At 35.5% G+C, this 71202-nt stretch overlaps 8 protein-coding genes across 9 annotated transcripts; 4 read left to right on the forward strand and 4 right to left on the reverse strand.

Annotated features, from left to right (window-relative positions):
* Nucleotides 1-768: 768 nt before the first annotated feature.
* Nucleotides 769-6616, reverse strand: LOC123888896 (glucose-6-phosphate 1-dehydrogenase, cytoplasmic isoform). Of its 2 annotated transcripts, none has more exons than XM_045938059.1 (16): nt 6284-6616; nt 5600-5830; nt 5081-5166; nt 4666-4732; nt 4370-4556; nt 3701-3858; nt 3548-3616; nt 3297-3355; nt 3075-3111; nt 2871-2942; nt 2467-2614; nt 2009-2104; nt 1625-1695; nt 1381-1496; nt 1225-1270; nt 769-1134 (listed from the first exon to the last, which is right to left on the reverse strand). In XM_045938059.1, exons 2-16 carry the CDS (start codon nt 5768-5770, stop codon nt 967-969), a joined length of 1551 nt encoding a protein of 516 aa, XP_045794015.1. In that variant the 5' UTR covers nt 5771-5830; nt 6284-6616; the 3' UTR covers nt 769-966. The 2 variants fall into 2 exon arrangements, with proteins under 2 accessions (XP_045794015.1, XP_045794014.1); XM_045938058.1 differs by having other exon boundaries at nt 6215-6477.
* Nucleotides 6617-9903: 3287 nt separating this feature from the next.
* Nucleotides 9904-17614, reverse strand: LOC123888897 (U4/U6 small nuclear ribonucleoprotein Prp31 homolog). The gene is made up of 8 exons (XM_045938060.1): nt 16941-17614; nt 16787-16852; nt 16552-16689; nt 14301-15193; nt 14121-14191; nt 13290-13392; nt 12998-13073; nt 9904-10490 (listed from the first exon to the last, which is right to left on the reverse strand). Exons 1-8 carry the CDS (start codon nt 16941-16943, stop codon nt 10383-10385), a joined length of 1458 nt encoding a protein of 485 aa, XP_045794016.1. The 5' UTR covers nt 16944-17614; the 3' UTR covers nt 9904-10382.
* A 24659-nt stretch (nt 17615-42273) lies between these two features.
* Nucleotides 42274-44100, forward strand: LOC123888898 (F-box protein CPR1-like). The gene has a single exon (XM_045938061.1). The coding sequence runs from the start codon at nt 42438-42440 to the stop codon at nt 43647-43649; it is 1212 nt and encodes a 403-aa protein (XP_045794017.1). The 5' UTR covers nt 42274-42437; the 3' UTR covers nt 43650-44100.
* A 584-nt stretch (nt 44101-44684) lies between these two features.
* Nucleotides 44685-46364, reverse strand: LOC123892062 (glycosyltransferase family 92 protein RCOM_0530710-like). Its single transcript, XM_045941910.1, has one exon. The coding sequence runs from the start codon at nt 46362-46364 to the stop codon at nt 44685-44687; it is 1680 nt and encodes a 559-aa protein (XP_045797866.1).
* A 1646-nt stretch (nt 46365-48010) lies between these two features.
* On the forward strand, nt 48011-48997 carry LOC123892063 (F-box/kelch-repeat protein At3g23880-like). Its single transcript, XM_045941911.1, has one exon. The coding sequence runs from the start codon at nt 48011-48013 to the stop codon at nt 48995-48997; it is 987 nt and encodes a 328-aa protein (XP_045797867.1).
* An 856-nt stretch (nt 48998-49853) lies between these two features.
* On the reverse strand, nt 49854-51066 carry LOC123892064. Its single transcript, XM_045941912.1, has 3 exons — nt 50929-51066; nt 50238-50342; nt 49854-50138 (listed from the first exon to the last, which is right to left on the reverse strand). The coding sequence occupies exons 1-3, from the start codon at nt 51064-51066 to the stop codon at nt 49854-49856; spliced, it is 528 nt and encodes a 175-aa protein (XP_045797868.1).
* Nucleotides 51067-52021: 955 nt separating this feature from the next.
* Nucleotides 52022-53235, forward strand: LOC123892065 (F-box/kelch-repeat protein At3g23880-like). Its single transcript, XM_045941913.1, has one exon. The coding sequence runs from the start codon at nt 52033-52035 to the stop codon at nt 53233-53235; it is 1203 nt and encodes a 400-aa protein (XP_045797869.1). The 5' UTR covers nt 52022-52032.
* A 6515-nt stretch (nt 53236-59750) lies between these two features.
* LOC123888900 (myb-related protein 315) lies at nt 59751-61340 on the forward strand. Its single transcript, XM_045938062.1, has 3 exons — nt 59751-59951; nt 60080-60209; nt 60436-61340. Exons 1-3 carry the CDS (start codon nt 59819-59821, stop codon nt 60992-60994), a joined length of 822 nt encoding a protein of 273 aa, XP_045794018.1. The 5' UTR covers nt 59751-59818; the 3' UTR covers nt 60995-61340.
* Nucleotides 61341-71202: the final 9862 nt, after the last annotated feature.

Consider the following 71202-nt stretch of genomic DNA (forward strand, 5'->3'; position numbering starts at 1 on the left):
CGTACTAAATAAATAAAAGCATAAAAATTTAAAATTAAACCAAAAAACAAAAAATAATTGAACTAGGTGATTACATTACAGTTCCAATAGAAATAAACTAATCGATGCGCAGGAGTTCGGGTTCGAACCTGGGACACTCCATTTATTCATCTTTAAGGTGGATTTTCTAGTCACTAGACTACTAGACAAAAAATAAATAAATAAACTAATCGATAAACGGGATGGCTCTAGGTTCAACCAGTTAAACTGGGAGGTTTAGTAAAAACGTAAAATATAGAATGTGTCACTCCTAATTTAGCATCATATCGTTGGTTTTAAAATTGAACTGGAGATCAAACTGACGAAATCTCCTAATTGTCATTATTAAAATCCGAGAGATTCTGTATTTCAGAGTTTTGTTTAGATATACCATGAATTCGGGTAGTTATGCTATCGCTTTTGCTGAATTATGGACTATCCTTAAGGCGTTCATAAACGTATTGATTGAATCTGCATTTTGATTGAATCCGACTAATTGACAGAGGTGAAGTTCATCCAAAATAGTCGCCCAACGAGCATTCTGGTCGAACTGATCAACAGCATGTTGTGGCAAGATTCGAGGTTGAGACTTGAGAGTTTCACAATTATCCGAGAAGCTAATCAGGTGGCAGATGCTTTTGTTAAATTTGGTTTTAGTCTCGCAAATTGTCGGTTTAGAGCCTTTGATGTAATTCCCACTTTCTGTTTTCACCTAACTTTACAAGCTGACAGTTCTAGGACCTCTTTGAATTCATCAAAAAAAGAACATTTCTCATTTATTTGAATTCAAAATCAAATCTATTACACAAACCATGTCAAACACATGCTTAAATGCTCGATACACACCCCTACAAAGAGAGATTATTATAACTTACAAGGGAAATTCCTCAAGCTTATTGCAAGCTTATACGCTATTAAGAATCCTCGTGTTATTACATTTTGGTCGCTCTATAAGGTAGGAGGAATCCATATATAACCGTGTGTTTGAACATAACCGGCTTTTTCTAGTAACTCATCGGCTTCTGCAGGACCTCTACTTCCTGGCTTGTAAGGAATTGGCTTCAACTCCCCTCTATCAATTTTGTGTAAAAGTGGAGTGAATATCTCCCATGATGCCTAATAAGAAACAAAAATTCGGTTATTCAAAATTATTATTAATCAAGACATTGTTGCAGTAATGTGGATAAAACATGTTAATAGTTTTACCTTTAATTCATCTCTTCGAACGAAATGTTGCTGATCACCTCTAATTCTGTAGAATATGTCAATTCTCATTGTTACATATTGATTAATGTAAAAATATATTTGCCGAAATTAAAACCATTGACGAGGCATAAATATGAATAAGGAAAAAGAATATACGTGTCAAGAATTAGACGCTCGTAAGCCTCTGGAATGGTTATCCCTTGATATCGTTGCCCGTATGACAAGTCTAGTTCACTTTGAACCGCAGACATCTCCAGTCCAGGTTGCTTGACCTACATGCAATAATCAGTTCAATGTCAAAAATGTCATTAAATTAGTTTACAGTATTTTATAAGAGGCAATCGGGTCAATCAAGTAGTATGGCTGTTAACATCACGCATCATCAGAATGATTGACATACCGTAAACTTCATATAAATAGCTTCTGAAGGTTGTAGGCGGATAACAAATTCGTTTCTCCCTTGCTTTTTACCTAAATTTGTTAACATGAAGTTAATATTTTGAAGACAATTTTGAATATAGGATAGCAAATATTTATGCCAAGTTCCGGGCATTCATGTTGTGACAATAAACAAAGAACAGGTCCATCTGCTGACGTTTTTTTGGATAAGCAGGTACGGAATTATCTATATTCTATAATCTTATCTTCCAAAGTGAAAACCATTATATATTTGACATCAATTTTACTTTCGAGGTTTACATAGAGAACATGCAACAAAATATTCATAACAAAATCATTGTAAAAAGAGACATCAATATGTGATAAGGTATAGTATAGTTCATACTCCTGAAAATATCACCGGGAACATCCTTGAATTGAACCCGTATCTCTGCCTTTCTGGAATTTAGGGCCTTCCCTGCTTTCATAATGAAAGGAACACCTGATGCATAAAGGTAAATTGGTAAAATGTACAATAATGTATATATAGCAGAAAATTTTGAGAAAGGCAGTAGAATACTATGTAGCACCGACACTTCAGATTAAAGGCGTGTCCGTTGTCCGACATGTGTCGACATCAGACACTGACACGACACTGATAGTTACATTCAATTTCTGCCATTTTTCAATTTCTGCCTTATCAGTGTCTACGTGTCAGTGTCAAGTCTAGTGTTGGTGTTTGTATCATTGCTTCATAGCCAGAATAGAATGAATATGAACAACTTCACTTTCAAAACTCCTAAGCGCAAAAAGAAGTTGAAGGTCCACTTCTTCAAGAAATAAATGCTAGGAACATAATCATACCTTCCCATCTTTCATTGTGTATCCGAAGAATAGCAGTTGCAAAAGTTGGAGTGTTTGAATCGTCAGGTACAGTTGGGTCATCTCTATAGCCTTCATATTGTCCAAGAACAACTTCATCGTCTCTAATAGGGACTACTGACTCGAGAACCTGCATTTTTCAACGTAGCCAGAAAGCGTTATAGTTTAAAGATGACTGCCGTAAATAAACATAGAGGCATAAAATGAAAAGTTTCAAGGTATGATTTTGATAAAATATCACTCTTCGATGCAATGCATAGTAAAATATAAAAGGTGAGCAAGAAGTAGGTACTGATATTGATTGCTTTGTATCAAAATATAAGACGTGGGATACAATGACAGAAGAGACTAATAATTTTGAGAAAATTGAAATGAAAAAGACACACCTTCACTTTCTCATCCCGAATGTGCTCAGGCTTGAGAGAGACGGGTTTTTCCATAGCAACCAAACAAAGAACCTGAGTTGGTAGAAAATATGCAACAAATTTGGCATATTAGGCTAATACACTTCATAAATTCTGCAATACACAATAATAACTACAATTTCAAAATGAAATTTATTCTATTTCATTATAAAATCAAGGTCTTACCTGCAACAGATGGTTTTGAATAATATCTCGAATAATTCTGTCAAATAAGAAGAAATGAAGATCATTATTGCTTTTATAAAATACCAATTATTCAAAAATACTTAAAAAATTCGAGAAATAGATGCTTAGGAATGAAGATTTGATAGGTTACTCCATTTCAGAACCTACAATTAGAATTTCTAGTGACATGAGAATATTGTTAAAACAAAACTTTGCACATACCCGTATTGGTCAAAATATCCACCACGACCGTCAGTTCCAAAATCCTCTCTAAAGACTATCTGCCATAGAATCAACACACAACCTCAAGTTTAAATTTGTGGCATATCAATTTTGATAATGTGGTAACTAAGTTAGCGAAGGAAACAAAAGATAGTAAAGATAATAATGGAACGAACTACGAATTACCAAAGCCCTTAAGTCTGAGAAATCTTAGTCCGAGATCGCAACATGTACGATTCAAAAATTCTCACCTGCACATTGTCAATGTTGTCGCGATTCCAAAGAGGCAAGAAGAACCGATTTGCGAAACGAAGTACCAACTGCAAATATAAGTCATATTAAGAGGGACTGAGTGGAATTAATGAAGACACAAAGAAGTAATGTATTATATATTCCTTTAGTACCATATTTTGCACTAGTTCCTTTCCCAAGTAGTGATCAATACGATAAATTTGTGGTTCTTCGAACAACTCTCCGATCTGATTACTAAGTTCTTCTGCAGATTCTAGATCCCTGCCAAAGGGTTTCTCAACAACAACACGTGTCCATCCACTAAGATCAGCTAATAGCAAGAAACAAACCAATATTAGATTTCTGAATAATAACAGAAGCCATGAAAAGTAAAAGAAATTAGTCAATGATGCGATATTCTTGTCACAGAAAGTTGCAATAGGTGTTGTTAGAAGAAATAAGACAGTGGAGAAACTTGAAGCAATAAGATCTTTTTTCGCTAATACTAGCTATCTAACAGAAATTCATCTTTATTTCACAAAAATAAACACCATAAATATAAGGGTAAAAAAGAAGTTTAAAGTGTATTCTGAAATGCAACATCTCCGCAGCCTAGACTAATGTCGGACAAAGCATTACCAACCTACGAAGCACTGACAAAGACACGGACACGACACTCGTAATTTGAGAAAATGAAATAAGTGAATGGAGTCACATATGTTGGTGTCGGACACAAACACATGTAGGACACCAAACAGGACACGCCTTCCATGTGAAGTGTCGGTGCTAGTGCTACCCAGCCAAAAAAATAAATATTAAAACCATAAATCATAACATCTTACATTTATTCATGCAACAAGTCTTGATCATCTTGCAAACAGATGGATATACAGAAGGAGGAAGTGCGAGATAAAATAGCCTCCGAGATGAACCCTCTTTACTATTTTTCAAATATTCATGCTCTGAAATCTCTTTATCCAACAAGCGAAAGCCATCTTCAGAATCATAAGGGCCACTTACATATTTAATCTATAAGGAAGGGAAAGGGAGACAGAATGATTACTTTGCCCAAATCAGAATTTACAAAACATCATACAAATAGAACATCGATAAATGGTGATAGAAAGCCGGAGCTAACCAATTGTAAAAACTTCTCTACATCATCTAACTGTTTAGGGGAAGCGCCTTTCTCTGGAACAAGATAGCTGCATATCAAACCATAAGTGTTAGGATCACAAACAGTTCAAACATGCATTTACATGAACTGATAATTTTAGCAAAAAGCATATTATCGAACAATTTTGTGAAGTTCACAAAACATAGTTGTCTCGCTATAATAAGATCAAGATCCATATACTATGATTCATAAACTATTTATGGAGTTCATAGAACACGATTGAAATTGTAAACACTTATTTAAATATAATTAAAATCAATAGTTATGGAGTAGCAAGATGCAATTAACATCATGACATTTTTATAATACTTATTTCAGAAATCTTAGGAAAAAGAATACAGGTTTATTTTGTTTTTTCATGAAATATTCTTCCCACCTGCGCAATTTGTTTCTCAATTCATCATCAGATATCTTTGACCTTGCATAGCCAAAAATATGAACTTCATTTGGTGGCAACAATTCCTGCAAATCAAGATGCCTAATGTTAGTTCTTTAAGAGGAGCAAAAAACTATTAGAAGCTAATCTTCAACAACAAAATGAATCAAGAAAAAAAACCTAATTATAAATAAAAAAATTCAACAACTATTATATATTAATAGAATTAAAAAAATAGCCAACTAATTCTTTTTCAGAATCACAACATTCTCAGATACATTCTGTTAAGGACCTTTGGTTAATCCAACATTAAAAATTAATATATACTACAACAGTTCAATATTTTTTTATCTTAACCCTCCAGTTTCAAGGGGAAGGGACCCTGGTAATCCGAAATTCAGCAGAAGGTAAGTAAAGTCTAGCCAAGGGTTATTCCAGCTTCAAACTCGGATTCCCCTGAAGGCCTGAACAATTCAACCTCAACTAAAGATCAATAATCACTTGAGTCCAACCAGTTACCTGTTTATATAGGTGGAAAAGTGCAGGAAATGTCTTCTTCTTAGCAAGATCACCGGAAGCACCAAGCACAACAATCGAAAGTGTGCCAGTTTCAAGCACCTCTCTTGGTGCTAAAGGAGAATCACTTTCAAAACTAGATCTTCTTTCAATATGCCATTCATTTGTTCCCATCTTCTAGCACTAGAACTAGAATTAGTCTTCAATATATTGCTGATGTGATCTATTTACTATCTAGTAATCAAATGAAACATATGAAGAGATAAATAAGTAACTATCCTAACTAAAAACAAAATAGGATCATGATAATATAATAGCTTAAAAATGAAGCACAAGAATATGGAATCAAACAAACTATCATAATTCCTACATTAACACATAAAAGTTAAAACAAAACCATAAAAAAATTACCCTTTTGGCATGAAGTACTAAATTCAATTATAAATTTACAATCCAAAGAAAAACAAAACACCCCTTTTAATTAAATCATGTTTCAAAATTGACCCAGAAGAAAAAAACTGAAATTTTTCAGATTAAAAAACTAAAAAAAGAATCTTTCACAATTTTGGCAAAAATACATACAATAATAAAAGATCAAAGAGGAAAAGATTGTTATACATGGAAAAGTGTGATCATGCAAATAAAGAAGAAGATGAAGAAGTAGCTGAAACAATAGTAGTTATGTACCTGGGTTGTGTGTTGTTGCAGAGGTAGTTTTGGGAGTAAAAGAGTTAGTTTTAAGAATGAGAAAAGTGGGTAGCGACAGCTTTGTTGATTCACCAACTCCCTTTTCTTCTTAGTCAATTGCTGTCGTTTGTCAGTGACCCAATTCCTGACGTATTTGTGTTCTCACCCAGCCATTTTGCAAAAACAACATTTTATTGACTCTTAAATTTGTATATGTACAATTCTAATATTCTATATGTTTTTCTATTTTATTCTCTTTCTCTTATGTCTTATGTCCTTTTTTGTCACATTTTAACCTTTCCCTTTCTTCATGTTTAGAAAAATGTTAAACTTTGGTAGTTTGGTTTATAGTTTTCCTTTTATTTTTGTTTTCCTTACTCATATCTTACTAATTTGAAGTTTGTTCCAATCTAGTCTTTAATATAAGAAGAAAAAAAAAATCACATTCTAAGTTTCATCGGTGTATTTTATCTATATTATAGAATAAATACATCAATTATTCAATCAAATTTAAAATTATATATTTTTTTATTTTTTATAATAGAGGATAGAGGGAATATTTCACATAAGGATTTAAATGAATACGGAGGATTCATTTGAATTGAAGTTTTTTTTTTTTTGTCTTGCTTGAGCGGCTCTTTACGTTAGAGATTGAGAAAGATCTCAAAAAAAAGAAGAAAAAAAAAACTAGGAAAAGAGAGAGAAAGGTGTGTGTGTAAAGGAGTTTGACAACCATGTGTGTTTTTTTTGCTATAGGGGCAGTATTAAAATTTTATATGGAATTTCATTTTTAATATATTGTATGGACATCTTTATTTTTATATTTATATATCTTACTTGAAAATATAGCATTTCAAATTTGTCTTTAAGATTTTAAATTTATTGGAAGTTTTTTTTTCCAAGTAGTTTAATAGCTAGAATTTCACTTTTTAGTGTGAGTAGAGAGTATTGGGGTTCGAACCCCGACCTCTACATATTACATGCAATATCCCTAGTAAACTATACTCACAGGAATTGAAAATATTGAGCTTAAAAATATGTCAATTGACTTATACTTTCCTGACATTATACTATGCTAGACTTTATTTGTTTTTACTTGTGACAAAAATACCATAGTTCAATCAATTATTTAGTGAAAAACATTTGAAAGCCATTTAAATTAATAAACATAAATTTGGTGAAAATTATTGACTTGACCAATTAAAATGAATGAAAGCCACCGGTCACAGCAGCTGTAGTAAGACTAGCTAGCTGATTCATGGCGTTTCACCAAACACCATTATTTAACATCAAAGTCGTCATTTGCACCCATGCATGCACTATGTTTTTTCTTTTTTAATTAGAAAAACATGTTATGTTGATTCTTGGATCTCACAAAAACTATTCTGGAATTTTTATTTATATACAAGAGTATAAAATAATATATAATAACATGGTAAGGAATTTGATCTCTTAAACAAATAGTTATGGGTTTCATCCTTTACTTTTACTATGATAAAAAAATCGAGAAGATTAGTTATCGTTAAATGACGATGAAACTTGTGCTAAAAACACAAAAAAAAATGCACTATATATATATATATATATATATATATATATATATATATATATATATATATATATATATATATATATATATATATATATATATATTAATTTCCACTTTCAATCTTCTAATCACATTTGATAAAATATTATATATGATAGGAAAAAAACACGAGCCGCCTCCATAAGCTTATTTATAATTTGCTCGTTGTCTTTGTGCACATTAAAATAAGGAAGAGCACAAAAGATCATTGTCAATTATTCATCCAAGGAAAATTGTTTAATGAATACATCCTTGTCTACTACAGTGAGAACTTTGAAAATACTCTTTTTTATTATGCATATAAGTTTACTGAATTATTTATAATAGAGATGTGCTGGCAAAACATTATTTAACATAGACTCTTTTATTGATTGAAGTTCAAATAGATTTCACTAAGTTTAGTCTAATGATGAGAAATTTGAATAATATATGCTAGTGGTCTTGGGTTTGATCCTTAATTCCATTATAAACCAAATAAAAAAAATGAGCTGTTAAAAACTACTACCTCCAACTAATAATGAATTGTGAAGATGTTGTCCTCGTAAATTTAGTTCAATTCATAGGTACACCACAATATATATGTAGGAATCGATATTCGAACCTTGAACACTCCAGTTATTTATCTTTATGGTGATATTTTCTAACACTAGACTATTTGACAGAAAAAAAAGGCTTAAATATCACATTGGTCCCTGTATGTTTTCGCTTTTTTTGTTTTAGTCCCTGTATTGTTATTTTGTTTAAAAAAGTCCCCGCATGTGCAAATCATGTTGGTTTTCGTCCCTCCCGTCAACTGATGTCTCAAAAACGCTGACATGACTAACGGCTTGACATGTGACAACTATGATGTGGCAAATGAAGGACCAAAAACAAAAACAAAACAAAAAAAAACAATTTTTCTCTTAAAAGAAACGCAGGAAATTCATATATATATATATATATATATATATATATATATTCACGTTTTTTTAAAAAACTATGTAATGGGAGACTCGAAAATATCATGCTTGTTATTTAAAAAAAACATGCAAAAAAGACATGCCTTATGTTATGGTTAGTTTGTTAATAAAATATATTTGTTGCTAAAAAAAAATTCAAGGATATTATTGGTATTATGAAAAGTCCACACTAAATTTTTTTGTATCCTCTTTTTATATAGGTATAGATATATTTGAAACTCTAAACTATAGGGAATAAGTAAAGCAAAAAAGAAATTTTGTTTTTTTTTTGTTAATTAAAAAAAAAAGAAGTAAAAAACGTGAAACTCCTAACGGGTCAGATAGGCGTGTTCCACGTCTGTCTGTGTCTATCTTATGTCCAAAATAAAATACATTATGTTATGGTGAGCTTGTTAATAAAGGTTAAAAAAATTTTGTTGCTAAAACAAAAGATGTATCTTATGTTAGGTGAATTTGTTAATAAAAGATTTTTATTGCTAAAAAAATAGGGGTATTGTTGTTATTATGAAAAGTCGACACCAAAAATATTTGCATCCTCTTTATATATAGCATAGATATATGGATTTTAAATTTTCTGTTTTTTTTTTAAAGAAAAAAAATTAGTTTTTTTTGTTTTGGTTTTGGTCCTTCATTAATCTAAAAATTTTGGTTTTGATCCTTCATTTGCCACATCATAATTGCCACATGTCAAGCCATTAACCACGTCATCGTTTTTTGGAAGGAAATTGATGGGATGGACGAAAACCAACATGATTTGCACATGCAGAGACTTTTTTAAACAAAAAAAACAATACAATGACTAAAACAAAAAATGTTGTCAATAAAGAAAAATTTGTTTCATGCTAAATAGTGCCACACGAAAATGGTTAAAGAAACAAAAGTGATAATAATATATTCTTAAGAGAAGTGCATTCAATGCCTATGTTTTAAATAGCCTTTTAAAAATGAATCTTTTCTAATTTTGATTTTGTTTCTAATTTTGTTTCGTTAACCATTATCTCGGAGCCGCGTTTAACGCAACCCTTTAATTAAAGAATATTTAATGATGTCAAATAACACTAACATCAAGAAGATTTCATATTCAACCCTTTAATTAAAGAATATGTATTGATGTCAAATAACACTAACATCAAGAAGATTTCATATTCAAATACAAATTCAATACAACTAAAAACAAAAAGAATGAATCTACGAAATACGAACAAACTCACATCATAGAAGATAGCACCCAAGTTAATAATAGTTTTCTTTGATTTTTGGTTATAAACCTATCCCATGAAAATGGTATAGATTGATCATCATTTCTCTATTACTATGAATAGAAACCTCAAGGCATTGCAAAAGTCATATACAAAGGGAACGTCTACAATGGACTCGCTGTTAGGAAACCAGATTCACAGCATAGTTAACACTTAACAGTATATATGGCTATCCTACAAAAATCTACCATAGATCTATGGAGCAATGTCCCCCGGCAGCATTATCAATTTACTAGAATGTTTACAATCAACAATTCAGGAGACAGAACAAGAATTCAGGTTCATGCATGGTTTCAAGTCCTCTTGATCTTTGAAAATGTTCCTGTTTCAGAGAAGTAGGTGCTTTGAGTTCCACTACCAAGTTGATGTGCATGAGCCTGTGGATTTGTCAGCTCAATTCCCTGAAAAAAGATAAATAAATAATTGAACAAAATTTCAGGATGATAATAACAGCATGACTAATGCTAAAAGAATTTTCAGATCAAACCCAAAATATTCAATCATAAATATCAGATAAGTTATTGATATTAATTAATAATCTCTATTCCTAAACTTTGGTAGGTTAAGGTATTTGTACATATAGATTAAAAAATCATTTAATCGATGTGTATTATAACAAAATACCCTTATTCTAATCATTAAATACTTTACAAATTCACATAATTATCTAATATACTCTCAATACTCAATATCATGGATGGGGGTATAGTTGTAAGAAAAATATCATTTATATCTTGTGTTTCTAAAATATCCAATGTTTTGAAACAAAATTAAAATATTTAATGGAGGGAGGTGGAAAGAGGGGACACATGGAATTTGGTTGAAGGAGAGAGAAATAAATCTTCTCAAAGCACAAATGGACAAAACAAAACATTTTAGCCAAAGCCTAACATGATGCAAGGAGACATTCTTGGTAAAGCTAGAACCTAAATTTAGGAAAACATGCTCATCATGTCCCTCTCAGTGGTCCCTAATCTGATAGGGTTCAAGTAGGTACCAAATAGAGAAAGACAAGAATAGATAAGAGTGATGATCTTTATTGAGAAATTCCCAAAGGAACAATGTGATTCAAAGGAAGAACAATACACAAGGAATTCAAGAGTCCCCTGAAACCTCTCCTAGTTCAGTACATGCAACAATGACAAAACTCCATGCTTCACTACTTCCTTCTTATTCCTATTTTCATGATAACTGCTGGTTAGTTTTTGTTTTTTGTTTTTAAAACAGCCAATGTTAGTATTATGTGGGGAGTGAGGATCGAACCCTCAACCTCCTTATCACTCCACCTTTTAACTCTTCCACCAACCTTATATCCTCCCTCTGACAACTGCTGTTAGTTACAAATGCCAGCTCATCACTAGTCAGTTACATTCCCCTTCCCATTGTTCCTTCTATTCTTTCTTCCTAACATAGACCTTAACTAAAGATTTCCTATCATATTCTTTTCCCCTTCAAATCATTTGGATGGCCTCGCAAATTTGCAACTCATAAGAACAGATTTACCACCTGTCTAAGTATATCCTATTCAGTTAAATACGCTAACTAGATCACAGCCTAAAGACTACAGTTTAATAAGTGACAAGACCAGGGTTTTTTACCAAATATCTACCTGAATTACTGACTCAAGGGAAAGGAGAAAAGGTTACCGACACTCTACAAAAGCAGAAGGGGGATATATCATATACGTGAGGAGATAGCAGGGCAGTGGTAAATAAGGGTTCAGTTGAGAAGTGGGATTTGGGAGGAAGCTAGCACTAATCCCCTCAAAGAACCAGCAGTCACTGTGATTTCATATTTTCAGCTTTTGTAGTTTATGGGTTAATCCCCAGGTTTAGACTGTATCAGGGTGGTTTTCTATCAATTAGCGTTGAAGTATTGCGGCCGTGCATTCTTCATAGAAGCCCGATGCAAATGTACAGAAGAGATTCAAATACAGTTGTCGCATACTCCCGAAGCACAACAACAAGGTGGTTGAATGGAGGAAATGATTGGAGAGAGTGTTTGAATGAGATAAGACTTGGGATGGATAGTCGAGATTTACGGCCTTTCTAAATGAAAGGAACACCTAAGGAGAAGAAGCCACTGCCAGAATGTGAAATTGTACAGAGAATGAGAGCAAAGATGAAGGTACAATTGTATGAAGGGTGTTTATGAAGTAGAGACTGACACCACCGTTACTCAGGAGACAAATACTTTGCAATCCAGCACCTGACAAGTGACAAGCTAGAGTTTACTAATAGGAATCTCTGTAGAAAGTCAGAAGACAGACCGAAAGTGATTTTGATACATAGAATTGTAAACTCATACAATTGTATGAGTTAACTTGAGAGTTTGACAATAGTAGCTCTATTCTCAAGTCACAGAGTGATGATCCATCAAAAAATAAATGGGTTCTGAAAGGACTCAATGGAGGTGAGTCAATGAGCAATGTGTGATTCTAAACCACTTTAACTAGCGCGTCACGTGCCCAACATGCTCCTAGATAGATAAAAATTACATGTGTTGGTAGGCATCCTTTCGGTGAACATTATCGTGCCATTGATACAATGACTTGAGGGCCTGAGAAACTAGTGCTGTTATTTGTCCCAAAAGATGGTGGGGATTGATGTCCACCATTTTAAAGGCACGGGTATAGCAACTGTTATGCATGATATTGCGGTATTATTCAGGAATTCAGCATCACCTCAATATCTGCCTGAACACTACAAAGCTGTAGTACAAATCTACCACAATAGCAGTAAGGAAATGATCCACATATTAATGTCCCTAATTTTGCTTGTCATACTTCACAATGCAACTATTAACAGTTTCCCATAACCATTTTCACGCAAAATAAAAAAATCCAACACTAGCTATGTAGTTAAAGATCAGGAGAAATTCTGCAGAAGCAATAACAAGTGAAACTAACCTGCACTGGTGTAAATGCAAGACTTGAAGTTAAACCAGATGTAGCACCACTGCTACCATAGTTCTTTTCCTTAAATCTGAAAAATGAAAATAGTCGATCAGAATTATCATTGTTTTTAGAATTAATTGCAAGACTTGGTGTTGCAAGATTCTGGAACTCAGATTTTTAAAATAGTTAATCTGTCAAATGATGATAACCGAGACAGGAATGATGATTCAAAAATTTGCAACACAATCAAATAACCAAGACTTAATAGAATATGTAGAACTAAAAGCAGTAAGAAAGGACTCACTTCTTCGAAACTTTTACACCAAGTTTACTTTGACCAGCTGACACACGAAGCTTGCCACTCCCAGCCTGACCAAGCATTCCATAACCCTCACCCAGACCATCCCCTACAACACAACATAAAAATATAAGTAAATGACATTAGTACAAATTAAGCATATTAGTTGTATAAATTTAGAAGGGAAGTTTGGTTCTAATCCAGGTCACACTTGAAGACAAGTCAAGTGTGACCTGGGCTATTGGAATTGCAATCCCAAAATCATTATTTTCACACTTTGCAGGACATTTCTCTAATTTACACCTTACTTTTTACAGTTTGTTGTTTGTATTTACAAGCCACCCTAAAAGTTAGCTGAAATTTATATTCTTCCTGTTTGTAACTGTTAGAAATAATATAAAACCATTGATATGGCTCTATCCTAACAGCTTAAGCTTTTGGGATAATCGGTTATTTGACAGAAACATTTGTAGAATTATCAGAATTTCTTTAAACTCTGTTAAGTTTCATACATACAATGTACTTGCGGTGTCAATTATTAATCTATATAGTATAATAGGAGTAATAGTTAATACTTATTAGGAATCAAATCAGAATTATGCTCATATGATCCAGCATTGTCAGTGACTAACATGATGTTTTCTATCAAAATCAAAATATAACAAATACTCAAAGACACATCACTGATATTCCTCTTTTCTCCTCCAATCTAGTCCTTAATTCCTTAATTTCAATACAGAAACATATAAATGTGTGCATCTAAATAGAAATTTAAAATGCAAAGCATTCACTTCAAATGTGACTCAGATCAGGACAAGGGAAATCTAGTCAAATTACCTAAAGAGCTCTCTTCAGGAATTCCAAACTGCATCCTATTTGCTAACTTCCTCATGTCTGTTATTGCATACCTGGCATAAGAATCAACAAATCAAGAATTAGAAAGAAAAAAAAAGGTAATATACCCTGCAGGTCTGCATAAGAATCAATAAATCAAGAATTACAAAAATCTATGCTAACCTCTCCTTCATCTTCCTAAGCCTTCGACCACCTCTCTTCTTCTTAGGTTCAGAATCAGGCACTGGAAGTGGTTTCGGTTGCTTAGCTGGAGGGGGCTCTTGCCACTTCTCAATTTTTTTGTGGATCTCATCCTTGAGAGATCGTCCAGTTTTCCCAGATGGATCCCCACGTATTGAGTCTACTCGTGCCGCAAGTGTAGCCTTTGCAGCCAGGAGTCGGCATGCTCGTGGCCTAAAATTAGGAGGAGTAGTCTGAAATATTTCTGTTTGCTCAATGTAACCGACATGAAATTGCGATGTTGCGGTGGAGAACCCCGCAAGATTTTTTTTCTTGGCTCCAAGAAGCTGAACATTACAAGCAGGCATCTTTGCAAGAGCTGATAGGCCACCAGCTGTTCCCATGAGTTTAGCTGCGACAGCACTGCCAACTATAGTAGAAACATTCGGTGCAATGTAACCCATTCTACTCTCTACAAAATCAAGAACCTTTTTCTTCGCTGAATCAAGATCAAGAGCTCGATCACAAGCCTCAATTGTCTTACTAAGGACTTCTTCCGGAAGTGGCTTGCCACTCGTAGTCGACGCTGTAACCGAGACAACCATGATAATAGCTGAGGGTAAAAGCCCTTCTAAATCAACAAGAGTTAGATCCATTTCATTTCCTATCTTCTTAACAACACGTGCATAATCAATTGGGTGATGTACTAGTGACTCAAGCTCTGGAAATTTCAAGCGATACTTGTCACGGATAAAGTTGTGAATAATGACAATTTCATTCTCAATGTCAACTGATAACGCATTGCACTCCACAATTAATTGGTATTCAGGATCATCTTCTAAATCTACTCCCTGAATTGAAACATCTGAACCCTTTTGAAGAGCTCCTTCCACTTTCTGCAATAAAGAATAACATTAGCCCTCAGTTACATGCTCAATTAAACACACATCTAAATAAATTAGAACCCTAATAACGTTTAAAAAACAAAAACTAAATGTGGAGCATTAAAAACAGAAACCAACAAACAAACAATGTCACAAACAGCAACTTGGGACATTAAATATCTTCAATTGATAGCTGGGGTGGATGAGTTAGGGAGTCGAGTGATTAGGAAGTCAGAAGTTTGATTCTCACTCTCAGCAAAACTAACAAACACTAACAATACTGATTCCTAACATTAATCGTTTCAAAAAAAAAAAACCCTTCAGTTGCAACCAATGCAAAGCCTATTGTGTCTTTATTTTCAAATTATAGAAGCACCTAAACCAAATTTGCTCGAAAACAATAAACAGTTTTGTTGTTTGCCTCCCTGTTTCGGCATCTCAAAACTCATGCCAATTGATTCACAAGCATATCCTTAGTTGAATTGATTCTAAATTCTACCACAATTGTGAAAGAATGCAACAAAACAACAATAAGTCTAATTTTAAATTGTGGTACGCAACCGCAGCTATAATTACATTGCAGCCTTACTCACCTCATTCTACAACATGCAACAATGCACGTAATTTAAAAACAACTCGAAAGCAAACGATAATTGTGTCTTTGTTTTCAAATTCTACAAGCACTTAAATCTAATTTATTTACAATCAAGAAATAGTTTTGTTGTTTTCCTCTCCGTTTCAGCATCTCAACATCTCAAAACTCATGCCAATTGGTTCACTAATTCACAAGAATACCCTTAGTTGAATTGATTCTAGATTCTACCACAATCAAAGAAAGAATAGAACAACAACAACAAGTCTAGTTTTAAATTGTGGTTCATAACTATAATTGCAGCCTATGAAGCACGGACGCTCCTCAGATTAAGTGTGTCCCAGTGTCGGCAGACACCGACACTTGCAATGACATTGAGGGCCCGTTTGGATTGACTTATTTTTGAGCTTATGTAAAACAGCTTATGCAAATAAATAAATATTTATGTATTATTATAAGTTTGTCAAGGTAGTTTATGATAAAATAACTTATAAAAATACAATTTTCACTAGTGAGAACTTATAAAATAGCATAAAACCTAATTTATATTGCATAAGCTGTTTACAGAAGCTCAAAAATAAGCTAATCCAAACGGGCCCTGAATTATGTCATTAGCTCATATTATATTGCATAAGCTGTTTAAAGAAGCTCAAAAATAAGCTAATCCAAACAGGCCCTGAATTATGTCATTAGCTCAAATTAATATTGGTGTCGACACATGTTAAAAGTGAAATTTAAAAACAACTCAAAAGCAAACGATTACTAACAAGTGACAAACCTGTATAACATCGATATATCTTTGAGTTTTCTGCAACTTGGAAACACTATCCAAATCATCATAATTAAGATTCTCTAAGTCAGCAAGGTCACCATCAACATCTTCATCCATATCTGCTGCATCGCCACCATCATCCGCCTGAGATTAAAAAACATTATCACATTACTCATCAATTTAATCACATACAAAAAAACAAAATTTTCTTCAAAATCAAAAATAAAAAAACTATACTTACTGGAATTTCAGCCTCATTATCAGAGAGTTCATCAAGATCAGCAAGGAAAGAGTCAGCAAGAGTAGCCTGCAACAACAAAAATTGGTTGGTTAAATAAAGTAATGTTAATATCGAAGAACGTAGAAGTAACAGAAAGAGAGGAAATCGAACTGACCATGGGAATGAGAGAGGTTGTAATCGATACGGAAGAACTCGATGGATGAATGAATGAATGAATGAAATTATTATGGAAGAAAAACAGAGGGAATTAGGGTTAAAGGAAATCGCGAGAGAAGAGAGATAATTAAGTCTGGAAAGTGGAAAAAAGATGAGTAAAAATTAAATAAATGGTAAAATATAGTATATATTTTTTAAAATTATGTATCCAGGGCATTCTTAAAAAAAAAATTAAATTAAATTATGTATTCAGGCTAGGGGTGGCAAAACGGTTGGTTCGCTGGACCGACCCGTTTGACCTGCTTTTTTTGGCGGGTTAGGCTTGATACCTTAAGTTGGTTCGTTCGCTTCATTTTGCCCCTTTAAAAAATTGGGTGGGATAAGGCGGGACGGATTTGCTCGTGGATTTTTTTATTATTTATTTTTACTTTGAATGAAAGTTGGCCATGGATTGAGTTTCAAATTGAAATAATTAACCACATGTAACCAAATATATGATTTTCATGTATCTTCTAGAACAAACAATATAATAATAAAGGAGATGAATGAAGAAATTCAAAACATGAGATGAAGGTAATCCATAATTTAGAGAAACCATATAAACAATAAAAAGGGGATTAGTTGCAAATTGACGAATGGTATCGTTACCTGAAGATTGCGATGAAAGTGAATCTGTGAGGAAAAAAAACGCATTAACTAATCATGAAGGTTGAAAGTGAATTTGTAACAAAGTGAATACAAAGAGTGAAAAAAAAAATTGAGAGAAAAACAATTGTTACCTAGTGGGAGATGAAGAAGAGAAATGGATGAAGGTGAGAGAAGAGGGCGAGAGAGATGTGCGTGCAAATAGAGAGCCACAAAAGACATTTTGAGGGGATTTGAAATTTGAATTTCAAACCTAGATTAGGGAGAGGAACTTGCAGTAGTGAAGGGACAACAAATTTGTTACCCAAACGAAGAAAATCATCCACATGCTGAAAACGACAGCAGTAGTGAAAGGACCATTTTTTTGTTTGTTTGCCATCATTGTGGGCTTATTGGACTGGGCTGAGTAACAAAGCTGACCATTTAAACCTTCTCTTCATAACAAATTCTCTCTCTTTTCAAATTTGAAAAAATTACCTAGAAGAAGCTAAGTTTTTGTCATTTAATGAAACCTAAATTCCTATGTGTCATTGCTTAGAGATTGACACCTGTTTTTTTTTTTTTTACAATTTGTTGGTTTTCTTTGTTTTACCCTTCCCTGCATCTGCCCCGACGTCGTCTTCTTTGTTTTACCCTTCCGAGCGAGCACACTAAACATATTCTTATAATCACCTTTTGAGTTGCACTCCTATGACCTCCCCTACCTCTCTGACATCATCGTACAGCCACCTGCTCACTACCCTGTATAACCACCAAATGCTTCCAATCATTAGTAGTTGAAGCCGTCAAGGATGACAGGTAAAGGAAACTTGATGATTCATACCACACGCCCGGGGTGCCCCTACTTCGACTCTACAGCGTCGCTCGTTCTTTTTTCAAGGCTTTTAACACCTCAATGCGATCTTCACTAGGCATTAATTCTAAGGAACAATCTCACCACCCACTTACAGAAGCCTCATTTAAAGCTAGAGTTTTTTTCGAACATGAGATCTTGATAGGAGCACACTCTAATGTTCCAAGCCAACACCACTAAACCAACTTAAGTGAGTTGGTCAAATATAATTTTTATATTTAAATATGGGTCATGCTACATAATACTTTGGGACACTTGTTAGACATACTAAAAAATAAAATTAAAGATAAAACTTATATTTAAAAGATAACTTTTTACATTGTTAAGGTTCCAAGATAAAATTTCTTTATTAGTAAGCTTAACTAGTGTCGTTCGATTCCTTGGTGAAATAATTTTTTGGTCAAGTTTTACTTATCTCGCGGCCGAACTCTGGATTACTAGGGCCCCTTTCCCCTAGGAACCAGAGAGTTATAAACAAAAAAAAACGCTTAACTAGTGCCACAAGAGGAGTTAGACCATCTTCAATGGTGGTACTTATATTTTTAAGTACTAGTACCTAATAGGTACTCCCATTGGAGCAAAAACAAAATGATACTTAATAGGTACTGATTCTACAATAAGACATAATACTTATATAATTTGTGTGGGACCCATTTATAATGATGTAAAGCTATTAGAGAGATGTGTTATTAGTGAGACCAATCTAGAGCTTTTTAAGAGGTTTTGAGTTAGAGGGATTGAGTACTTATTAAGTACTATTATTAAAAAACTATAAATGAGTGATGTGTACATGTGAAACCTACTTAAGTACTAAAAAATTAGTAGCTCCATTGTGAATGCTCTTAGGATCCTCCCAACTTTTAAGCCTCTCCATTTTTACGATTTGGAACCATAAGTGCAATAATGTGATACTTTGTGGGTCCATTCTAAAAAAGTTCAGGTTACCTCCATCAGTAGTATCCTCCATTTACCTCATTAAAAGGATGGATGTGTGTCATGTGTAAACAAAAAAATTAATGGCCGAGATCAAGTTACAAAACATTAATATTTCTTTTTTTTTTGGTACATAAAACATTAATATTTCTTTAATGGTATCTATGAGATCTTTGAGTTCGATCATTTGCTCTATTGTAAAAAAGAAAATCAAAAGAAAACACGGTAGACGCGCCTTTTCTTCTTACGCATGTCACAATAGCAACAACAATCCTCCTTGAGTTAGACTATTAGTGGTGAAAAATATATTTTCTGCTGAGTTGAAAAGGTTATCTTAACTCTTACATTCAACTGAATGAGATAAATCGCTTTACTCAAAACAAATTATACCCAAATCAATTTTATGAAATTAGTCGGTCACATTCAAAATCACAATTTGTCGTGTTTGTTAACTCCTAGTTTATTCAATCAAAAGAACAATTTTAAATTCAAATACAGTACAAATGAAGTTGTCCTACCTCGTCCTTATTTTTTAGCAAGAGTGTTTTAGTTTGGACAAATTCATTGATTGATTTATGATGGACGAATTTTTTCTACCATTAGATTAAACTATCTCACCAAATTTATCATCTCAACACCAAATAAAACCCATAAATTTCATTTTGTCATCTCTCTCTCCCCCCACCCCCTTCACAAACAAACTTGTCTTTCTTATTGACTTGTCTTTTGGTTGTTGTTGGAAACAAAGATGGGTTTGAATCATTGTTGCCTCTTGTGAGCAGTGATATTTGTGGTTGGGTTTCATGTTGTTTACTTGGCTGAAGCTGTTATATCATGGAAGTGTTTCACCTTAAGCTTTTATTATTTTTGTGTCCAAAAAGTTCTAATTATTTTAGAGAGATGAGACCAGAGAGAGAGAAATAAATTTGGTGTGGAGGAACCATGATAAAGCTTGGTGGGTGGATCTAATCTAATGGTAAAAAAAATTGGTCCATTATAAACCAATACTTGGTAGAAATGCATAAAAATTCTCCCTTCTACAATTTTTTGTTTTTTTGTTTTTTTAAAAAAAATACTTCCCCCGATCCTTAATATAAGAAAAAGTTCAATTTTAGATACATTAAAAGATTGATGTATGTAGACCATATCATAGACTAAATACATCAATATTTTAATGTATCTAAAAAGTAAACTCTTTCTTATATTAAGGACCGGAGTGAGTATGATTTCATTATTTAATAAATTATACTCTCTGTCCTTAATATAAGAGAGACTTTACTTTTTAGATTCATTGAAAATCTAATGTATGTAGATCATAATATGGACTAGATACATTAGATTCTTAATGAATCTATTATCTATTATAGAATTAAATAACATGGAAATTAAACCTAAATTTAACCTATCCTTCGATTATAAAACGGGGTGTGCTCGCCAATTTAACCTAACCACCAGCGCAGCTTCTCCAAGAGTATACATGTCACTTTTGCATCGAATTGTAAAAGAGGTGCATCGATGCTTGAATCGATTATGATGATATGTTTTGGATCGAGGGGCACATACCTCTAATATCGAGTAATCTATTTTTCTTGATTTTGTTGTTTTTTTATTGATTAATTTCATCCATTGATCTTGTGCTATTTTTTCTCCGCTAGATCTACGAGGACCAAAACAAAATGATTCGTGCACTAGCATCACAATTGTGATCGAATGAAAATCATCGATGATCTCTTATATTTTTGCTCCTTTGATGTAATTTGAGCTATTTTTCTCTTTGATCTTTTTGAAGGTAAATCTCCAACGACGGTAATTTTTGTTATTGAAAGCACAATAAAATGTGTGCATGAAAGATGACATAATTTTGCCTTGTATTTTTAAAAAGTCTTTATTTACTACTATAGTTGAATTTAAATTGATTGATTTAGTTTTGATAAGCATAGTTAATTTTTTTATTTGAATTCGCAGGTGATTGCATCCAATTGACGTGGTTTAGTAAGTGACTGGTAATGTTTTATATAATTTTCAGATTTTTTTAGACAGCAAAAGCAACTATAATTATACAATTTTCAGATATATAATATTTTTAATACATAAAAACTCTGGGTGCTTTTTAATGTCAAAATTATCTTTTCTTTTCTAATGTCAAAATTATGTGTGCTTTTTTACTATTATTTATCATATGAACTATAAAAAAAACTTAGATTTTATATTATGGTCCATTTAAATCGCGTTTATTAAACTTATAATAAGATCTATAAATAAATATCTTGAATTCTCATTTCATCATCTTTGATCAACATATTTATCTAACACATCCATATTATTATCCTAAAACTTAGGTCCTAAAACCTTAAACGGTTAATTAACATAGAATGAAAGGATTTGAAGAATAACATTATATTGTCGCTAGAAACCAGAATAAATTACCCTCAAAATAGGCATTGATTTTTGTGTCTGATGCTTATATACAACACAAACATACACACCACTAACCCTCTTTCTATCTATCACCTAAATATTTTACAACCTCAAGTTTTCTTAATTCAAACATATATTTCTTATATTATTATCAACCACGAAGATAGTTTTAAGGGGCATAATTCTAAAGTTTTTTTTTTTTAATGTGAAGAAACTAACGCTAGTGGTTCAACTCTTGAACCAAGATATGACTCTAGCTAAGTACATTGATGTTTTCATCACAAATTTGAGACATCACAAATTCATGATGAGAACATCAATTTGCTTAGCTAGAGTCTTATATTGGTTCAAGGGTTGAACCACACTGACACTTGTTTCTCCACATTAAAAAAGACCTTAAGATTTTGTCCCTTAAAAATATCTCTGTGGTACATTATAAGGAATAATGAATTTGAATTAAGAAAAATTAAGGTAGTAAAATATTTGGCTAAGAGATAGACTAAGGCCGGTTAGAGGTATATTTTGTTTGTTTTTTGCATATGCATCATTCACAAAAATTGTCTATTTTGAGGACAATTAATTCTAGTTTCCAATGTTAATCTCTTGCAAACAGTAAGATTTCAATACTGATTTGAGTTCTGTTTCTAGTTTTTTTAGTGACATTGATTGAGTTTAGTTTGAGCCAACACAATTATAAAGGCAAAAGAAAAACTTCTACAAAGTCATTACTCAATCAATAACTTATATGAATGAAAACTTCTGTAAGACAATTATATATTCAACCAACAACATTTTGAATAATAACTTTGCAGAAGTTTTTCTTGTCATTATTCACAAAATGTTAGGAGATGATTTATAAGTGGTTGAGTTTTGATCACAATCAACTTGAGGTGGGTTAGAGGTACTTTAATTCTTTTGGTAAATTGATTAAATCAAAGAAAGAAAATGAAAGTGAAACATTTGATTTAACTTCTCATAATGTATTTGGAGATGAGAAACATTTTATTTAGAATGTTGTAACAAACACAAAGTTGTTTCTTATCCTCCAAATACACCAAATTGTAACAAATCAAATCAAATGCTCCACTTTCGTTCTTTTCTCTAACTAATATACTAAAAGAGATAAAGTATTTCCAACCCACCTCACGTTATCAAAACCCAACCACATATAAATCACCCTCCAAATATTTTACCCATAATGACAAATGAAAAACACATGCTTGCAATTTTCTAAACCAAATAAACATAAAACACATGGAAGATCATTAAGATTAATTGTAATGATATATTTGAATGCAAGATCAGCTCGAGTAGGAAGCTTTTCAATCAGCAAGCGGCAACCAAAAATCTCACTTTTGATGGTATGTCAAAATTGTTTTTTTTTTTTATTATTTTTTTTTTATAATTTATAAACTATTTTCATAAACTATCGAGAAGATCAGATCCGACTATAATAGGGGGACAAGAGGTGCAACGATCTTAGGTCTACTATTTTTGGGGGCCCATGATTTTTTATAACTATCTCTATTATAAAAAAAGTCAATTATACGAGTAATCGGATACGCTTGCTTGCTTATGTGTGTAAAAAAAAAAACGCTTGTGAGGAAAATAAGAGAAAATAGAAAACATAACTTTTGAGGAATTAAGAGTGTTACAACTTACTTTGCCAACTGAAGCGAAGTGTTTGTGACTACAACATCGGCGGGAATAAGGTTTTCAAAATTGAAGTTAATTAAGACCTACTTAAGATCTTCAATGTCACAAGAGAGATTGAACAATTTGACAACTTTGTCAATTGAGAAGAATATATTGGAGAACATTAATGTTAATGTGATTATAAATGATTTTGCATTTAAAAATGTTCGAAGAAACCGTTTCTTATGTTTTTTTTATAAAAGTAATTTGTTTTAATATTTTCTAAAACTATTATTATGTATTAATGCGTATTATGTAAATGAAATAAGTTTTTTTTATTTTTATGTTTGACCTAAGACCCGTAAAATGTTAAGCTTTAAAAAAAAGACCCATAAAATGTTAGGAACGAGGCTGCCGAACATCTTGCCAAAATTAGTTGAACATATAGACAGTCTCCAAATATGTCATAACCGTGCTACATGTACTGATAACTAAATTTCAGTCAATTCAACCAAACTTTTGAATCATTTAGTTAGAAATTTGATGTTTGATAAATTATCAAAAATCAATGATAATGTTGGAACAAGGTTGATTCAACAACTATCTAGTGATAAGTTTGATGCTGGCTAGAAGAAGACAAATAGAATTTCTATAATTATGCAGTGATTAGACTCTTAAGTGTGAATCATCATGTAGAAGTTGAAACCAATGCTCAGACAATATGGCATAAACTGAAAAATTTGTATGAATGCAAGAACGTGCAAACTAAAAACCATTTTGATGGCTCATGATTAGTTTGTTAGGATATCGATGCTATAAATAAAGATATTGATGAATGTAGTGATCAATGAAATAAAATGAGAAATTAGTTTTTAGTTTTTAGCAACCTGCATACACTAATTTTCGTGTCAGGTAACAGTGCCACATTTTCAGAGTTGAATTCAAACGCACGACCTCTTATTAAACTGAAAGAGACCTGAACCATTTCATCAAGTGTTTTCGGGGGGGCACATATATTTACATCTAGAAATTCGTTGATGCGATAGTGAGTAGAGGAGTTAAACATGGTACTTAACTCTCTTGTTCGCATAGCATAGATGCGTTGGTGATGAGTATGACGACGGAGTTTATGACTTTGAGGAGACCAATTGCTCTTGCAGCATTATTTTGGCCTTCTATGTTCCCTTCCTTCATCAGCTTCAAAAGTGGTCCCACGCCTCCTTCCCCGATGATTATTTTTCCGTAATGGTCACTTTGAAGTGCCAGTGACACAAGGCAAGCGGCAGCCTCTGAACGATCTTCCTGCGAGCCAATACAAAGGCTGGCAATCAGCTCCCAAACTAAGGCAACAATGGGGTCAATGAGAGCAATGGAAGGAATGATGAGATGCTGGCAATCATGTTCTTTGTTGGGGGAGGAGATACGTAGGAGCCAAGAAACATCACCTATGGAGTTTTCAAGTTCGGAGGATGTTTTGCGAAAAGCAGCAATGGAAATGACTGTGAAGACGCGTTTCTTGATGGTGTTTGGGCGGCACCTAAGGATCAAAGAAAGGGCCTCATTGAGTACATCTTCGGTTTGCTCAATTATTAGCTGCATCGGACGCTGAAGGTAGAGTTCAGAAGTCACGGTGGCTGCTTTTCGAAGAAGAGCAGAAAGGTTCTTTGTTTTGGATTTGATTTCCCCGCATTCTTGTTTGAACGGAATTGGTTCCTCCGGTGTGTCAGTTACTCGATCTGCCAGCTCAATCAACTTTGCCAGTTTCTGCTTCAAATTGCCAGCCATTGATGATGGATAGTTTGTTCGAGGGAATAACAAATTATGATAATAGATTCATGAGATGAAACGCGCTTTTTAGCTTAAGAGATGACTGAAATAGATTTGATTTACCATGTCAATTGTGCTTTATGGCTGTAAGGAAAGGAGTATGTCCTTTTCATTCCCTCTATTTTTTTTCCATAGTAATTACTGTAATTTACTATCAATTTGTCACTAAATTTATTCAATTTTTTTTTCTCAATTTAGTCCTTAGCATATTTTTAACATATTTTTAGTCCCCAAATTAAAATGACTTGACGAGAAATCCATGTTCAAAGTTCAAACAACAAATTCAGGCACCAAAATTTTTAATCTTCTTATTTTCATATTTATTGCAATTTTGGTCGTAACTCATGTTTTTTGCGGTAATTCATGTTGGTCATCACGACGGGCAGTCGAGGGATCATTCATGTTGGGTTCAAGAACAACTCTACAAGTGAGTTGAACACCATACTTTAACCCAAAACCTTAAGGTGCTAGGTTTATGAGTCTTCTCACTTATAAAATGTTCAACCTCAACTTTTCTAAGCAACGCGTGACTTAACGCCAGAACAATTCAAACGATATAAAGTTGCCATTTGAGTTGGAGTTCAAAGTCAAAATTATTTCAAGAAGTAAAATTCTACAAAAAAAATCTAATTTTCAAAATTGTCTTCCTTCTACACTAGAAAACAAATTTGTATTGACTTTCCATTGCGTTTAGGATCAATTCTAGCCAACTTCTTCATTTCTCTTTCCCACATACATGCATCAACTTTCCCCATCCCACTGGACCCCGGTCACCATGTCATTAGTGTGACATTTCTCAGAAACAAGTGTACCATGGTTGCCTTCACATTGGCCCACCATTGAAGACTCTCACATAATTAATTAGTTTTGTTCTTATAAACAGGTTCAGCTTAGTTCTTATATTAACAATATAATTGTTTGAATATCTGCCACAACTTGACTACATGCTTTTCTTTATCATTCTTGTATATATAGTAGCATTCTTGACTTCCATAGAATGACTACTCTATGTTGGCCATATATTGAGTTTGAAAATTCTAAGGGATGGAAAAATGTATCTTTGAGTATAGTAGCGTTGCTTAAGATCTTGGAGTGTGTTCATTTCAAGGTCTCAGTTTCGACTTTTTTCGATGTTAATTTCAGTAAACTAGCCATAACAGAGTAAAACAACTATGGTTTTAAACAGGACCGCCACAAATAAGTGGTAGAATTTGTCCCTCCGATTTAGTCGATCTTTAGATCGAATACGAAATTTTAAAAAGAAATATTTTTAAAAAATTTAAAAGGAATACGCCCCAATATTATAGCATTAAAATTCAACAAATATAAAAATCAATTCTTTAATGGTACGAAACTGATGCAATCTTGATTGAATGATATGATCTAATCCCCTCATACTCAAGCTTCTCTCTACTACCTTCACATTCAAAAAAGATGTCCCACTCTTCCTCCGCAATCTCCAAACATAAAGGACAATCCACCGGACATTGGCATAGTGATTTCTTAAGCGCACTCGAGAAGGTAAGACATCTTTGCATAACTGCCACAACAAATCGTTGTATAAATATATTTTCATTCTCAACTTTTTATTATTTGAAAATTCATTTTTCTACTAAAAATGGTAATAGCCATTTTTTGACTATTTTTTAGAGGTCCATATTAAACACACTTAATATAATATGCAATTTTTTGGTAATTCAATTTATATATTATAGGCATAGTGGCCCACCCAAACTTTTTAGTCTAACTCCGCCACTAATCACAGGAAGAACATAACTGTTCGAGAACATGCCGGTGGAAAAATAAGGAAATTAATGAACATAAAGAAGAGAAGATGCCTTAGAAAGAAGACCAAGTCATTCATTATTCAGAAAGCAAACACCATGATCTTAAGTACTAAAAAGTACACATCATTGGAAAAGTTTTAAATTCCATCCAGTACAAGAACCATAAGCCGCACTTAGGATTTAATCAAACAATTGACTCACTAAAACCTAAATTCAGAAACTACAAACCCTTATGTTTCGAGTCTGATAGGACCACAATATACGGAACAGCTCTTCTTAAAGAGTTTTAAGCTTGAAGACCTCTAATTAACTCCCCTGTTCGCATAGCATAGATGCACTAGTGATGAGTATAACGACGGAGTTGATGACTTTGAGCAGACCAATTGCTCTTGCAGCATTGTTTTGGCCTTCTATGTTCCCTTCCTTCATCAGCATCAAAAGTGGTCCCACGCCTCCTTCCTCGATGATCATTTTTCCGTAATGGTCACTTTGATGTGTCAGTGACGCAAGGCAAGCAGCAGCCTCCGAACGGTCCTCCAGCGAGCCAATACAGAGGCTTGCAATCAGCTCCCAAACTAAGGCAATGATGGAGTCACCGAAAGCAATGGAAGGAAGGATGAGATGATGGCATCCGTGTTCTTTGTCGGGGGAGGAGATATATAGGAGCCAAGAAACATCACTGATTGAGTTTTCAATTTTAGAGGATGTTTTGCGGAAAATTCCAGCAGGGATGATGGTCAAGAGCTTGTGGATGTTTTTTGGATGGCATCTGAGGACCAACAAAAGGGTCTTGTTGAGTACATGTTCAGTTTGCTCAATAATCGGCTGCATTGGACGCTGAAGGTAGAGTTCGGAACTCACCATCACTGCTTGCCGGAGAAGAGTGGAGAGCTTATTCGTTTTGGGTTTGAGCTCCCTGCATTTTTGTTTTAACGGAATTGGCTCATCTGCTGTGTTAGTTATATTGTCTGCTAGTTTGATCAACTTTGTCAATTTTTGCTTCAGATTGTCACCCATTGATGATGAATAATTGATCAATGGAATAACAAATTATGATAATAGATGAGCTTAGGAGATGACTGGCATCAGGTAAAGTTTCTCAAGTCAAACGTGATTTCTTGTTAGAAATGAATTAAAAGGCCACAATGGACTAACCAAAGATGTCCTATTCTTTCCTTCTGACTTTTCCATGCTTATCTTTTCTCTTTACTTTAAGGCTCGATCCATCCAATGATTTTGATTTAGTCCGGATAAACACTCCGGTACATATTTTATTTAGATATTTATCAGTACAGCTGTCGAGCTGGATAATTTTGATAAATTTACAAATAGTGTTTAATATAGAAAAATGAAAAATTAATAAAAATTATTTGTGAATCTATCAGAAACCTCAGCGGATGTACCGATATATATATAAATAAAATGTGTTGGGTCAACATATCTAACCATCAACTAAGACGAGTCTGAGTTGACTTTAGGGTTATCCAACTAATTTGTACTTCTATTAATTTATTTATTTATTTTCAAATGTTAATTAGAAGTTTGTTAAAATAATATGGCAATGTTACTAATTATCAATAGTTCGAGTTAGATGAGAAAAATTGGTGTTTAGAAAAGACAAATAGTGGTGTTTAAATACAAAATGTTGTTGATTTAGCTAGGAGGTAGGAGAATTTCTTTAGTAATTTATTATTTTAGCTAGATTTAATTTTATTATATTTTAGGTAGATTTCTTATTTTTATATTTTATATTGTGTAGTAATCTTAATTAACCGCAATCGAATTTTGGTAGTAAGAGTCATTTATATTCTCTCAGTGTTTACATTCACATGGCTAGCTCAGCTTCACCAAAAAGTGTGAAGTGTGAAGTTAGATATTAGTAAATTGTTAGATTTTTTTTTTTGAATAGCAAACAGTTTATTAACCAACAATCAAGGCACGAATAATGCTAGCAACACACTCTTTAACAAACACACTCCAACACACTCTCTTTTATTGGTTGAAATTCACATGGGTCCCATAAAAAATGTGGACCCATATAATTTTTAGTGGACCCATTCGATGTTAGAGTGTGTTTGTTAAAGGGTGTGTTGCTAGCACTCCTCATCAAGGCACAAGAAGGGCCAAGAGAGGGGAAGGAAAAATAAATTCAAGTATTAGATGTGGTCATCTAATTCTAACAAGAGACCAAACACCACCCCCACCTAAACAGAGAGGAAAAAACATCCATCCCAAAAAGCTATAACTTCAAAACACCTACACCTTAAGGATCATCAACTATTTATACAAATGCCCGGCTCCAAGCACCATTCATAGAAGAGGCAAGGGGAAATCTCCAAACTCCATTTCCACGAAGTAACTTTCGCCTCCTCTATAATTTCACAAGGCTTCACCTCAAGATTATTAAAAACCATATTGTTCCTTGCTCTCCAAATAGCCCAAAGGACCGAGTGCCACACCAACCGAAAACCTTGCCTAGTTTTCTTCGTCGAGGCCGCTTTTTCAAAACACGCGAAAAGTTGGAAAAGATTTGGGGGCATCACAATCACCACTCCTAACCACTTAAAAATCACGTACCACACCGAATGAGTCACTTTACAACGAAGGAATAAATGACTCGACGATTCCGGAGAAACATTGCACCAAACACAATTACCTCCCAAAATATTTTGAATAATTCCCCTCAAAAGAAGATTATCTTTTGTCGGGAACCGGTCGTGTAAATTTTTAGATATTAGTAAATTGTTGATCGAGAGACTTACCAAAAAAAAAGTTGTTGACAGAGATAGAAAGTGTGAAGTGAAAGGTGGAAAATGATAAAATACAAGAATTCTTTGTAAGAAAGGGGTATATATAAGTCTCAACGTCGAGCTACAATTATCGAAAAGAGGACATAAGACGGGATCTCGCCATTGTTGACGGTAGAGATTATGACCTTCAGTGCAATAATTGATATCGAAGGATAAGATTTCAATGTCAAGTTTATGACCTACAATCTCAACTGATATATGCATTTAAGGCTGATGATCTGGTCTAAATCATATTCTATAGGTTCGTTTTCTGCCCTTGACATGCAACATACCATAAGATTTTTAGGAACAATTTTTCACCTATTTGAGTCCTACAAGACTCGAGAAATTAGGTCTTACAAGACCGAGAAATTAGTATATGTATTTATGTATAGAGGATACTCGGTTTAAAAAAAAAACATGTTTTATATTTTAGTTAGAGTTTTCAACTATCCTACAAAACTTTAAAATAACTTTCAAATGGCAAGAGAACACCGATGAGAACTATGTGGACCGAACATTTGGCAATGAAGGAGTCTACAAGTGTTGTCCAAGAACATGATCACAATAATGGATTCAACTATATTTATAATGATAAAATTCTTATTATTTTTTTAGTTTCTCAAGAGTATATGATCAGCATAAAATAATTTTACACTAATATTCAATAAAAAAGCCTCATTGTTTATTTTTTTTGACTTAAAAAAACTCTCATTGTTCTATATCATATAATTAGCATTAAAATATTATAATTACACAAAAATGTGGTGATAGAGAAAACTAATGAATTTTTATTAAAAGTTTGTGTAAAATATTTTACTCTAACGGTGTAGATTTTATTTTTTTATGAGATAATAATGACGAAATTCTCGTTATTATTATTATTATTATTATTATTATTATTATTATTATTATTATTATTGATCTTAACTGTTGATCAGAACAGGAAGGAGGCCAGCTGGAAGTCCGTTGAGCAGGTGGTAGGAAGCAATCCGAGCAGATGATCCACGGAGGGGGGGGTTGTACCTGCAGGTGCTCCGATGCCAAAGTCAGACAAGGAATATAGAGAGCAAAGAGGTACTTAGAGAGAGGTTAGAGAGAGAGAGTAATTGCAATAATGAATAGTGTCTACCTTGCTCTCCCAAGAGGGAGAGTATTTATAGCCCCCAGCTCTGGGCCAAAGGTCCTCTTAGTGGGCTGGACTAGCCAAGGCCCATTAAGAGGGACTGCCAAGATATCACCCTTAGATGGTGGGTAGAGTAGTAATTTTACCCTATCTTGGTGGAGAGGTTGTGCCATGCTGACATGGAGGTGATTGGGCAAGCCATGTGGACTTTGTGAGGGTCTAGGTGGACTAGCATTAGTCTAGTCCAGAACAGGAGCCCCCCAAGTCGTTGCTCCTAGGCATAGGAGTGATGACTTTAGATGTGTGCCCAAGTGCAGAAGGAAATCTCCTTGCAACCTCTCTTGAACAAAAGTGGACGAGGAAGTTGCTCGTCAAAGCCTTGCTCGTAGCAAGTATCTGCAATGTTTTGCTCGAATCGATTTTTCGAGGGTGTTTAATACCCTGCTCGTGATTATGGTTACGAGGAAGTATGTGTTGCTCGTATCTCCTGCGGGGAGATATTGCACAAGATGGAACAGCTGCTCGTTGCTATCGCGAAGAGATACCAACGAGAAGTTTTGTTGCTCGCAATGATGACGAGGAGATGATTTTTCAAGAAAGCATTGTTGCTCGTTGCTATGACGAGGAAGTTATCAACGAGGGGTTTTATTGCTCGTTACTATGACGAGGAGGTTAGTAACGAGGAGGTTTTGTTACTGGGAATGCGAAAGGGCGCATTTACTGCTTTGATTTTTACGAGGGAGTGTAAGGACCATTGGATCAAAGCGTCTCTTCACTCCCCTGGCTTGATCTATATAACAGAGGAGAGTGAACTTCATTTTTACTTTTCACTCTCTCTCTTCAATTGTGAATCTCTCTGAAGTTTCAACCTACTAGTCAAATCGTTCTTCAGATCTTCTTCATATTCAAGGTAATTCTTTCAAATTTTGCTCTTTAGATCCATTTTTTGTCATTTCTGCCCAGTTTTGGGCGTTTTTTCATGAAGATTGTATGAATTTATGAACATTAGGATGAATGTGCCGGGCACCGTATGAACTTGGTACCGGGGAGATTTCCTCCCCTTTGAAACTCTAGGTTAGATAACTAGTGACGGGGAGCCTATCTCCCCGTTTCAAACTTTAGATAGTTTATTTTAAGATCCGGGGAGCCTATCTCCCCGTTTGAAACTTTTAGATAGTTTGTTTGGGTGACGGGGAGCCTACCTCCCCGTTTGAAACTTTTAGATAGTTTGTTTAGGTGACGGGGAGCCTACCTCCCCGTTTGAAACTTTAGATAGTTTAACTTCGTGACGGGGAGCCTATCTCCCCCCTTTTTGACTTAGCGATTTTTGCATGAAATGTGTTGTTTAAACTTCATGCCGGGGAGCTTATCTCCCCGTCTTTCACCTGGACTACCCTCCTCGGTTTGATTTTGTTTGCCATTTGAAAAGGGCTTTGGTCGGGGACAGCGTCCTCGTCCTATCCTGCGCCCTTTCACTTGATTTGCGGTGAAAGGGTGGATTTGATCATCGAATTCACTTTGTTTTTGCTGCATTTCAGGTTGTAAAATGTCAGAATCCGAGGAGGTTGTGGAAAGCCAAGGTGCGGAGAAGTATACATTGGTCGACTGCATAACCGATCCTGCGCTGGATTGGGTTGCTCCAGAACCCCGGGGGATAGCCTCGGCGCTTACTTCCCAGGACCCAAGATTACATATGATCGTCGAGCAGCAGAGAGCAGACGGGCTTCAGAATTGGTCGACCCGTATACCCGGGGAGGGTGAACGGGTGTGCTCGTCCTTTGCCGGGCACGACTTTGCTATGTACGAGTTTGTTTTTAAGGAGATGGGGCTCAGGCTGCCGTTCAGCCCCTTTGCGGCCAGCGTGCTTAAAGCCTTGCAGGTGGCTCCGTCGCAGCTGCATCCGAATTCATGGTCTTTTATCATGGGGTTCGAGCACCTCTGCACGTATAGGAGTGTTCGTCCCACTCTTCCTCTTTTCTTTAGAATTTTCAAGATTCAACGTAAGCCGACGAGGGAGGTTGGGCGTGCCCCTCGTCAGAATTGGGTTTCCTTAAAGCATCACGAGGATGTCAAATTGTTTAAAATGTTTGTGGATTCTATCAAGGACTTCAAGGAGAGGTATTTCATCATCCGGCCAGAGTCTCCAGCTGCTCGGGAGAGTTTGTTGGGACTGGAAGAAGATAGGGACGAGCAGGGTGTTGTTCGTAAAGATGACAACGGGCAAGTTATCTTCCGAGCAGTTCCTAAGTTCCCCCTTAGTTGGTCGTATGATCACTTCCGGAAGGAACCTAAGGAGTATACTACCGGGGACGCAGACTTGTCTCCCGAGGAGATGGCTGCCTTTGAAAATTTGAAGGCCTTTGTGGCCGGTTTTACTCCGGGCATCTGGACGACTCGTAAGGGAGTCACACTAAGGGACGAGCATGGGAAGGCGAAGGTCTCTCCCCGCTTTATAAATACTAGGAACCTCCTCAAGTGTAAGAATGCCGGGGAGGTTAGGCTGTGCTTGGGTATTGCTTCTTTTCTATTTTTAACTTAGAAAAATTTCTGCTATTGTTGTGTGTATTCCTCGTGCTTTACTAACGTGTTCGTCATTTATTTGCAGACGAAATGGAAACCATTGCCGAGCGCATGCTGAAGGCCAAGCAGGATGAGAAGGCGAGCAGGTCTGGCCGAGGAAAAAAGAAGATTGTTGCCAGAGCTTCCCAAGAAGTGAGGCCGGGGACCCCTTCCGTGCAGGTGATTGGGACCTCGGGTGTTGGTTCGGGCACCCCTACCTCAGCTCCCCGGCCTCCTCCAGCGAAGAGGACAAGAGAAGAAGATTCCCCGGTTGAAGATGCGGGCATGGGAGGATGCAGAAATTTTCCAGTTCCTCGGTGCTTTACCGTGGATAGATTTTTTGAGAAGTATCCTCCGGAGGTCTTTGAAACTGAACGGGCTGCTATTCTTGACCAGGAACCAGAGGTTCGCCGGCAGCAGCATGCTCGTGACATGGCTGCTATGGTGCGAATGGTCTCGAGCAGCCTTGTCCTTGGTGACGAGCGGGAAACGTTAGTCAAGCAGCTGGATACTGCCCGGACCAAGCACGAGCGGGCCAAAGGTCGGATCAACCAGCTCGAACTTGTTGTGGATGACCTCAGGGAGAAGCAAAAACATTGGGGTGACCAGCTGGACGAGCACCGTAAAAGGGGAGAGGATTTGGATGCTGCTCGGGCTGAAATTGAAAGGCTTAATGCTGTCATGGCTCCGGGCGAGAACGAGCATAAGGCTGCCGAGGGGTTGACCACCCGAGCAGACTTGGTCAAGGTGATTGCTCAGCTGTCCCATGACTTTGTAGAGGGTACTGAGTACGCCTTCGAGAATGCCGTGCAGCAAATCAAGTGTCTCAATCCTGATGTGGAGCTGGTGACCCGAGGAATGCATGTGAACGGGCAGGTCCAGGATGGCCAGATTGTTATCCCTGCTGGCCTGGCCGACTCTGACGAAGAGGAGGATGATGCTGAAGCGGTGTTCGAGGAGGGTCATGAAGACGGGCAGGATGACGTGAATGAGCAGGAAGATAGGTGCGAGGAGTAGATGTCCCCGGCCTTCTATTGTAATTTATTTTGTCCTTTTGAATTTTGGGGCCTTTGAGCCATGGTTTGTAATATTGGAACAAGTGGGCTTTTGTCCCCGTTTTTTATTTTTATGACAATTCCGGGCAGGTGCCCGTTTTATTATCTATGCTTGTTTATAACTGCTCGTCTATATCTGCTCGCATGTATGTTTACATTTTCTTCTCGCGTATATGTTTCCTCCTTTTTTAACTTAGAAAATTTTATCAAACTTTCAAAATTCCAACCGGGGAGCCTCCCCGTCTTTTTAACTTAGAAAATTTTGAGGAAATTTCGTTGTTTTAAAATTCCAACCGGGGAGCCTCCCCGTCTTTTTAACTTAGAAAATTTTGAGGAAATTTCGTTGTTTAAAATTCCAACCGGGGAGCCTCCCCGTCTTTTTAACTTAGAAAATTTTGAGGAAATTTCGTTGTTTAAAATTCCAACCGGGGAGCCTCCCCGTCTTTTTAACTTAGAAAATTTTGAAGAAATTTCGTTGTTTGAAATTCCAACCGGGGAGGTCTGGTCCCTACCTTTAACTTAGCCAAATTTTATGCTAATTTCTTGCTCAAAATCTGAGCCGGGGAGTTTGTCCCCATTTTTAACTTAACGAAATTTCGTCGTTTAAACTTCGTGCCGGGGAGCTTATCTCCCCGTTATTGAGGTGCTCGTCTGGGCATGCTGGTATGATCATTCGAGCAAGTTGGTGTGCTAAGTTTTGCCTGTTTTGTATACTTATCATATTTTTGCATGTATGAATGCTGCGCTCGTTGTTATTTTGCCGGGGGGTTTCCCCTGCTTGATACTGAGCATGTTTTATTGAGGGTAGTCTCCTCTGTTTTGACTTAAACAGTTTGGGGAACTGTATAAGCACTTAGAGTTGTTTCTAAGTTACGCGAATACAAGCACGCTAATGTACCCTTCTTCGCAACCTGAACCTCCCATCGCGAGCTGGGTGCTAGGTCGTGGCACGGGGACGATGGGCTCGTTTCGAGAGTTATCCTCGTCTAGCAGGAGTTCTATTTCCCTTTTGGTGAATTAGTTCCCCTGCTATGGTTTTTAGATGGGCACGTGTGCCATGGTGCCCTCCGTTGTTTAAGGTGCTCGATTCGTTGTGTTCTGAAGTGCAAGCAGCCTTTTAGTGTGGCAATAACTTAGCTGTAATATTGTTTCAATTTCTGGGCATTCCAAGGTCGAAGAAGTTTCTTTCCTCGGAGGTCCTCGAGATAGTATGCACCATTTTCTGTTTTGTCAATGACGCGGTATGGTCCTTCCCAATTGGGTGCAAGTTTGCCCTCCTGGGAGTCTGCATTGCGTCTTAGGACGAGGCTGCCCACCTCGAATTCTCTTTTGATGACTTTGGTGTCATGACGGGCAGCTATTTTCTGCTTCAGGGTGGCCTCCTTTAAAGAAGCTCCTGTTCGAATTTCTTCGACGAGGTCAAGCTCCTCTCGAAGTGCTTCGTCATTTTGCTCCTCGTCAAGAGGCTGCTCAGTCCGACGAGATGGTTCCCCAATCTCTACGGGGATAACTGCCTCCGTTCCATATACCATTCGGAAGGGGGTTTCTCCGGTTGTGGAGTGTGGGGTTGTTCGATAGGCCCAGAGTACATTGTCAAGCTCTTCGACCCATTTCTTTTTGTTTTGGTCGAGTCTTCTTCGTAACCCTCTCAGGATTACTCTGTTGGCTGCTTCAGCTTGCCCGTTGGTTTGGGGGTGCTCGACCGATGTGAAGTGCTGCTTGGTGCCCAGGGCAACAAGGAATGCTTGAAAATCTTTGTCTGTAAACTGTGTTCCGTTGTCTGTGACTACCACCTGTGGTATTCCGAATCTAGCTAGCACATTTCTTTTGAAGAAGCGCAGGACTCTGAGTGATGTGATGTCGGAGAGGGGTTCGGCTTCCACCCACTTTGTGAAGTAGTCCACTGCTACTATTAGGTAGCGATTTTGATAAAGTCCTTTGGTAAAAGGACCAAGTAAGTCCATGCCCCACCATGCGAAGGGCCAGGGGGAAGACAAAGATTTTAGTTCTCGAGGGGGAGCTAAGTGCATATCCCCATGCCTTTGGCATTTGTCACATTTTTTTACGTGGTCTTTGGCGTCCTGTTGCATAGTAGGCCAATAGTACCCTGCTCGTAGAGCTTTCCTGGCAAGTGACCTTCCTCCCAGGTGTTGGGCGTTAATGCCCTCATGGACTTCGCGCAGTATGTAATCCGCTGTGTCCTCGTCTACACATTTTAGGAGAGGAATGGAAAATCCTCTCCTGTATAATTTTCCATCAAGGATGACATAGGAGCAGGCTCTTCGTCTGACTATAGCTGCTTGTTTCTGGTCGTCAGGGAGAGTTCCGTGCTCGAGGAAGTTGTATACTGGAGTCATCCAGCAGTCTTTGTCGCCAATGACGTTTATGTCCACAACCTTGCTTGGTTTTTCTATGCTTGGACGAGGGAGTATCTCTTGGATGACAGATTTGTTTCCGCCCTTCCTTTTTGTGCTCGCCAGCTTGGACAGGATATCTGCCCTTTTGTTATGCTCGCGGGGAACATGTAATATTTCAACAGAGTTGAACTTGGTGATCTTTTCCTTTACTAGCACTAGGTATTCAGAGAGGTTATCATTCTTGGTCTGATACTCTCCTAGCACCTGTGAGGCGACCAGTTGCGAATCTGTGTAGATTTTTATCTCCTTGGCTTGCAAGTCCTCGGCCAAACGTAGTCCAGCGAGGAATGCTTCATACTCTGCTTGGTTGTTTGAAGTTGGGAAGGATAGTGCTAGGGAGACCTCGATTAGTAAGCCATTCTCATTTTCAAGAATGATGCCTGCCCCTGCTCCTGTAGCGCTTGATGCTCCGTCTACAAAGATTGTCCATTTATCTGCTCCGTCCACTGCAGGGGAGGAGCTCGTCATCTCTGCGACGAAGTCAGCTAGGACTTGGGCTTTTAGAGCTTTCCTGCTCTCGTAACGAATGTCGAATTCTGAGAGCTCGAGGGACCATTTGAGCATCCTGCCCGCCATATCTGGTCGGCCAAGCAAAGACTTGATTGGTTGGTCTGTTCGGACCACAATTGTATGGGCCAAGAAATAATGTCTTAGTCTCCTTGCAGCATAAACTAGTGCAAGGGCTATTTTTTCTATTTGCTGGTACCTTAGTTCAGGACCCTGTAAGGCTTTGCTTGTAAAGTATACTGGTTTCTGCCCTTCGTTTGTCTCACGAATAAGAGCTGCACTTACAGCCTCTGAGGCGACGGAAAGGTACAGGTATAATACCTCCTCGTCACTTGGTCGTGAGAGGACAGGTGGCTCTGATAAGGCCTTTTTCAGATGTTGGAGAGCTTGCTCGCATTCATCTGTCCATTCGAAGACTGCCTCTTTCTTTAGTAGTTTGAAAAAGGGGAGTGCATGTTGTGCTGATTTGGATACAAATCTGGAAAGCGATGTTAGCATTCCATTAAGAGTTTGTATGGACCTCTTATCGCTCGGAGTGGGGAGCTCGGCAAAAGCTCTGCACTTGTCAGGGTTGGCTTCAATTCCTCGCTCGGTTAGGTAAAATCCCAGGAATTTACCTGCTCGGACCCCGAAGGTGCACTTCTCTGGGTTGAATCTCATGTTGTATCTCCTGGCCTGCTCGAATACCTTTCGAAGGTGCACGACATGGTCGAGTTCCTCGGGGGATTTTACGATCATGTCGTCCATGTATACCTCGAGCATGTCTCCTATTTGTCCTCGGAAGACTTTGTTCATCATTCGCTGGTATGTAGCTCCTGCATTTTTGAGACCGAAGGGCATTACGTTGTAGTAATAGTTGCCCGACTCGGTCATGAAAGCTGTTTTTTCTCTATCTGCTACTGCCATTGGAATTTGGTTATAACCTGAATAAGCATCCATAAAAGACAATAATTTAAAGCCAGAAGAATTATCAACAAGTCTATCAATGCAAGGTAAGGGATAAGAGTCTTTAGGGCAAGCCCTGTTAAGATCGGTATAGTCGCAACACATCCTCCACTTTCCATTAGATTTTTTGACGAGTACAACGTTGGACAGCCAGGTTGTATACCTGGCCTCCGAAATAAAATTTGCCTCTAGGAGGTCTTTTACACATTTTTCTGCAGCCTCCGATTTCTCAGGAGACTGCCTACGCCTACGTTGTACAATGGGAAGTGCAGTGGGATCAATAGTCAGCTGGTGACATGCTATGTTGGGGTCCAAGCCGGGCATCTCAGAAGCGTGCCAGGCGAACAGATCAGCATTTTCCTTCAAGCAGGCTTCAAGTTGCTTCCTAGCAAGTTCGGGGAGCCCAGTCCCAATCTTCACTGCCCTGTTCGGGTCTTCTCCGAAGGGCATCAGCTCGAACTCGCCGTCTGGAACTGGACGACGGTGCTCTTGGCTTGCCTCGTCGTCTTCCTTCTTCTCCTTGCGGAGCTTCTTCTCATCTTTGTTTTCCTGTTTGGAAAAGCGGCTGTCGAGGTCAATGGAGCTGATTTCTGGCAAGGGCAGGGAAGTTGTTGCCTTGGACTTCTTGGACTCGGGGAGCTGCCCGATATACTCATTTCCTTTGGAGGATGCATTGAAGACTCTCCTTGCAGCTTCAATGTCTCCATGCAGTGTTGCAACTTGGCCTTTATGAGTATAATACTTCATCTTGAGGTGGGCGGTTGAAGGGACAGCCATTAAATCAGCAATAGCTGTTCGGCCCAGGATGCACTGGTAGAGAGAAGGGCAGTCTACTACCAGGAATTTCACTTTGATAGTTTTTGCAGTTTCTTCAGAGCCAACAGTGACTAGCAGGTCCACATAGCCCCATGGCTTAGTTGTTGCTCCATTAAATCCGGAGAGATCAGATCCAAAATAAGGAGTGAGGTAGGTTTCATCTAGTTGCAGAGTTTTGAAAAGTTGGGAATACATGATATCACAGGAGCTTCCTTGGTCGACCAGTACCCTGCGGACGTCCATATTTGCCATGTCCACTCTGATGAGCAGGGGTATCTGGGAGTTTGCAGTTCCACCGGGCAGCTCTTCCATGTAGAAGGCTAAGGGCTTTGATTGCCCTTTCGGTTTATCTAGAGTTGCGCTCAGGTTGGAGGAGCCATCTATCAATTCTTCAAATTTTCTCTTGATGGACCCCACAGTCTGTTTGTCAAAACCTCCACCAGAGATAACCATAGCGTGAGCAAGTGCGTCCCATTTGCTCAGCGTGGGGGCAACATAGGTGTCGTCCAAGTAGTCAGGGACGAAGAAGTCTTCAGTTCTGGAGATGGCGAGGGCAACTGGCTTGTGCCCGGATCGTTCTGGTGCAGCTTCTTCAGTGTTGCTGGTCTCGGCAGCTTCTGCCCGGGGAGCATTGCTCCTCTTCACGTATTGTTTCATTTGCCCGTTTCTAATCAATATCTCAATGGCGTCTTTTAGTTGGATGCAATCGTCAGTCAGATGGCCGTAACCTTTGTGATACTTGCAGTACCTGCTCTTGTCTTGGCCAGGCTTTGTGGGTTGTTGTCTTGGAAATTTAATTCCTGCTTTAGTGAACTCAGCTGAGTTGCACTCTTTCCAAATTTCTTCCTGGGATTTGCTAAGGGGAGTATAGTTGCTGAACGTGCTAGGAGGTCCACGGGGTTCCCTAGGCCTTTCGCCTCTTCGTCTTCCTCCTCCTCGGCTGGACTGTTCAGCATTTGAACGAGGAGCAGGTTGACTGTTTCCTGCTCGCCCATAACGGGCAGCATCTGCAGCTTGTTGCTCTTCATATTGGATATAGGGTTGAGATTTGAGGAGGAGGTCGCCAAAGGTGCGCGGTTTTTCGATTCCAACGGCTTTAGCAAAGTCGGAGTTTGGCCTAAGGCCCCTTTGGAGCAAGTATTTCTTCATATCATCGGTTGTTTCTACCTGGACGGCTTCTTTGTTGAACCTCTCTATGAAGCTGCGGAGAGATTCGTTATCAGCTTGGAAGATGGCGTCCAGGACTGCTTCGGTCTTGGGTTGCTTGCGGGAAGCAGTGAAGTGCCTGCGGAATTGGTCGGACAGATCCATCCATGAGGTTATGGAGCGAGGAGCTAGGCTGTGGTACCAAGCCATAGCTCCCTTTCTCAGAGTAGTTGGAAATATTCTGCATCTAATTGCTCCACTGACCCTCAAGAAGTTCAGGGTAGCATTAACTGATGCGATGTGTTCATCTGGGTCAGAAAGTCCATCGTAAGCTGGGAGAGGAGGAGGTCGCTCACATCCCTTTGGAACGGGTGCTTGAAGTATGTCGTGAGATAAAGGGCAGCGGGGATCATCCTCGTCACTCTCATGTGAGTTTAGGGGAGGTGAGCCCTCACGATCAGGAGTTGGGCTCCTGGAGAATTGGTCGGTGTGGTGGCTGCGGCTAGCTGGCTGCCCTTGTTTGGTCATCAAGCTGAGTCCCTGGGGAGAATGACGACGAGGAGGTGTTCGGTCCACAATTTTTCCTTTCTTCATATTCGGAGAAGATATACCCTCGCGGGGAGGGGAGACATGGTCTCTTTTTCTGCCAGGTTGCTCGATCCTCTCAAGGGCAGGTCGTCGTTGTCTGACAGTTTCCTGACGAGGAGGGGATGGAGAAGTAGGAGCTCTCCTCGGGGGAGAGTTATTCCTTGAGAATCGCTGGTTCCTTTCCAAGCGATCAAGTCTCATATTCTGCTCGTCCATTCGGCGATTCTGGCCCTGGAGAGCTTCGGTGGTTTGCTTTAGGGCAGCTATGAGTGCTGCTAGTTCAGCATTGGTAACTGAAGCAGTGGACAAGTCGGTTTCTGCTGATCTGCCCTGCTCGGACTGAGGGCGTTTCCCTGCCTGCTTCTCAGTCAAGACGACCAGGTCGCCGTCCTCAGAAGTCCAGGAAGTTTCCTGCCCGTCTCTAGGGTCAGACTCGGGGAGGGCCTGGAGGTCAGTGATGAGAACAGGAGGCAGACGGGGAGAAGAAGGAGGAGCAGCGTCCTCAACGTCATTGCTGAAATGAGATGCACTGGCCATGATGAAAAAGTGATTGATTGGTTTTGTTCTTTGGTTTACTTGCTCGAAACAAAGAAGGGGAGAACTCAGGTCCCCACAGTCGGCGCCACTGATCTTAACTGTTGATCAGAACAGGAAGGAGGCCAGCTGGAAGTCCGTTGAGCAGGTGGTAGGAAGCAATCCGAGCAGATGATCCACGGAGGGGGGGGTTGTACCTGCAGGTGCTCCGATGCCAAAGTCAGACAAGGAATATAGAGAGCAAAGAGGTACTTAGAGAGAGGTTAGAGAGAGAGAGTAATTGCAATAATGAATAGTGTCTACCTTGCTCTCCCAAGAGGGAGAGTATTTATAGCCCCCAGCTCTGGGCCAAAGGTCCTCTTAGTGGGCTGGACTAGCCAAGGCCCATTAAGAGGGACTGCCAAGATATCACCCTTAGATGGTGGGTAGAGTAGTAATTTTACCCTATCTTGGTGGAGAGGTTGTGCCATGCTGACATGGAGGTGATTGGGCAAGCCATGTGGACTTTGTGAGGGTCTAGGTGGACTAGCATTAGTCTAGTCCAGAACAATTATTATTATTATTATTATTATTATAATAAGATAACATGCATGTCTGTGTCAAATTTTGTTTTATCATATGACATGAATCATGATTGATAATTTTTTATTTTGGTACATTATGACTGATAATTTTATTACATATTTAAATTAAAAAAATCAAGACTTTGTATTTATCACCAAATTTGACCCGCAAATTCGATTCCATTATTAAACAACAAAAACAAAAAGCCAACACCGAATTTCTTATCATCTTTGTCGTCATTTCATTGAACGATTCCATTTTCCATACATTAAAAATACAAAACTTCTCTTCACTATTCAATTTCAAAATTTCCCCAAAAAAAAAAAAAGAAAAATATCAATCAGAAAAATCATGAATCGTTTGCCACAAGATTTAGTATCCAAAATCCTCACAAAATTACCAGTAAAAGAGTTATCAAAATGCAAATCAATTTGCAAATCATGGTTAGATCTCATAACTAATCCTTATTTTATCACTAATTACTATATTATCTACAACATTAAACAAGAACATCTTTTTGTTATTCGTAGACCATTCCTTTGTGGTCTCAAAACATATATTTCAATTCTTTCATGGAATTTAAACGTTCGGTCCGGTTCTGATTACCTTGCATCTCAGCTTTTAAACCCACCTTATGAATATAATTCAGATCATAAATATTGGACTGAAATTATGGGTCCTTGTAATGGTATTTACTTTCTTGAAGGTAACCCTAATGTTCTTATGAACCCTTCTTTGAGAGAGTTTATGGTTTTATGTCAATCTCATTTTACACTTCCTAATGGTTTTTATTCTTTTACTGAATATTATGGTTTTGGTTATGATTCTAAAAGTGATGATTATAAAGTTGTTGTACTTAAGGATCTTTGGTTGAAGGAAAATGATGAAAGAGAAAATGGGTATTGGAATTGTGAGTTATATAGTTTTAATTCGAATTCTTGGAGGAAAATTGATGTTGAAAAGTTGCCTCTTCCGTTTGATATTTATGGTTCTTCGCGAATTTATACTTTCGTGAAGAATTGTTATCATTGGTGGGGTTTTGTTGATAGTAATATAGGAGATGTTGTTTTAGCATTCAACATGGTCGATGAAATGTTTAGGAAGATAAAAGTACCGAAAATTGAGTATTTGAATCGTTCAAGTGAATTTGAATGTGAGTGTTTTAAAACTTTGGTGCCTTTTGATGAATGTGATACTATTGGTGTTATTGTTTATCCTGTTAGAGGCTTAGAGAAATGGTTCGATGTTTGGGTTATGAAGGATTACTGGGATGAAGGGTCTTGGATTAAGTTGTATAGTGTTGGACCTGTGCCGGTGATTTATAAGCTTGTCGGGTTTTATGGGAGTAATCGGTTTCTTTGGAAAGATAGTAACGAGAGGTTGGTTTTGTATGAAGGTGAGAATGATAATATAAGGTATCTTCAGGTTTATGGAAAGTATGATTCTATAAGAGCTGCTAGATACATGGAAAGTCTTGTTTCACTTCAAAGAGGAAATGAAAGTAGTCGTCGATGTTTTTCATGTAGTTTGGTTCCGGATCCTCTACTGAATCCGGGGGAGTAATTTTCTTTTCTTTTATTCATGTAGTTTGGTTCCAGACCCTGTGATAAACCGTGATTATGTTGAAGCGCAAGGTGCAGCTTTTGCTGAAATCATTGTGGCATACGCTTATTACACTATATTTACGTTTCTGCGGCTGTAATGTGATTGCAATTGAGGATGTACCAACTATATTTTACCACAATTCTCTGCAATATCAAAGCTTTGTTACTGTGATGTTAAATATTTGAGGTATGTAGATAAGAGCTTTGTTATTAGGTAGTTTCCGCCAAAATGACGTTGTAATTGGGCGAGGGGGCATTATGATGTATTAGATTATAATGTTAGTTTTCTTCTTGAAATATTGAACTCAGCTGGTTAAACAAGTTGAATGTGTAATGATATATACCTTTCAATTTTACACTTTCACCACGAGAACAGTTGAAACAGAACAAAATAATACAGCTTTCTGCTATGCTTCGAGCTCATTCATTTGTATAATCTTAATGTCTCAGCACTCCTATTAGAGTTTTTTCATGTATGATAACTAATCTTTTCTATGCTTTTCAATAGTACAAAAATGGTTTCTATTTTTGCTAACAGTGCAAAAGTGTATGTGTGCAGTCCACTATGAAGTTGTTACTATTTTACCAAAAGGGATTGAGTTGTGTAACATTCTGAAAACTTTTCAACCTCTGATATAAACATCTTATTGATATTGATTTAAAAATATGACACTGATTATCATAAAGATTTAGTTGGATTTGTTTTATAAATAGAAGATTGGTATCCTTGATGCAGATAGATATTTACATAAACAACTTCCTTCTTAGTGATTCTATGCTTAATTATGTACCAATATTTTGGTGCTTTCAAAACTCAAATACCCTGTAAACTTGTAATATGTATAACAAGAAAACAATACAGAAACACTAATTTAAGTGCCATTTTGAGTTCAAACGATAACACTAAATCCACTAATTTACAATTAATTACATTATTTACAAAATAAAGTAATGTTCATGAAAGTAAATATTGTACAATGAAAGAGCTATCACATCATAAAATCCCTTTTTCTTTTCGTTTTCGTCTCCTTTTAATATGACGCTCAAACTCTGGTTGCCATGGAAGAAGGTGCGTCCGCCGATCCATAAAATTCCTCATAACCCAATTTCTCAACCCCATATCTTTAACTTCACAAAACCGGCTTGACCAATCAGCTGGTTCGACCGGTTTGGTCCCTAAACCGGGCACCCTATCTTTAGATCCCACATTCTGTTGTAATTTCCAGTCTGCCACATAAGTTGCAACCCTCCTATAAAACTTTTGTTTGAACACTTTCCATACTTGATATTTATAATGGTTAATGACCATCACTCTTTTTTCCACATCGGTAGCCACAAATGGTGTTCTTAGATGAAAATGGTGTACCACATTAATCAGTGTTTGATTTAGTGCATCAGGTCTCACAATACTCTTATGTCTCTCACGTGCCGCTAATCGACACGTGTACCCCATCATCACTCCTTCGCGTGGTACTTCCTTTAGGCCCGAAGGCCCAAAACTGTAACACGGTGTTCTTATTTCAGCCACATTGTTTTCGGGCCGCGAATAGTGCTGAATCACATGTTTCAATCCTCCTTTTATCTTTATATTGTAGAATTCATCCACGTCAATAAACGCAACCCACTCGCATGAGGCTCGGGCTCGTACCGCACAATGAGCGAACCCCGCCTCTTGGGTTTTTACCCAGGCCCATAGGTGCCACGTGATGTTGTACCCTGCATTTTGCAAGAATGTAATCACATTTTCTATGTCGTCGTCGCTGTTGTTGTCATAAATGAACCAACGTTCCACTCCGATTCTTGCGTGGTACATGACCCATTCTCTAATGAACCGTGCTTGGTTTCGGAGCATTGTGCATAAGCACAACTCGTGTAATTTTGGCTTTGGTTGTTTTTGCGTTGAGAGAAACCCGGGCCTTGCTATGGAGGGAAATATTTTCTTACCTTCAACTTGAATAGAGACCTTGAGATAGGCTTGGGTATGGGCCTGGGCTTGGGCTAAAATACTAGTAGGTGTTTTACATCTTATTATCTCTTGAGCAACTGATAGAACATCAGATTTGAAGAAGAACTTGGTCCTTGTGAAATCCCAACCGTATACACATTGAAATCTAGACGATTCTCCAAGTTTCTCAGGTCGAAGATTTAGGCCTTTAACAAATACAATGGTGGTGTTGTCGCGATCAAAGAGGGCTTCGTAAATTAGTGGGTCCCAATTGTGCATTGACGAGTTTTTTATTTGAAGGGGATCGTTGGAATTTATCCTGAGTGACACAGTCTCGCCACGTGGAGGGAGTGGACAACGGACAATTTGTTCATGGAGCCTAACTGAGTGAATTTGAATTGGTTGTTGAGGGGGCCGAGGCTCCAAGTAAGCCGAGAAGTAAACACATTGAAGGTCATTTTTGGTATGATAGGGAAAAGATGACGGGTAGTTTAAGAAAATCAAAACCTGGTCCGGAAGCATAACTGATTCTCGAATTGTGACTTGGGCTGGCGCTCGAGTTTGCCATTTCAAAACTGATTTTGGGAAGTGAAAATGGGGGACGTCGAAGAGATGGAACGAGGATATAACCAGGGACGTAACAATAACGGAAGATAAAACAACGACGAGGGTGAACCAAAAGAACGTGCTCCATGAAACGCTGCCACCGTGTTTCCTATGATCTTTCATGGGAGAATCCCAAAATGAGAGATAAATTATAATAGTAATGTTCTTTGGATTGCTTCATGTCATATATATATTCAGTTTTTTGATTGAATAAGTTTGTAAAATTTGATCAATTAATTTCTTTCTGCAAAGAGGAATGTGAAAGAAAGAACCCAAGGGAAAGAGAGTGAGTTCCGGGGATTGAATGGAAGAGATGAGAAAGAGAAAGCATATAAATAAATGTCTAAATTATATGCCTTATTGTTTTGTCTTTGCTTTGCACCGTACATTCAAACCATGCATATGCACTTACCCAAATATGCAAATAAAACCCAAAAATGTGTTTTGGTAATGATTGATATATATAAAATTGAATGTGGGTTACATAAAAAAAATTGGAGTTGTATATAAAAAAAAATGAACGTGCATTTCATAAATAAAAAAGTGTGTTGATTTCATAAATAAACGTGTATATTTTTAAAAATGGAGTACACATCAAATGGATAATGATATTAATGATCCAAGGCAGTAATACAATATTTTCTCTTGTCAATATTTTGGTCCCTGGGAAGTTCCATCTTTGGTTTGCAAGAGTTCTTTACACAATTGAGGTCAAGGTTTTAAATTGCGGACCGCATCACCTGATGCGGCCGCAATATTGCGGATGCGGTAGGCACTGCAACGGCATCGGACCGCAATTGCGGTGTGAACTCAAATCACACGTGATGCCGCAACGCAACCGCAACGCAACAGCATTTCACCGCAACACAACGGAGTTTTGACTGCAACGGCCGCAACGGTTCAATCCAATATTCCTTTTCGTAAAAATTCAGAGAATCTCACCTTTATTTTTTCCTTTATGTCCTTTCATTTTAGAGTTTCTGTCTTCTTATGTCTCGATGACTTAAAAATGAATTAAAATTTATATAGAATTATAAGTAAAAGATATATAAGGAATTACAATAATTATAGTATTTTTTCTGTGTTTGTGCGGATAAAAAATTATTTCACGTCGCAACGGCCGCAATTGCATCGCAGTGTCCGCATTAGCCGCAATCGCAATACCTGCAACCGCAACCGCAATTTAAAACCTTGATTGAGGTTATGGCATAAAACCATTTGTGGAATTGTGGTGGTTAGTTTTTTGGTGGTTATAAGTTCTATTGTATAATTCTATTTCAAATGAACTTTTGTTCTCAAATCATTGCCTACCATCAGCTACATCTATGCTTCTTGTATAAGCTAGCCTATATTTTATAATTATAAAGTGTCTTTAAATTTCTGGGATATTATTTCTCTTAACAAAATATTTGTGTTTTTTGTGGGTTGTAAATTGGATATCATTAATGTAAAGATTAATTCTTTAAATTGTAAGACTCAAATAGATAGAAAAATTTTAAATTGTGTCCAATATTTTTCTTGATTATTGCATTATACAACATTTATTTTCTAATAAATTAACCACCTTTTATTTTTATTTTTTATCTTTAACCTTTGTTCCATATTTTGAAAATAAGGTAATATCATTTTAAATTTCAATACTTGTAGGGTCAGTTTGATGTTCAGAAAAAGAAACATAATATGATTAGTGTATCATGTCTTGTTTCAATTTAGCTCAAAAGTTCACTAGGTCAGTCTACCAAGCCTGTTATAAGCCTAAATTTGTTAAAATGCACCTTAATCAATCTTCACAAAACTCAAACTTCTGTGCTATCTCTAATTACAATAAGATTTCCAAGCAGAAGGATGATTACAGTTTCATAAGCTTCTCCATCAACCTTCCCAGTGATCCTTACTATCGTTTGATTGACAAGGACTGTCATGAAATTGTTGGTTCCTGCAATGGATTGGTCTGCTTGCTTGGTTATTCTCTTACCGAAGAGGACAACGATGAGCACAAGGAGAAGTGGCTCCGTATATGGAACCCCGCCACCAGGACAATATCTGATAAATTAGAGTATTTTATTTTTAGTGATGACAAGTATTATTTTTGTAAGTTTCTGTTTGGTTATGACAATACAACTGACACTTATAAGGTTGTGGCGTTACATATGAGTAATGACTCGACAACAGAGGTGCAAATTCTTAGTTTTGGGGAAAATATTTGGAGAAATATTGGAAGTTTTACCGGCATGTCTCTTCAGTCCTTCTATTTTAAGTATGGATGGCATGGCGGTGTACATTTGAATTGCACTGTTAATTGGTTGGCATATATATATATTATGGATGTTGATGACTTTCGGTTGGGGATTATTTCGCTCGACATGGGTACAGAGACACACACAAATTTACTGCACCCACCAGTTTTTCTTGAAGTGAGTTTACTACAAAAAGGTGTTTGTGTGTTGATGAACTCCCTTTGTTTTTATCATGATTTGAAGGGAACCTATTTAGTTATATGGAAGATGACAAAATTTGGTGACGAAAAGTCTTGGACTCAATTCTTTAAATTTAGATATCAAATTCTTCAGATAAACTTTAGATGTGGTAATCTTTTTGAGTATGGTGATACACTGGTTTTCACAGAGTACCTAGAAGACCAAGCAATTCTCTATAATTGGAGAAATAATAGAGTAGTGAAACAAAAAAGTGTCGACGAAAAGATACATTGGTTCTCTGTAATGAATTATGTTGAAAGCTTGGTTTCAACTTGTTGAAAGTAAGTTCTTCCTCTAGCAATGTACTTGTTTGCTTTTAAGTTAATTCACATGGTTAGTTTTGATTATGTGATTATTTCTTTTAATTCAAAGCCTGATATAGATATATATACTGAATCAATGTTTCTGGTTCTGGTTACTCTGGATGGTTTGTGGTGGATTCTAGCTTCTGGGAATTCTTTTATGGTACTTTTGTGGTGTATCTCTTTTTTCGTATTTTGTTTTTATTGGTACACCTGTTTTGTAACGACACTTCAAGAAAAACTGTGTCTCGCCACGGCCATTTTTGCCATTACCCACGACCTCTCCTTGGGTATATGAGATTTACCCACGGCTTACCCACGACACTTTGCCTCGTTGGTAATTCATTACCGAGAAAAATACCGTGGGTAAGGTTACCCACGCAATTACCATGAGTATCCCATGGAAAGTGTGGCTCCCTTACACGCGACGCTACCCACGACATTGTCAGGAGGAATGTTAACTTACTCCAATATCATCCAACATAAGAACCAATTCCAAACAAACTAAACAATAACTAAATTCAAAACTAATCAAATTGAGTCATCAAAAGATCATTTCCTCAAACTAAAATGTAGTGTTAACAAAAATTGACACTATTGCAAGTGTCAAAATAAACAGATAAGAAACTAGTAGTTTGGACAAAAGATGTAGCCATTAGTTTAAGCTTAATCAGTCATAGTAACAACACACACTAAATACCAATTTTCCTCATTGTCATCATCCTCGGCTCCATCCTCAGACTCATCCTCATCATAACTTGTATGGCAGCTACACTGTTTGTCAACACTATCAGCTGCCTCCTCTGGAAATCTGCAGCACGCTGCTCTGACTGCTAAACTTCTTTTTGTCGCTTAAGCTCGGCTTGCCTAAGTTGCTCCCTTGTATTTCGAACCTCATCCTCTGCTGCCTTTGCTCGCTCCTCAAGTGTGTCTGGGGCGAGACTTGAAACACCTGGTCTATAATTCGAGGACCTATCTCCAACACCATAGAGACGTCCTCGATTTTTCCCCCCAGCTGATTGGGCCCACATCTTTAAACGAGTCGCAGAGTCGACCATTTGGGAGCCACTCTCATCCGCACCTTCCGAGGCCTGATTCAACTTCATCTGAAAACTATCCTGTTCAAAATTACAAAAAAAAACAATGTAAATGCTACACTACTAATTTTAAAACCAAAAACGAAAAAATTAATTAATCAATGCTTTAATTTTCCTTACATAAGTGTTTTGAGATCTAAGATCAACCCAAGATGAGTCCTTCTTACGAATATGAGTTCTTAGAAATACCTCGTCCAATGTGGGTTCTCTACCCAACTCTTCAGCCTTTCATATGTATCGAAAATTTTAAAAAATTTCCCGTATCAACGTATCAGTATCGTATCGTGTCACGTATCCGGATTTCATAGCATTTGACACAGATAAATCTAAGTGTTCTATAATACTAAAACTATAATTATGTACTCAAAAATGTATTTCGGTAAAAAGTTTTTCTAAAAATGTGCTCAAAATGTGACTCAAAGATGGTATAACTATAACTTATAAGGTGCTCAAAATTTGAGAAACACTTATATATGATTATATTATCTTTTTTTCCCTCTGTTAACCAAATCAACACTTATATTGTCTAAAAATATGTACATTAGTCTTGGTTTTCAAGAGTTAGTTTACTTGGTAGCGACAATGCATTAAATATAAGAGGTCAAAGTTCGAACTTTAGACACTTCACTTATCTTTACAAAAAGTACGGAGTAAAATTGATAATTTAGAATGACCAAAATTCAAACGAAATTTTATAGGGACTAATAATATTTTGACATTCTAATTTTCACAAATTGCGATTTTTATCTCCTAACTTTCACAAACTTTTGCCCTCTAACTTTATCCCCTTTTAAAAAAGACTACCTCTCACTAATTTTGACAAAGACAATGCGCATATGAATAATGACGCAATTGTCATGTCAGCATGTCGTGCCACATATGATGACGTGGCATCAGTGACTATATATCCATGTGGCAGGGCATGCTCGGGTGATAACATGTGAGTCATTGTTCACATTTGGGTTGACTTGCTCAAAATCTGTGGGTTAACCTTTTGTAAAAGGGGCCAAAAATACTATTACCCCCGCCCCAAAATATAAGGGAAAATTGATCAACAAAAGTGATGTATTTAGTCCAAATTCTTAACCAAATACATCAACTTTCTTTGACCAATTTTTCCTTATAATTTGGAACGGAGGGGGTACTATAAAAGTTTATGGTCAAAATCACAATTTATAAAAGTTAAAGGCCAAAATGGTAAGTTAGCTAAAAATGCAATTAATACTATTTTGCAGGACTAATAAGACATTTAACTGTAATAAAATCATACTCCATCTGTCCCAATTTATAAGGGAAAAAACCTCATTTTTTTGCCCCAAATTATGAGGGAAAAATCATTTTTAAGAATGTTTTTTTTATTAATCTCATAAAATTTTAATTTCCTCTCTCTCCCCTTTTCTCAATAAACAACAACCAATAAAAATGGTTTTTACATATCTCCATACAACCTATTCTAAGAAAAACCCACAAAAACATATTTCAAATTGAATAATGCTAGCAACACACTCTTTAACAAACACACTCCAACACACTCTATTTTATTGGTTGAAATTCACATGGGTCCCATAAAAAAATGTGGACTCATATAACTTTTACGGGATCCATATAAATTTTAACCAATAGAAGAGAGTGTTTGTTAAAGAGTGTGTTGCTAGTGCTCTTCAAATTGAATTATCATATTTTACTTTTTCTAAATAATTATGATTTTTGTTTTTTCTTTTCTAATTTGAGACGGAGGGAGTATTTGATAAGTATATTTTGTAGGACCAGTAAATTTTTTTTTTAGGTATATATGCGTGATAAGTATTTTAAGCCCAACAGTTCAACTATTTGAAGTCCGCATCAATTTTCTTTTTCTTCTCCAACAACGGCACCACATTAGGGTTCCGTTTGTATTAGCACCAACACCACTATCATGAATACCGAATTACCTATGTCGCAGCGTCGTCATAAATCCAATCCTTCGCCTTCGGTAATCCTCCCCGACGACCTTGTCGTCGAAATCTTATGCTTCCTTAAAGTGAAACCTTTGATGAAGATGAAGTGCGTGTGTAAATCATGGAATATTCTTATCTCCGATCCTAAATTCGTTAAAATGCACCTTAATCAATCTTCACGCAACTCACACTCCTATGTTGTCTCTTCTAAGGATTCCAAACAGGATGATGATTACAGTTTCATACCCTTCAACGTTAATGATTTGTTGGAAAACAGTTCAATCACCTTCCCCGATGATCCTTACTATCGATTGATCGATAAGGACTGTCATCAAGTTGTTGGTTCCTGTAATGGATTGGTCTGCTTGCTAGGTTATTCTCTTGCCGAGTATGGGCATAAAGAGACCTGCTTTCGTTTATGGAACCCTGCCACCAGGACAATATCTGATAAATTAGGGTATTTTCCTGAAGACATGAATAGATTGAAATTTTGGAAGTTTATATTTGGTTACGACAATTTAACCGACGCTTATAAGGTTGTGGCTTTACATCCGGGCAATAGCTTGACAACGGTGGTACAAGTTTTTAGTTTTGGGAATAATGTTTGGAGAAACATTCAAAGTTTTACCGCTAGGCCTTTTCAGTTGGTATTTTCTACTAACAAAGAGTTTATTGGTGTACAGTTGAATTGCACTGTTAATTGGTTGGCCGTTGGCGTTGCTTCTATGTTTGTGATTATTTCGCTTGATCTAGGAACTGAGACACACGCACAATTGTTGGTTCCTTCAGGTACTGAGGAAATGTCAAGTGTATTTCCAGGTGTTTGTGTGTTGATGGATTCCCTTTGTTATTATCATGACATTGAGGGAACTGATTTTGTTATATGGAAGATGACAAAATTTGGAGATGAAAAGTCTTGGACTCAGTTCCTTAGATTTAGCTATCAAATTCTTCAGATGAACTTAAAATGTACCCCGTATTTCAATCTTTATGAGAACGGTGATACACTGGTATTCACACAAGATCTACAAGACCAAGTGATTCTCTATAATTGGAGAAATAGTACGGTAGTGAAAACTAGAGTTAACAAAAAGATATGTTGGTTTAATCCCAAAAAAAAAAAAAAGATATGTTGGTTCTCTATAAACAACTATGTTGAAAGCTTGATTCCAACTTGTTGAAAGTAAGTTCTTCTCTTGTGACATACTTGTTTGAATTTATGTTAATTCACGTACTTGTGTGTCTGGTTTTAAATTGCGGTCCACATCCGCAGTTGCGGCCACAGTCTTGCTTCTCTCAACCGTGTATTTTCAATACATTCAAATTATTGTTTATGGAATAAACTAAGACTATGTAATGGTGGATAAATAGTGTAGTTACGTACTAGTTTCATTTTATATAGCTTGTGAAATTTCAAAATGATTTCACGCGCGTTGCAGCAACCGCAATGACTGCATTCGCAACAACTACAACCGCAACCGCATCCATGACCGCAACCGCAATTTAAAACCTTGCTTGTGTGAATTGAATTTATGTTAATTCACTTGTGTGAATTTATGTGTTTTGTTGTTTCATTCTCTTTTCGAACAGGAGTCATTTTCGAATTATAGATCCACAAAACCAACTTCAAGCAAATCCAAAATTATTGATGGTGCATGTCAGGAATCAAGATAGTAGAATGAAAGAGGATTATTGAAGCTACATTTTCATCAGTTATGGTATTTGTTTACCGTGTTATTTTACAATAGTTTATATAGCTTGTGAAATTTCAAAATGATTTCACGCGCGTTGCAGCAACCGCAATGACCGCATTCGCAACAACTACAACCGCAACCGCATCCATGACCGCAACCGCAATTTAAAACCTTGCTTGTGTGAATTGAATTTATGTTAATTCATTTGTGTGAATTTATGTGTTTTGTTGTTTCATTCTCTTTTCGAACAGGAGTCATTTTCGAATTATAGATCACAAAACCAACTTCAAGCAAATCCAAAATTATTGATGGTGCATGTCAGGAATCAAGATAGTAGAATGAAAGAGGATTATTGAAGCTACATTTTCATCAGTTATGGTATTTGTTTACCGTGTTATTTTACAATAGTTTATATAGCTTGTGAAATTTCAAAATGATTTCACGCGCGTTGCAGCAACCGCAATGACCGCATTCGCAACAACTACAACCGCAACCGCATCCATGACCGCAACCGCAATTTAAAACCTTGCTTGTGTGAATTGAATTTATGTTAATTCATTTGTGTGAATTTATGTGTTTTGTTGTTTCATTCTCTTTTCGAACAGGAGTCATTTTCGAATTATAGATCACAAAACCAACTTCAAGCAAATCCAAAATTATTGATGGTGCATGTCAGGAATCAAGATAGTAGAATGAAAGAGGATTATTGAAGCTACATTTTCATCAGTTATGGTATTTGTTTACCGTGTTATTTTACAATAGTTTATATAGCTTGTGAAATTTCAAAATGATTTCACGCGCGTTGCAGCAACCGCAATGACCGCATTCGCAACAACTACAACCGCAACCGCATCCATGACCGCAACCGCAATTTAAAACCTTGCTTGTGTGAATTGAATTTATGTTAATTCATTTGTGTGAATTTATGTGTTTTGTTGTTTCATTCTCTTTTCGAACAGGAGTCATTTTCGAATTATAGATCACAAAACCAACTTCAAGCAAATCCAAAATTATTGATGGTGCATGTCAGGAATCAAGATAGTAGAATGAAAGAGGATTATTGAAGCTACATTTTCATCAGTTATGGTATTTGTTTACCGTATTATTTTACAATAGTGAAGATCTCAAACTCTTCATGAGTGATTTGTGTTCATTTATTGCAGGACCATTTGAGTAAGATATCAATTTCGTTGAACAAAATATGCTCTGAATGATATAGCATTAATATATGATTCACTAGTATATTTAATTTTAAACTTTTTGGCAACATCTAACTCTCTTATTTCTTTATTAAATATTCTTGTCAAGTTCAATTCTATTTTAGCATTAGTGTGGGAATAAGTACTTAAACAATGAAGATACATAGTTGAAGTCAGTAATAAGGACTTGAGGTACAACTTATATCTTGTGAAAACCAGTTTTAACTTCTAAGTGTGTGTTATATATAGTAAGTTAAATATATATATAACCATAATTGATTTGGACAACAACTTGGTCAACTATCATTCAATCTTACTATCTTGGTATAACTAATTATGTTACTTGGTTTAAAGATTAATTTCATCATGTGTGTATATGGTTTGTAGACAGGGTGTTGCACCATTAGATAATTTCAGCATGTTAGCTGCTTTATATTCAGATGTCTCTGAATGTAAATATAAAAATTAAGAGAAATGGCTAAATTACAAAGACTTAGTGTAAAAACCAACTAAGATAGGAGATAGACCTTCATTCTGACATTGAAAAAAAAGTAGACCTTGATTCCTAGTTGGTCATATATATATTTACCGTAGATGTTGGAGACAAAATAAGGAAAAGGGGAAGAAGAATAATATTAATTTTCGTCCAAACTTATGATTGTGCAACCATACACAACCGTAAGATTCCATTGTTAAAAGTTTGACTTTTTGATGGTTGGTTTGTAGGCACAACCCATCTCGCAATCCAATACAAAATATTGTTTTCTTCTAAATGAATCATAGTTGGATTTCTCGATTACAACAGTAAAACCTAATAAGTTTGCAGCTTCAACACAACCTAATTCATTAGTACATCTCGTTCCTTATATTTTTTATCTATGGCAAAGTGACTACTTGTATCAATAACTTCCACCTCCGTTTGAGCATTGTTGTGCTTTGAATCAACATCGGCTTTATCAATTTCGGTTTATCAACACCCGATTTCAATTTTTGGGAGGTTTTGATTCAGCAGCCATAACTACAAATAAATGAAAAAACATATAAACATCATCAAATATCTTAATGCATGTCAAAACATACAAAACCTACGGAAATTTAGTTCAGATCTATTTTTCAAACTAGTTTAGAATCTGTTTTACAAACCAAACCAGTTTTCAGTACAAAAATAGCATCAACGAATGTACAAAGGAATTAGTATAAAACGAAGATTACCTTATGTTTGAGCCTAAATGAGTGTAGAAATTCTTTGTCGATGCTCCGATGTTGGTTTTAGACCCCCCAATCCAAACAACAAAGAAAACGTTTGGGTTGGTCTAGTGGTGTTGGCTTCGGTCATGGGAGTATGCTTCTCCCAAGGTCTCGGGTTTGATTCTCTCTAGTGCCAATTTCGGTGGACTAGTCCATACAGAGGAAAAAACTCTAGTTTTAAAATGAGGCCCCCATAAGTGAACGGTGAGATTAGTCCCCTCGGATTAGTCGGTCCTAAGGCCGAATACCGAGTTTTCAAAAAAAAAAAAGTAATTTAGGTTGAGTTTAGATGAAGAAGAAGTGAAGTAAAACATATAATTGTTGGTGTGTATAAAGGCCTGTTCGAAAAATAGATTCAAAACTTTAGCGAGCGGAAAATGTTTTCCGAACTAAAAACATGTTTGGAATGTAGATTCTGAACATCATTCTCATGGCAAAAACGAAATTTCAGAGGGTCTGGTAGAAAGAAATTTTTTATAGTTTTGAGGTAATTTTGCATAAAATATTTATAAAAATTGAAGATAAAATAGACATTTTTTAGAAAAAGTAATTAAAAAAAAAAAGAAGTTTTATTAAGTTTGAATTTCATAATGTGAGTTTATTTGAACTAAAATTTATTTCACATACTATAATTTTCTTTTTGCAAAAAATTAGATTTGAAGTTCAATTTTTTAAAATAAACTCAACTCATGTAGTCGTTTACAAAAAAAGTTGAAAATATAAAATCACATTTAGTCATTAGTTCAACCTTTTTCTCGTTGCAACAAATGATTAAAGGTGATTTTATATTTGGTGACTAACATTTGTCCTTTTGAATTCAAGAAACATTGCTGAGACCAAAAGCTAGAGTTAAGTCTTCTCACTGATATCATGGAAAGGCCTGCTCAGCAGTATTCCAAGTTCAATAGCAGTACAGTTTAGCACAAAGTCAATTTGAATTGTTTTTCCCGTCAAACCAAACAAAATTACTTTTTATTGATGTGTCACTTACATGCATCATGGTTCATCCTTTCTAATTGGATTACCATGATATACAAAACTTTCATTGGCATTAGCGATAATTAATTTCGATCGAAGAATTTGTGAGACACATAAAGTAAGTTATCTCTTCTCAACCTAATTTTTTTCATACGCATGAACTAGGAATTTAGAATATAAAAGTATTTTGCATTCGCTTTGTTTGTTTGAAAGAGTTTGGTTCAATAAAAGTAAATAACAATAAAGTAAAAGACAAGAAAGGAAAAAGCAATAAATATAAAATAGGTGTGCGAGTAGACACACGAGGTGGTTAAGTATTTCGAATCCCTCCCTTACTCCTGCTTGGTAACCGACGTTATACTTTTCTTCACTATTAGTTATAGTCCGTCGGATTAATTTCTATTAAAATAAGTTTAGAGTTATCATCCCTTATTTCTATTGCAATATGAAAAGAGTTAAGTCACCCGCTTGATAAGTTTCACACATGTTTTTATAATATCATCACCTCTGATGGTTCCGCCTAACTAAAGACGTCCTAACCCTCGGCCATTTCAATGTTTAACAAGTTGTCACGTGTTCTTGGCCTACCTTGTTTGATTAACCCTAAACATGCAGAATTTAGCTAAGTGTAATTCTTAATCCTACCCCCTTCCCCTATTCTCACATGTCTATATGAGTTTTTAGACTCAATTTTAATCAATAATTCACCAAACTGGTATCAAAATGACCGTAATCGAGTTAACTTTCCACAGAATCAAACTCCACTAAATTTGGAGTTACAGAGAGAGATTAATTACCGTTTTTGTGAAATAGGGGATAAAATTCCGATTTATTCAAAATAGTGGGGTAAAACTGCATTTAAATCAAGATAAATTAATGATGCGAGATAATTTTTGACAGTTTTAAAGTATTAGATCTACAAGTTTTAAGACAAAAATTTTCTTATTAATATGTTTAACTAGTTCTCCCATAGCATGCATTGTTTAGCATTTTGCTAAAATTAATTCAATGAAAGGTGTTGGAAAAGAATATTCAAAGGCAGGCTCCACACATTATTAATGAAAATGACAAGTTACAAGGTTTTTACTTTTTACCCTTTGCAAAGTAAGCGAGTTTTAATTTATCTCTGCAAAAAAAAAATAGATTACCCCTTGTAATATGAAGATTTTATGGTTTACCTTTTCATGGAAAATATTGACTTAAGATCCAACAAAAATGATGATGTGGCATGATCAGTCAGGAGGTAAACCAAAACTCAATGGCAAAATGACAGAATCTTAAGTCAACATTTTCCATGAGGGGGATAAACCAGATAATTCACATTAATGCACTTCTAAAAAATAAATTTAGATTTTAAATAAATTTTACATACATCACACATGATGCAAGTATCTAACAAAACTTGAAGATATACTCCCTCCGTCCCAAAATGAATGAGTCAGTTGACCGAGACACGCGTGCCAATGCATAACTTTAGCGACTAATATCTTTAATTGTATAATAGTAAAAATTATAAAAAATTAATATTTTGAAAATACTCATCGAGACGAACGTAACAACATCTTATATGTTAATATTTATTTTTATTTATTAGTAAAAAAATATGATCAAAACAATATGTGTGAATAGTGCATATATTCAAAATGACTTACTCCCTCCGTCTCAAATTATAAGAGAAAATAAAAAAATCACACTTATTAAGAAAAAGTAAAACATTATAATTTGAAATATGTTTTTGTGGGTTTTTCTTGGAATAAGTTGCATAGGAAGATGTAAAACCAATTTTTATTGGTTGTTGTTTATTGAGAAAAGGGGAGAGAGAGAAAATTAAATGCAATTTGTATTTAATTTTATGAGAATAAGGGAAAAACATTCTTGAAAATGATTTTTTCCCTTATAATTTGGGACAAAAAAAATGGGCTTTTTTCCCTTATAATTTGGGACGGAGGGAGTATTCATTTTGGGACGGAGGGAGTTCAAGGTATAATAAATGCATTGAAGCTAGCCTTTAAAATTTTAGTATTCTATAAAAATGCATTGACCACCAACTTCATTGATTCTTGAAGTTTCCAAGTTCTTTCAAGTGAATTCATGGCTTGAATTTGACCACATATAGGCATAAATAGGGAAGGCATCTATGTAAAAAATGAAATTGTAGGTTGCCTGTTAGGACAAAATTGGCCAGCCTTTAAGGGTCCAGGGAATCCCATCAAAACTTAATATTTTAATCTTGTTTCAAAACAATTAGTACAAATAAGTGAAGATTTTGGTGACAAATAATCAAAATTAATTGTCAACGAGGGATTCTCACGTTTGGGTTCATTCCCCTAAAAAATTCTTTATTTTAGTGCAATCATTCAAATTGTCTCTAACAACAAAGGGGTGAGTATGACCAATATTTTTTTATAATATCAAAACCTTTCATAAGCTTTTTTTTTAGCTTTCAACTAAAAGTGCTTTCCGACCAATCATTAATCTCCCCCCTCTAACGACATCATGCTTATATTTAAATGTTTATATGAACTGGCAGCATCTTTACTTGAATTTCAAGTTTCTATTAAAGTGTCATTTTTTCAATGTCATTACACTTGTTAAGTGATATATTTTGATATTTTCAAAGATAGAAACTAAAGAAGTTCTAAAAAATGGGAAGACAACCATGTTGTGATAAGGTTGGTTTAAAGAGAGGACCATGGACTATTGAAGAAGATCATAAGCTTATGAGTTTTATCCTTAATAATGGTATTCATTGTTGGAGAATGGTTCCTAAACTTGCAGGTAAATTTCTAACTTAATTGCATGTTTAGTTCTTTACGTTTATTTTAAGTTTTTTCATGTTGATCATATATGTTACTGATGTCACAATAAAAAGTTGTTTTTGACTTGGTGCATTTTTGTTTTTGAAGGTCTTCTAAGATGTGGAAAAAGTTGTAGGTTGAGATGGATTAATTATTTGAGGCCAGACCTTAAGAGAGGCGATTTTACTGAAATGGAAGAGGATCAAATTATACAACTACATGCATGTCTTGGTAACAGGTATAACATATGTTTTCTAAAATTTCATTAGGGTCGAGTCAAGGGTAAGGCCAAATTTTTTTTTTGTATATACGTGGTTATTCCTCTAATTTGTTTTCTCTAGAGCCTCTTCTAATTTTAGACCTCATCTTATCTTGGGCTAGTCAAATGGTGACTTTGCGTATGCAAAGACACGGGTTTTATGACCCTAGTAATTTGTTTAACATAATGAAGCACATTTTTGTAGGTGGTCAAAGATTGCTTCGCATTTTTCAGGAAGAACGGACAATGAAATTAAGAATCATTGGAACACAAGAATCAAGAAGAAGCTTAAGTTCCTTGGTCTAGATCCTGTGAACCACAAGCCAATTGAACAAAAGCAACAAACTGATGATGATGAAAAAGACAAAACTAACCAACAACTAAATATTCCACAAGAGGTTGAAGAAAATGTAGAGAATATTAAATCCTTGGAGAATGATGTCACAAAAGAAATGACGAAAACAGAATGGAAAAAAGAAGAAAACAAAGTAACTTGGGATGATAGTGATGAACTTTTAAACAATTTTGAAATTCTATGTTCAAATTTGGATTTAGGGACATGGATGAATCAAGGCACCAACACTACTACAAATTCTGTTTCTAGTTCCTCTATCTCTTTTGATGATACTAGCCACATTTCTATTGATGAGTCCTCTTACCTTCAACAAAATTCCTTACAACATTGGGTTGATAGTATGGATTCACTTCTCTCATGGGATGGCTTCAATCCTCTTGATCAAAATATTTCATTTTTTGGAAAATAGGAATTAAATAACCTATGAATCACTGATACCAGACTCGAACATGTCGTTACTAATTTGAGGAAGTTGAAGTAATTGAATGAAATGACATATATCATTGTCGTATCAGACACACCGACACATGTTGAACACCAAACACAACTTCAATCTGAATTGGTTATGCAACATAGAAAATATTCACATCATATAAACTATCCCTTACAAACTCTCAAGCAATAAAATGTTACTATAGTAATGTATAGAACAGTGCCATTTTTATTATCCCTGCATTTTGTTTTTGGTTGAATTGATGCTTAATGTGATGATATGATTCAATATTGAATACAAATTGAATTATTTTTAATGGTTATATTTTGCTTGGATTAAGCTCCTGAACAATATGACTTAAATATTCCACCACATGTGGGGTTGAAGACTGCAGAGTTGATAAGATCATCTCTCTTTCTTGTCTCCTCTGTTCCTTTGTTTTATCAAATTAGTCACACTCATCATCATGATGAGTCCAACTTTATTTATAAATTATAAATAAATATTTTTTTGTGGTTTTTAGAATTACATGTTGGTATATTTTTAAGTTTGGAAATATACATTTTGCATTTCATTTAGTTGTATACATCGGCAAATAGCTATTTTCTTATAATTTTAACGATTAATCTTTTTAATTGTATAATATTAAAAATTATAAAAAAATTATATTTTGAAAATATTCATCAAAAAAACTTCAATAACATCTTATATGCTAATATTTATTTTTATTTATTAGTAGAAAAATATAACATATATCTAAAAGAAATTATGAAGTTGTTAAAAACTTAAAGGTGAAAATATATTTTCCATCTTTAAATTGTTCATTTAGATGAGCTTCAACCCTCTCTATATCTGAAAATAAAAATAAATTGCTTTTTTTTTCCCAAATAATATAATGAACATAATTTTAATATTTAACATGAATAAATGAAGAATTTTAAATTCAAACTCTGGCTCATGTATACTGCAATGTCTTTACCAATTAAATTATAATTACAAGAATATATATATATATATATATATATATATATATATATATATGGGGTTTTCTAACTTAGACCCTAGTTAGGTCTAAGTTAGCAAGGTGCACCTTTTGAGTTGGACAAAAATACCCTTTTTTTTTTTTTTGAAACAATAGAGCAACTGGGGCATGTATGTAATTTGCATCATAAAAATACCCTTTTTTTTTTTTTTTTGAAACAATAGAACAACTATTACATTTTTTAAATTTCTTCCAAATTTCGACCTCATTTTACGTGCGAATCGAACGCCTATTTCAAAAACTAATACCGGAAAACTTTGTAAAATTGAAAAACGATCAAAATCCATATAAGGAACGTCGAGTTTCGTTGAGTATTGAGGGAGATCGAACCGGGTCAAAAACCGGGTCGCACGACCCGTTTCTGCATGAAACGGGTGGGAGGGACGATGAACAGTGCGCGTCGCCCACGCCCACTCTCACCGGCGGCGCGTGCGGCCTCAGGGAGGCTCTATTTTTTTTTATTTTTTCATAATAAAATAGTAGATAATATTCTGGAAATTTTGGTATATTGTATGAAATTTTTGGAGACGCGGAACTATTTTTAGTTAATTAAATGAGTAAAAAGGTAATTAAAAATATTATAATTCCATAAAAAATTTCCAAAATTTTATGTAAAGTACTATGAATTATTTAGAACCCTCTTGTGTACCTCACTCTCCCTAGTTCAAGTCATGAAATTATTTTCACAAATTCCGCTGATTATTTAAAACCATTTAACAAATAATAATAATAATTTCATAGATTTGTACTCTGAAACCAATTGTTTTTTTATTTGTTTCTAATAAAATATTAGATAATATTCTGGAACTTTTGGTATATTTTATGAAATTTTTTGAGACCTGAAACTATTTTTCGTTAATTAAATGAGATAAAACGGTAATTAAAAACTATTGTTTGCTTCTGAAACCATTTAGCTGGAAGAATGGTTTCAGAGAGTTATACTGTGAAACCATTCTAGCAGTAATATGGTTTCAGAAGCAAACAATTAAAAATCAACTCCCCTGAAACCATTCTATCAGTGAAATGGTTTCAAAGTACAACGCTCTGAAACCATTGTACCAGCTAAATGGTTTCAGAATGGTTTCAGAAGCAAACAATTAAGAAATTACTCACTGAAACCATTCTACCAGTAAAATGGTTTCAGAGAGTTATACTGTGAAACCATTCTACCAGCTAAATGGTTTCACAGTATTATATAAAGATAATTAAAGGTAGTGAAAAATTGAGTTTTTTTTTTTGTATCCAAATCAAACGAACCAAGTCTCTATTTGTAGACAAAAAAAAATTATGAATTTTGGTATAAAAATAAAAAAATAAAAAATTAATTTACAACGAAATAATTGAGTTTAAAGTATTAAATGAAAAAAAAAACACGCCAACCACCCAGCAGTTGACACGTGTCCTGCTTTTTTAAAATGAAATTTTCTCTCTCCAGGCGCAGATCTAGTGTGGTGCACGCGCTGGCTTATCATGGAGATGGATGATCTGGACTGTCTGATTGATCCGACAGCCATGATGAGATCATCTCTTGGCCGTCTGATGGAAATCAACGGTCTGTAACGGTGGTCCTGCGGTAGGCGCGAGACACTGGATCAGGCGCAATAATAACAATTGAGATTATGATAAAATACAATATATATATATATATATATATATATATATATATATATATATATATATGGGGGCTGCTAACTTAGACCCAGTTGGGTCTAAGTTAGCAAGGTGCACCTTTTGAGTTGGACAAAAATACCCATTTTTTTAATTTTTGAAAGAATAGAGCAACAGGGGCATTTCTGTAATTTTCTGCAATTTTACACGCGCCCCCCACTTCTTTTTCCCCCCAGGACACGTGTCACGCGATTATAGGACAAAATTCACGCGCGTGCACCACACGCGCCGACAGGCGCGCGTGGGTGGAAGGATGGGAGGAGAGAGAAAACTTTTTGAAAAGGTAAGGCCACGTGTCAGCATATGATTGGCTGCGTTAATTTTTTTCCATTTAATACTTTAAACTCGATTATTTCGTCGTAAATTAATTTTTTATTTTTTAATTTTTATACCAAAATTCATAATTTTTTTTTCTCTACAAATAGAGACTTGGTTCGTTTGATTTGGACACCGAAAAAAAAACGCAATTTTTCACTACTTTAAACTCGATTATTTCGTCGTAAATTAATTTTTTATTTTTTATTTTTTATACCAAAATTCATAATTTTTTTTTCTCTACAAATAGAGACTTGGTTCGTTTGATTTGGACACAGAAAAAAAAAACCCAATTTTTCACTACCTTACATCAACTCACTGAAACCATTCTACCAGGAAAATGGTTTCAGAGTACAAATCTCTGAAACCATTCTACAAGCTAAATGGTTTCAGAAGCAAATAACTAATAATCAACTTACTGAAACCATTCTACCAGCAAAATGGTTTCAGATTACAACTCTCTGAAACCATTGTACCAGATAAATGGTTTCAGAAGCAAACACAATTAATAAATTACTCACTGAAACCATTCTACCAGTAAAATGGTTTCAGAATACAACTATGTGCAACCATTCTACAAGCTAAATGGTTTCAGAAGCAAATAGCTAATAATCAACTTACTGAAACCATTCTACCAGCAAAATGGTTTCAGATTACAACTCTCTGAAACTATTATACCAGATAAATGGTTTCAGAATACAACTATGTGCAATCATTCTACAAGCTAAATGGTTTCAGAAGCAAATAACTAATAATCAACTTACTGAAACCATTCTACCAGCAAAATGGTTTCAGATTACAACTTTCTGAAACCATTCTACCAGATAAATGGTTTCAGAAGCAAACACAATTAATAAATTACTCACTGAAACCATTCTACCAGTAAAATGGTTTCAGAATACAACTATGTGCAACCATTCTACAAGCTAAATGGTTTCAGAAGCAAATAACTAATAATCAACTTACTGAAACCATTCTACCAGCAAAATGGTTTCAGATTACAACTCTCTGAAACCATTCTACCATATAAATGGTTTCAGAAGGATTTCGGTGTCCAAATCAAACGAACCAAGTCTCTATTTGTAGGAAAAAAAAAATTATGAATTTTGGTATAAAAAATAAAAAATAAAAAATTAATTTACGACGAAATAATCGAGTTTAAAGTAGTGAAAAATTGCGTTTTTTTTTCGGTGTCCAAATCAAACGAACCAAGTCTCTATTTGTAGAGAAAAAAAAATTATGAATTTTGGTATAAAAAATAAAAAATAAAAAATTAATTTACGACGAAATAATCGAGTTTAAAGTATAAAATGAAAAAAATCACGCAGACCCATTCATATGCTGACACGTGGCTGCCTTTTTCAAAAGCAAAATTTTCTCTCTCCAGCTTATAATCTAGTGTGTCGCAGACAGGATGATCTGATAGACCAGGATGATCTGGGCTGTCTGATTGATCAGACAGTCTTAATGAGATCACATCTTGGCTGTCTGATGGAAATCAACGGTCTGTAACCATGGTCCTTCCGTACGCGCGCGACACTGGATCCACGTCTATTAATTGTTTAAGAAGGTGGGGCGCGTGTTGTTATTTTTTTTTTATGTAAAATTACAGAAATGCCCCTATTGCTCTATTCTTTCAAAAATTAAAAGAATGGGTATTTTGGTCCAATTGAAAAGGTGCACCTTGCTAACTTAGACCTAACTAGGGTCTAAGTTAGAAAACCCCATATATATATATATATATATATATATATATATATATTAACTTTTGTTTACCAACTTTCTTTTATATTTAAGATCAAATGAAGGGTGTACTTAAGATCCTTAAATACTTAAACATGTTGGGACAAATTGATGACTAGTACACCATTAAGATAAACATTAGGCAGCTTGCTTTAGATTTAATATTTTTTTTAATTGGGATTGGATGTAAATGATTGAGAAGGAATCGTGCTAAGCACTGAAAATGATTGTTTTAGAGCCATAGCATGATAGCACTTTTCCTTTACATACATGAATCTATGTGCAATCAAGTTAATGGGAAGTAACAAAGAACATGAGATCCACGATGGAATCATTTTTTACATTACCATTACTGCTATGTTGTGTTCATAAATAAATTGAGGTGAGCCAAATATAATAAGTAGGTGTTTAGAATTCAATTTTTGATTTTTGATTATAAGAATAATTTGGCTGCAAGAAGTAAATTCATGTCGTATGTTTCACAAATTTTTCGACAAAGGTTAGTTATTGTTAATAATCGTGAAATTTTGTACATATTATTAAAAGATTTAGCTGAAATGGTCAAGCCAAAATTGCACAAAATAATCTTTTATCTTAACTTTTTAAAATGTAGGACAGTTTGTTACGGTTTCTTTTCGTATAATAATGTAATAAGTTTATTATTGTGTTGTGAGCTTAATATAGTTGACATAGATAATATATTACATATGTAAGAGGTGATGTTTGAACCCAGTCATTCCACTTATCCACCTTATGGGTGAAATTTCTAACCGCTATGCTACTTAACCAAAAAAATAAAGTTTATTCTTGTCAATTTAGTGTAATACTTTTAAAAGGAAGAAAAATTAAATAAAACTAAAATAAAAATTTAAAATGATCAAAAATAAATTTGGAACATTATAAACAAGCCAAAAAGATATTACTTTTTGCTAATTACACCTCCTTAATTTCTTGCTACGCTAGTAATAATACACAAATTAAATAATTATAATTCTTAAAATACCCCTTGTGTCATATTTAATTTTTAAAAATTATTTTTCAATTTTTCTCTCTTCACCATTAATATCTCTCGCATCCCATATTTAAACGTGAGAAAATATTGATCAAAGGTTGAAGAAACTCATACAAGGTCCTCTATTTTTTTAGTATAGGTAAGTGGCATATGTTGATTTATTATTTTTGTTGTTTTTTTGTTTACAATATTATTTTTGGTGTTATTTCTTTCAGCGTTTAAGTATCGTATGTGTGTTTTAACATGTATGTGAATTCAATTAAGTACATTTGCGCAAACTTAGTTTAAAGATGTTTTCTTAAACTTAGTTCACATATCATGTGTGTATAGATTGTGAGCTTCTAAATCTTAAGCAAATTCAGTTCAAGTACATTTACATAAGTCAGTTCAAAGTACCACCGTAAATTTTGGGTTTTTAGATACTAAAAGTCAATCCAAATACGTTTATATGTAATGTAAATTAAGTTCAAATATGTTTCACAAACTCATTTCCATTATGTTAAGGCAAATTGAATTTAAGTACAGATACTAAACTTGGTTCAAGTACATTTATGTTTGCAAGACTCAAGTAAGTACTATGATCTAATCAACACTTAATTCTCGTATTCCAATATTGTTTTTACTGAAATTTCAAGAAGGTATACATTCAAGTTTCTATCTCTGAACGTGCGGCCACATCCAACCCACCACAAGGACAAACACATACTTTAGTATAAAGACGGATTTGGATTATGTGAAGTCGACTGCATGCAGTCAGTAGATTTGGACCGTCCGATCTTGATCGGACGGTTTATATGTGGCCGACTGCACTGCAGTCAGTATATTTGTGAATTCACTGAATCCATATCCTATACAAACTTATAAAAAAGCTTAAGGGTGCGTTTTATCCCCTAAAAAATAGGGGATTAGACATGACAACTTTTATTATACCTTGTTTGATTTGAAAATAATTATGGGGCCGGACAAAATAAGTAGTAAGGGACACGTCAAAAACAAGATATTTTGTCTCTCACTAAACCACGTGACAACTTTTTGTCCACATTACAACTATAAAAAATACGAAAATACCCATTTTATTTTTGAATATAAAAATATTATTGTCTTATATCTCTCCGGTACAGTTTTGTCCTGTCATGTATTATCTTGTTCTGTCATGTATTGTTTTGTTCAGTTTTTGTTGTTTTACGAATCAAACGTACCCTAACTTTTTTTTAAAAAAAAAGAAGGTATGAATTGAGCCTGATATAGACTAGGTCGTAAATCGATTATTTAAGCTTACGCCAACTTAATTTGGGTCCCTTATTTAGTTCAAGTTTTTTTTAAGTAGAATTTGAAATTTTAATATGAGTTAAGGATAATAATTTGACTTATTTGAGCATTTAATTATTCGACAAGGGTGTACCAACGATAAATTGATTCAAGTAGTAAGGGTCTTGTGTCTCTTAAGCAATTGGTCAGAATTTCGATTCATGACTTATATGAAGAAAATTGGGTTGAAAGGGGAAATTAATGGTTGTCAAACTCGCGAGTAGACTCTGATAGACTTGCTCAAACTCGTATAGACTCGCGAGTTTATGGCGAGTTCACGAGTCTATAAGTTTTTCTAAAAAAAACCTAAAATGGGAACAAATTCCCCCAAACTTATTTTTTTTAAAATCCTTAAACCTTTTTTTATTGCGTATTTAACGGTACACATTTAAAATTAGAAATGTTAAATAACTCTTACTCTTCTAGTCTCCACCTTCAACGAGGATGACATCTAAAGTGTCTCCTCCTTCATTGGCATTTTTTCTACCCTTTATTTATGGGATGATCTCGTTTGTCTCTTGTTGTGTTCACTATCGTCTCTCATACTTCATCAGCATTTATTGGTGATGTTGGTGGTGGTGATTTCATTGAAACTTTGAATATTCGAAGTCATTGGCATATATGTTTTAGGATTGTTTGCTTTATGTAGTAGTCAATTAAGAAGAAATTGATACCTTATCTATGTACTTTACTATTTTCTTTGTTATATTATGGAGCTTTTTTTGTTAACAAGTTTTGTGTGTGAGTGTGTGTTTATGTCATTTACAACTTTATTGTGTCATATATGTGTCATTTATAAGTTTTCAAAAGTCTTTTTTAATTTTTCAATAGACTTGTACGAATTTACGAATCGAGTCTACGAGTCAAGTTTATGCACTCTTTACGAGTTTGAGTAGACTTGCGAATCTGACAACTCATTCTGCCTTACATGTTTCACAGATTATTTGACGGAGATTAATTACCGTTAAACAATAAAAACTTTGTATCTATATCATTATTAAAAAAAAACTCGACAGGGTGTAATTTATAATTATAGGACTGTGAACTAGAAAGTTTGAAACATGTTTTTTTTTACAATAAAGTTTGAAACATGTTAAGCCAACGGTTTACAACAAACCATATCCTCAGAAATTGTAAACCCCGATTGTTTGACTCCTGTTCCAAATCATAACCTCAGAAAACCCTAATTTTCACCTTCAATCTCGTTCAAGCCGCTTCACTCGTTCCATTGCTTTCACTGTCATCGTTTTATAGATCAACAAAGGTTTATTTCAACTTCTTGTTTCATTCTCTCAAAGCTGTTTTATCATTCGCATTCATTGTCCCAAATTCCATTCACACCCAAAACCGATTATGATTTTGTTTATTCATTCAAATCCATGATCCAAATGCATCCTTTCACACCTATTCTCAAATTCAATAAGATTCGGTTACTTTTAACATCTTTATCAATTGATTTTGCCATATGGGTCATATCAATTTTGCATTTTATGTATTGGCAAAGATTCTCAAGTTTGGTTAGTATACCTTTTGTCATGTTAATGAAAGGTCTCTGTCTTAACGGTGAAGTGTTACGGAAAATTGATCGATGGGATGTCAAGCCTAATGTGGTAATGTACAATATACAACCATTGATTGATGCTTTTGATTTATATTCTGAGATGGTCGGTATGTGAGATTTTCTTAATATATTCACTTACCATTCTCTAATTTATGACTTTTGTATACGGAGCATACCGTAAGTCAAGCTAAAAGTCATAACTATAATATCATGATTAATGGATTATGTAAGAATAATGTAGTTGTTGAAGTCATATCCTTTTTAAGGATCATGTTGACAAAGCAATTAAATTACATCAAAGTGTTGGCCAAATCTACGTAGATACAACATACTTATCGATGGACTATGCAAAGCGGGAAGACTTAAGAATGCACAAGAGATTTTCTGTAGAATCTGAGTAAGTTATCGATTAATTGTCATAACATATAATGTTATGATCCATGGGTTTTGTCAAAGGGTGTTATTTATGAACAATTGATCTTGTTGTCGAAAACGTTAGACATGGGTTGTATTCCAATTGTTCTGAAATTGTTATCTATGTCTCTTTTAAAATAACGAGAATAACAAGGCAGTGAATTACCGAATTTCTCAGTGAAATGATTTATGGAGGTTTATTTTGAGCATAAAACTAGTTATAGCGTTTTGGCCGATTCAAGCACGAAGGTCACATATCGTAGCCTTTTACTTGTCAGACTTCCAATCCTCATCCTCAGACCTTTGGGGTTAAAGTCATTGCTTCTATCATCTACCGACTACCATAATAATATGAGCTTTCTCACTTGCTCACAACCTTGTTCTCCATGCTAGAACTAATCACATGGAGCTATATATATCATTATATTGTTAGATGGAAAGTTCTCAGCAAGCTGATACAAGTTGTTAATGTTTTTGTTATGCTCAATATGTTGATATATTGACTAAGGCTCTCTCAAGTCTTGTCTACCACTTTTGGATTGATGAGGTACAAACTCACTTCTCTGCATGGTTGTCACCCAGCATGAACTTTTGCGCGGGTGTTAATGAATTGGTATACTACAGAAACGAGACTTCGTAGGTTCAGGGACTTGAGAACGGAGCTTAAATCGGGGAAAATGAACTGAGTTAGAGTATACTTACTAAGGTTCATTAAAAGTTAAACCTAGTATACTCTAGACCACAATGTATATTTTCTTTATTTAGTTTATGCATTTACCATAGTCAAGTAGTTACAGCTAGATGATTAGTATTTAGTACTGTAGGTACCTGTTAGTGTTGTACTTCACTCCATAAATAACCGAGTCATCACTCTTTTATTGTAAAAATTCATTTTATCGATTCTTCAATAAAGTTATATTTCAGTTTATCTATATTTCCTAAACTTAATATATTATCAGGTATCATTGATGTTACACTAATTTGTTCTTGATCCATATTTTGTCAGATTATGACTTTAATTGTATCAGGTTTGGTTATGTGTCGGGGATTGTTATCTGTTTTTTCTGCAGAATATTTGCCGTTAGTTCTAAAGAATAATGTTTGACTAATTGTCTCAGGAA

This window comes from Trifolium pratense, linkage group LG6, assembly GCF_020283565.1.
Source record: "Trifolium pratense cultivar HEN17-A07 linkage group LG6, ARS_RC_1.1, whole genome shotgun sequence".
NCBI classification, from domain to species: Eukaryota; Viridiplantae; Streptophyta; class Magnoliopsida; order Fabales; family Fabaceae; genus Trifolium; species Trifolium pratense.

Bases quoted from the DNA above. Each gene is read 5' to 3' on its own strand.
- LOC123888896 (XM_045938059.1), bottom strand. From the start codon at position 5,770: ATGGGAACAAATGAATGGCATATTGAAAGAAGATCTAGTTTTGAAAGT. The intron at 4,557-4,665 runs GTTAGCTCCGGC...CCTTCCTTATAG, and splicing joins TAGAGAAGTTTTTACAATTG to ATTAAATATGTAAGTGGCCC. The intron at 2,943-3,074 runs GTAAGACCTTGA...CTACCAACTCAG, and splicing joins TTCAAAACCATCTGTTGCAG to GTTCTTTGTTTGGTTGCTAT.
- LOC123888897 (XM_045938060.1), bottom strand. The intron at 14,192-14,300 runs GTTAGCATAGAT...TTCTTATGCCAG, and splicing joins CTTAGGAAGATGAAGGAGAG to GTATGCAATAACAGACATGA. The intron at 10,491-12,997 runs GTTAGTTTCACT...ATCTTTTTTCAG, and splicing joins TTGCATTTACACCAGTGCAG to GGAATTGAGCTGACAAATCC.
- LOC123888898 (XM_045938061.1), top strand. From the start codon at position 42,438: ATGAATCGTTTGCCACAAGATTTAGTATCCAAAATCCTCACAAAATTA.
- LOC123892062 (XM_045941910.1), bottom strand. From the start codon at position 46,364: ATGAAAGATCATAGGAAACACGGTGGCAGCGTTTCATGGAGCACGTTC.
- LOC123892063 (XM_045941911.1), top strand. From the start codon at position 48,011: ATGCACCTTAATCAATCTTCACAAAACTCAAACTTCTGTGCTATCTCT.
- LOC123892064 (XM_045941912.1), bottom strand. From the start codon at position 51,066: ATGACTCACATGTTATCACCCGAGCATGCCCTGCCACATGGATATATA. The intron at 50,343-50,928 runs GTGAGAGGTAGT...TACATATGAAAG, and splicing joins CATTGTCTTTGTCAAAATTA to GCTGAAGAGTTGGGTAGAGA. The intron at 50,139-50,237 runs GTAAGGAAAATT...AATTTTGAACAG, and splicing joins TTAGATCTCAAAACACTTAT to GATAGTTTTCAGATGAAGTT.
- LOC123892065 (XM_045941913.1), top strand. From the start codon at position 52,033: ATGAATACCGAATTACCTATGTCGCAGCGTCGTCATAAATCCAATCCT.
- LOC123888900 (XM_045938062.1), top strand. From the start codon at position 59,819: ATGGGAAGACAACCATGTTGTGATAAGGTTGGTTTAAAGAGAGGACCA. The intron at 59,952-60,079 runs GTAAATTTCTAA...TTGTTTTTGAAG, and splicing joins AATGGTTCCTAAACTTGCAG to GTCTTCTAAGATGTGGAAAA. The intron at 60,210-60,435 runs GTATAACATATG...ACATTTTTGTAG, and splicing joins CATGCATGTCTTGGTAACAG to GTGGTCAAAGATTGCTTCGC.